The sequence below is a fragment of the Melozone crissalis genome, unplaced genomic scaffold (genome assembly GCF_028551555.1).
Source record: "Melozone crissalis strain CALT ecotype California unplaced genomic scaffold, PUWL_Pcris_2 ptg000027l_1, whole genome shotgun sequence".
NCBI classification, from domain to species: domain Eukaryota; kingdom Metazoa; phylum Chordata; class Aves; order Passeriformes; family Passerellidae; genus Melozone; species Melozone crissalis.
Genome location: NW_026535805.1, coordinates 37,264,992 through 37,336,432, shown reverse-complemented (window position 1 = coordinate 37,336,432; position 71,441 = coordinate 37,264,992). Strand labels below are relative to the sequence as shown.

Genomic DNA, 71,441 nt, shown 5'->3' with positions numbered 1-71,441 from the left:
TAACTAGTTGTTTTCTTTTGAACTTTTCAGAGAAGCAAGATATTTGTGAATAAGATACAGTTTAATTTAGGATCATTTGAATTCTCTCTCACTTCTTACTAATTCTGCAAAGGTACATATTCAAACCTCTTATATTAAATGTTTGCTGTTAAACTGTTGGTTTACTCAACACTGCAGAGATGATACAGGCTGTTCAAATTTAATTGCTTTTTTTGTATTCCTTCACTGTGATATTTTCTTGTATCTGATGTTCCAGAGTAGAGAAGACAAAAGAACAGGGAACAGGCAGGCTCCAGGCATACGCTGTTCACATGTAAATGATGCATCACGTTGTTTCTGCACATCAATTTACTGTCACAGTTCCTTTCTGTAAATATCTATTTTATTTTTCCCTTGTAATGCTGTCAGTAGGCAGCATCAGAAGAACTCATTTTTCTCCAGAGTCCTGTACATTGAGTCAGAGGGATAAATACAACCTGGTAGATCCAAATATGATAAGGGGTCTGATGATGAAGGCAGACAAAACTTGCTCTGAAAGATTTACAAATCAAGATTGCTTCCATGTACCATAACACAATTAGATAAAAACAGAGAATGGTAACATCATAACACTAACACAAAAGCTATTAAAAAATGTTTATGAGACTTCTGTTTTCAAGAGAGGATCAGACCATATCACAGTATCCACTTATGACAGATCAAAATTTCATGCTTTGACATTAATTCTTGGTAATGGAGAAGATTAATATCATCACCAGATGAACTCTGAACAGGGGGGCCTCCCACTGGTGTTGCTAATAACTATTACCTCCCTCTGCACTGATGGTCTCTGGCTCAATGCAGTTCATTACAGAGCAACAGAAAATTAATTTTTTTAAACGTTTGATAGAGCATTTATGATGACTTTTATATTGCCATCATCATCTCTGTAATTTGGAAGTTGAATATGGGATAATTGTGAGAAAGCTTTTTTCTCTCCCAAGAAAAACATGTGCTAGATATGGCAGAGAAACCCAAAGCCAACTGTGTGAAAGTAGAGGTAACAGTGGAATTTCACACGTGCTCGTAGCTGTACACACCACCTGTGCTTCTGCCTGTTGGTTGAACTGAAGTAGAATCACAGAATCATGGAATCATTTAGGTGGGAAAAGAGCTCTAGTGTCACAGACTTATGTGAAAAATCCTTTCTTTAGGATTTTTCCCTCTTCTGGGAAGCTGAGGCCCCAGAAAGAGAATGTAAACAATGGTTATCTGCTGCTGTGAAATGCAACAGGTGCACCTGTGATTGGCCCCGTGTTCCATGTTTACAATTAAGGGTCAATCAAAGACAAGCTCTCTTTGGCACAGAATCAGAGAGAGCTCCTTTGTTGATTCATTCCTTTTCTATTCTTAGCTTAGCAGCTTCTGAACTTTTCTCTCTATTCCTTTTAGTATAGTCTTAATGTAATATATATCATAAAATAATAAATCCAGCCTTCTGATCACGGAATCAAGATTCTTGTCTATCTCTTCACCTTGAAAGACCCATGCAAGCCCGGCAACACTCTAAGATCATCAAGTCCAGGATTAACCTAGCATTGCCAAGTCCACCACTAAACCACATTCCCAAGGGCTGTATCCACACATCTTTTAAACACCTCCAGGGATCAAAACTCAACCACTTCCTTGGGCAGCCATTCCAATGTTGACAAGCCTTTGCATGAAGCAAGTTTTCCTAATATCCAATCTAAACCTCTCCTGGCACAATTTGAGGCCGTTTCCTCTCATCCCATCATTTGTTACCTGGGACTCCTTTCAGGCAGTCAGAGAGAGCAATAAGGTCTCCCGTGAGCCTCCTTTTCTCCAGGCTAAACACCCACAAGCTCCATCAGCCACTTCTCCTAAGACCTGTGCTCCAAATCCTTCACCAGCTGGAAGCTTTAGTCTCTTTAGTGGCAGTCAGAAAGTGAATTGCAATCAGTAGGAAGTGAAGCAATGGCCAATTCAGGTGGCTCCCCTGTACACGTATGTGCTAGAGACATTTTAGACAGAAGTATCATGAATGGGATTTCAACTTATTGAACCAAGAATACCCTCCATCCACACTTTTCTTAAAGCAAAACATCATGTGTTGGGATCACTTGGACTTGGTAAAAGACTAGACAGCCTTTGTAGACAGTCTGAACAGAAAGTTGTAGCATTTGGGTTTGGCTTTCAAATCTCTGGATTGGTGAATTTGCCTGTGAGGGATGAGCAAAACACCATCTAAGGACGTCCTCACAATGTTTTGGTTTAAAAGTAAGAGTACAGGTCACTAGTTGCAGTAGATTCTAGGTAACGATGCCAGAACTTCAGCAAATCTCTTCCAGGCCCTGAGTGAACATATATCAATAATAAGGTACAGTCTAGAAGTGAATGAGGAGAAGAAAGCAAACAGCATAAGTAAATTTATTATGCAGGAGAATTCAGTGAAACCAGTATTGCCTATAATGGAGTAAAAGTTAGGGCAAATTTTAAATGTCACATAGGTGGTTAACTCCACAGGCTGTCCTACTAAGGCTTCCCCTTTCCACTCCTCCACCCTTTTCCCTTTAACATTACTGCCTCTGCTTTGTAGTTGCTATTTTACTTTCTGTCTGGTATAAGTTCGGTGGAACTACTGCTGCCTCTTCTCCAACATAGCAGCAATCCTCTTTCTTGTCCTATTCTTTTGTAGAAATTATTCTTCCTTCTAAGTGCATATTTTCTAATAATGTATTTGATGGCTGCTGCTGGGCTTTCAGCACAGGTATCAATGAGAGTGTTAGAAGAAGTGCTACCTTTTTTTTAAGTTTAAGATTGTGGTGGTTTTAATGAGAGGAAACTGTTTCAAAGGGCAGTGAAATAAAATTTTATATAAAAATTGCTATGAAGAAGAAAAGTATTGTGAGTGTTCAATATTGTACAGGCTTTCTTCAAGCTCAAGGTGTTTTGTTGCAAGCAATATCAGCACCTTCATCTGTGAATCTGTGGGTATGTGCTGCAGAAAAGGCTGCTGCTGGATTTGAAAGGATTAATTGGAGCAATACAGAATAAACATCTCTCTTTCATCTTGATCTGTACTACCTTTATAATCCTCACTAATGTAGCACTTAAGAATTTAGCCTGATACTGCAGCTACAAATTATTCCAAAACTTTCAATGAATCAAAGGAAAAACTAGATCTCTTTCTTCAGCTAATGCCAAAGGTGAATTTGGTGCAGTGGAATTAATTGGATGATACATTAAGAACTGAATACAGGTATGTGTACAGTTATTTTTCTGATCTTTATTGGAAATTTTGACAGACAAAGTAGGAGTATGAAAGTGCTGCAAAGGTCCTCATCCAAAGTAATTTTACTGTGAAACTCTGGGAGGCTGCAGGTGGCATAAAATCCCAGAGATAGCTATGTCTTTTTTGAACTATAAACAGAATTTATCACTGCGTCCTCTCCAGGAGGTAGATAGTATATCAGGGAAGGTGTAAACCCACACAGTAGGATTTCATATCTTCCAAAGCAACAAATTGACTGGAAAACTGAAGGCTGGAGAAACTGATTTTTTTTTTGTGAACATTGCCAAAAGTGGCATCGTGGTTCAGGCCACACTGCAAAGCTCAGGCCCAGAGTGCTGACCTATTGCAGCTGCCTCTTGTGTGAAACACATCCTTGGGAACTGAACCTGCTGTGGTTTCCCTTGTGTCACCTTCCCCCTTGACACCAAGCCATGGTTTACTGTGTCTTGATGCTCTGCTTACCTTGCCTGGTGGTGTCTACGAAACAAATGGAACTCGGGAACTAAGGCAGATTTGCAGCCTGTTTTTTCTCTCAGCGGGATCCTCTTGTCCTGTGTCATTAATCCAGGTCCAGATGTCAGCTGGTGTGATGTCCAGTCCTGCCTGGGTGTGGTTCAGCCAGGTCACCCTACAATCCTCCAGAGCAGCCGTGCTCCTAAACCAGTCCACAACATCCTGCATCTGAACTTTATTCCCAGGGTCTACTTCACACACTGACTTTTTGTATGAACAGCGCTGTCACACAAACTCTGCCTTCATGATTTCTCTGACTCCTTATGGGATAGGCTTCCTTTCTTTCTTTAATGAGTGAAATTCCCACATCCTCTTTTGAAGATGTCATTTGTGCCACTGTCTCCAAAGTGCTGAACTTTGTTTGCTGTGTCAGTCCTGAGGCTGTCATCTGCTTCTTCCTAATAGTGCCAGCACCATAAGTCATTCTTTTTCTTGTGTTAGAAAACACATTTCAGAAACAACACAGCTGCCTGAATTGCCTCATGTCATGAGCAGCAAGATGAACAGAATAAATTGTTTCACAGAAAGCAAATTATGCTCATGATGAAATATCACATCTGTCTGGGAAGGTGATGTGTGTGTTTTACAATAATATAAAATCTGATTTGAAGCTCCTCCTGACATTTGTAGAGAAAAATTTCCAAATTTCACAGCAAATGACACCACTAGCAGAGTCATCTTCATAGCTGCTGTAATGCATGAACTTAAGCGCTAGCCAAGTTGAACTGAATTTACTGTCTGTAAAAAAATGAGATTTAGGAAAATGCACCTTAGAAACAAAGACTCTGCTTCAGCAACAGGACTGCAAGAGCACAGCCAGGCCTGTCAGTTACCAGGACTGCCATTGCAAGGGTTGAGGACATTGGAAATGCCTCTGACTTTTCAGCTATTTTCTTGTGACACACCATGACAGTGGCTTTTTCACCAGGCATGCACAGAACATTTCACAAGGGAGATAAATGTGGTCCTTAAGTGCATTTTACACCAAAAAAAATCTCTGACATCTGAACCCTCATATTTTAGGGTGCTCTGCAAAACAGCTTTAATAAATTGCTGGATGAGATACATGGATATTAAATAGCCATATACTAAAAACCACCCCCATCCATTGTATGGCCAATTGGGGTATTCCACTAATCCCATGCCACCTGTTTTTCATCAGACAATAATTACCCCTTTCCCACACCCCCTAATTTACCAGCTCTTTTTTTCTTTGTGTTCACCTTTGCTGCTCAGGTGTTCACTTGCTCTTTCTCACTAAAGAGCATCTTTATCTCCAGACTGACCTAGGTTTCATTTTACTGCTTCTGTTTCGGCTCTGGAGAGGGTCAGTATCCCAGACAGCATCTCCCATTTTCACAGTTGCTGTAAATGCTGTCACCTCTCTGCAAAACTTCCTCAAATGTGGGCTGAGACCATCACAAACTTGTACACGTGCAGAAGAGGGGAAGGTAAAAACCCAAAACCTTGTACTGGGGATAATGAAGCCAAAAAATCATGATCCTGCAGCGAACCCTCTTATTTTTGTTTCCACTCTTACCCACGAACCTGTGATTTCCCTCCTTGCTTGTGGTGCTGCCAGCAGCCAGCAGGCTGTGCTGAGGGATCAGTTTTCTCCTTCAGGAGCACGCTGAGAGCCTCTCGCAGAAGTTTTCTCACCCGCAGTACAAGAACTTGTTTGTCTTCCCAAGACTGAGAGCACTTTGCCAAGAAGTGGAAAGGGGAAAGATACAGTTTCCCCACCAAAATAACAGAGCAGTTTGTCACTGTGCACTGTATGTCATGTGCTGCCAAGGCTTCTGTTTGACAATTTGAAACATCCCCAGTGATAACCAGGATATTTCTTGAGAAGAGGAAGATAATACAGGAACTTTCTCACTGACAGTAGGCACTTTCTTCCAGCCATAAGAAAAAGCCACAATATTAATAAGAATGGTGACTGAGCCTTTCCAAAATAAGCAGTGACGACATAGGGTCAGATGCAGGGATGGAGCCTTTGCCCTCTGCATTGCCAGTGATCATGCTCACCCCAAGCTCACAGGAAGCAAGCCAAATAAAGCCCAACAGGGTTTTTTTAATCAGGCAAAGGACAAATGTCCAAATCATAATGAGCAACTCAATGACACCTTTATAAAACATTGGAACAGCTGATGTTTTGTACCACCACAAGAGGGTGTAAAGCAAAAGCAAGAGCCAAACAAGAGGCAGCCCAAGGCAGGGAGGTGAGGTGTTACAGCAGGCATAAGGGGGGACATATGGTGCCCCACTGCCTTTCCTGTCAGTATTCCCACAGCAAGCATGCCAGGAAAGATCCTAAAGAGAGGCATCATTGGATGCTTTTTTGCAGAGTTTTGTTTTCAGGCCCAGAAGCCAAATGTTTGGCTGTGCATTAGGCGCTGAAAGCCAGAGCACAGGCTGAAATCACATGAAAACTGTTTCCTCAGGTTGTCTTCATGACTCCCTATCTAGCAGGGGGAAGAAAGAGAAATCATTGCTTGGTAAAAGCGAAGGTATAACTTTGTGGGAACATGAGCCAAGCTAATGCTTTACTTCTGAAAGGAGAGAGTCCCTTTCTTCCTTCCCACTTACATAGCTCTTCTTCCTTCTGCTTCTGCCTACAGAATCCAGCTGCATCCCTTCTGAGGACTCTGTCAGACACTGACCCTCTCCATGAGGCAATTTCAGTTATCATCACTGCAGATGAATATCCAGCTTGCTGTGTCTGCTCCCTGCTGCCTGACTGGGCTGAGCTGACAGAGGTGCCCAATGATGAGCTGATTAGCCCAAGGCAAGCAGTGGGAGCATGTAGGAGGTTGGGGGAAGAGAGGGGACAGAGACAGGGACATTCTTTTTTCAGCTGAGCCCTGAGGACAAGTTCATTTCCTAGGAAACACACTTTCACCATACTGCTACCTGGCTGGCCTCTCCAGCTAAACTGAAAGCCTTTTGACAAAAATACCTATCTTCTTTTAATTGAAGTAGGCTGCTCTGTAAGCTTAAAAATAATCTAGTAATGTTCCATACCTGTCAGAAGAGACTGATCTTCCTAAAGGGCGCCTACAATAACCAATTAAGAGTTAGAGTTAACTAATTTAAAAGCAGTTTCAAATACCACATTGCGAACTAGTAGAAGGCATTCCTTAGTCAAACCATTCATTGACTCTTCCTGGTTTCAGATTATACAACTTAATAATAATATTAGTCCCACAGGGAAATTGCTTGCTTAAAGAACCAGCAAAAATTTATTTCTTTTTATAGAAGTAAACTGAATAATCTGCAGTGAAAATAAGCAGGGAAAAAAAAGGCTGAGCAAAATATTCTCTCATTTCAGTTTTTAATTGACAAGTGCAAACATAAGGCTCTCATTCTGCAAGATGTGTGTATCATTCCATGAAAATCAATTCACACGTGTAGGCAACAAGCAGTAAAAAGGCAGCGCTGAGTGCCAACATTGTGCTCTGAGTTTTAAATCAGTGAAGAAGAAAAAAAAAAGACTCAGCAGATAAAATATGAACTTGGTTCCCATGTACTTTTGTGGTGCTGCGGGCTCTGCCACTGCCTGATAGAAGTCCTGGTAAATCTTCTGTGCATGACTTTTCCTCTCTACACGGAGCCCAGTGGGACAGACACATCCATATTTCCTTTGGGCCAGCCCCCAGCACTGAAAGCTTGGCACAAGAGCACTGCTGTTTGTATGCACAAATGGCTTTTCACCAGGTGAGCTAGTTTGGTAAACACTCATAAATAAGGTGACTTCCATTAATCTCTGCTAGACTAGTGCTGGTTTTAATTCATGTGGGAGTGGGAGATGCACTTTCATAGCCTCTATTTATTTTTGGTTGGGAGAAGATAAAACTGCCATAAGCAGCTTCAAGAGTCAGAATAATTTGGGCAGGTCCTAAGGCATCTAGGACACAGGGAGTGGTTCCTAAGCTATGGCATGAGGACACAAACTATTTGCCCTATAGAAAAGCCATTCACCTACATCTTCAAAATGGACCTCATGTGGACCAGATGGGGTGCATAAGCCTCAGACATTGGTAGCTACAACGCTTTCCCAAAGAAATGGATTCTACAGGCTGAGTGGTACAGGCTGAGTCATCTGAAGTCAACCATTTCCAGATCATACATCAAGGCTGTTGAGCTATCAATGAATTACATGCATATTTCATCTTTAACTTGCTGCCATCTTATAAAAACCACTCCCTTTGGATTTTTATCAGGAGGAAATAAATTAGGAAAATATTCATTTTTCCAGAGCAGACAGGTCTTGGAACTTCTCCCACAGCAAATTTCAAGGAATGTAGTACTCTTTTCAACACCTTACAATTTTTTTCAATGTTGAAATGCTTAGCTTTTGGCAAGCTCAGCTCCTACTACCCTATGCAGAGATGTGAATTTCAGCATAATCTTAGCTGCAAGATTTTTTCTGTTTCATTTTCCTTTTTTCACCTCAAATTTTGTTTCAGTTCAGAATTAAGGCAGTTTTTTTAAAATGCTATAACGTTGCAGCTTGAAGCAAACGAAAATGGGATAAATCTTCAAGCATCAAGGAAATGCTCACTGACATCTTAAAATGTCTGCTGCTTTGAATGCCCCACACAAAACAGGAAATTCCACTTTGGCTCCACTACTACAAGAAAATCACTTTGACTTCCTGTTAGCAGAAAGACATGTCTCACCTAAGTGAAGTAAACTCAGGCCCTCACTTGGGTACAATGGTTACAATTGGATACTTTTGTATGACTAAACAAGCAAAAGAGTAAAAAAAAGGCCAAAGCCCAACAAACAAACACAGTACATGGAGTTCCCCTCATAAAAGTATGCTTTCATGGGTTCCTTTGCTACTTGAAAAGTTTAAAAATATAGGTTATCATATTAAATCTGTAATAGACATGTAAGCTTACAGGCTTACACAAGAGATGTAACACACCCATAATTTTCTCGAGTTAGAAATAATTTTAAATTCTGAATTTCCACTGAGTTTTAAATCAAATACCATGTTTTTTCTTCCCCTCCCTCCTTGGCTGTCCCACACCAGCCTTTTCTCTCAATATGATGGTATCCTCCAAAATTCAAATGATTTGCAAAAAAAGAGAAGCAGCACATTATTTATTCCTGTTTATTCCTGGTATCAGTTAGGGTATAGTTAATTTCTGCTTCAGTATCTTTTACAGTGCTATGTTTTGGATACAGAATGGGAATGGTATTGATAACACACTGGTGTTTTGTTTTCTGCTAAGCCATGTTTTATCCCAAGTCAAGGATATTTTTCCTTGTCTCATGCTCTGCCAGTAGGGAAATGCACAAAAAACCAAACTGGCAGGGAGCATAGCTGGGACAGAGGATTCAAACTGACCAAAGGGATATTCCACATTGCAGAACATCATTCCAGGTAAATAAAACACGGGGAGCTACTTGGGAGGGGGGCCTGACTGGGTTTGGGAAGAGGGGTCTGGCAGGTCAGTGGGTGGTGAGCAATTGCATTGAACATCACTTGCTTGGGTTTCTTTCCTTTTTAAATCATTATTATTATTTACCATTACTGTTGTATTTTACTTTAATTTTAATTATAAAACCATTCTTGTCTCAGCCTACAATTTTTACTTCAATTCTGTTCCCCATTACACAGGGATAGGGAAGGAAAAGAGAGGGCGGCTGAGCAAGCAACTGCATGGTGTTTCATCTCCAGCTGCACTTAAAACCATGACAAGGTGAAACCCTAGTATTGATTGAATCATCAGAGCTAGATGTAAAAATATTCACAATCCCCACATGGAATCTTCCATCATAGGAAAGAAAACATGATCCCGTCTCATTCTGGTATCTCATGAGATGCACACCACCAGAAAAGAGCGAGATTCAATTTCCAGAATAGCTGCAGAAACAGTTGAAATCAGGTATTGTTACCAGGAATTCCAAAATCCCCATTGCTGGACTTTCTGCATCAACTGGCTTTACTGACCAGAAAAATTGTGCATGTGCACATATCCACACACACATACTTCCTCCCAAAAAGTGTACAAAACATGTCCCTTGAGGCAGATGGTTAAAAGCTTCTTGACATTCACACACCAGGGATGCACAGCTCCCTATGCTATGAGTCAATAATGCAGGTCTTCCAAATCCAGACCAAGAAATACCAGTTACTCCAAGCATCACTGAGCAGAGCACAGACTTGTCCAAATTTCTCCTGTTGAGGCAGCTCCCCACTGTAGCTGTCAGCTTGTGCGTAATTCTGTCTCTGATTATGGCTTTCACGCTGCTGGGCAGCCCCTTGTGATAAACCCAGGCAAAAACTGTCACAGTAATTAGCAATGCCAGAAAATTAATCCTGTTTCACTGCAATTTTCACTTTGCATTTTCCACGCTTTCCATTATTTTGAGTCTAAGTAGTAGCTGAAGGGGGTGGAGTTAGACTTCCTGCACAGTACATAAAACCCATACATACATTTGCTTTCCTGAACAAAGAAATTTGTTAAAGTTATAACTGGGATTAAAGTAACCCCATTCAAGAATTTTCTGTTCTTTTCTAAGCAGTGATAGAGCCCATGCTTAGTAGGTCTCCAAAACCTCAATAGTTCAACAATAAGTATCTACTGACCATCTAAAAGAGAGTAATTTAAAAGCAATTTCAGGCTATGTAATCTGTCAAAACCAATAGTGGAGTTTGGGCAGTCCAAGGGCATCTCTTTGTCTCTAGATTTGGGAAAGCTGTTTTGTCTGTGTTTACACAAGTGCAGTGTGAAAAGAGCCAACACAGAATGTACAGGCTGCATAGGCTTTTCTTTGTATACAGCAAATTTACTCCAGCAGATGGAGTTGACCCAGACTTTGCTCAGAACTGCAAAGCACTGACTTGACTGGCCCAGCTCAAAAGGCCACTTAAGCATGTGCTTCTATTCAGCATCTGAGTGAAGATGATTTTGAAGGAAAACAGTGTTTACCTGCCTTGTTTCGTGAGAAACTCACATGTGTGATAGAACATGCAATTTGTCCTCCAATATTTATCCATTACTTAGCACCAGGTATTTAAAAATTAAATGGACCAAGCAGATAAATCCCTACACTCCTAATTTTCAGGGTGTTCTCAGCAGTTAATTGACAGCATTTCAATGGGAATGGTGGAAGAATTATTTAAAAAAAAAAGACAAAACCCAAAAAGAACAAAAAAGCAACCAAAAAATGGGCTCCATTTTAAGATGCAGTTACTCTAAACAAAATTGCAGCAGGTATTTAGCTTGCTTAACTTCTAATTAGAATTAGTGAAGTGATGGAATCACCATTCATATGATGATTTCCTGAAAAGAATAGCTTTTTAACCATCCAGGATTTTGTGTCTGCTTCCCCATTTAGTCATCTTCATCTATTTCCTTGCCTCTATTTTAAAAGCAAAGCTGTTGAGTATTAAAAGTGCAATATCAACACTCAAACAAATCACTACACAGGTGGAAAAGATTTCATATGTTCCCACTAACACCACTATCTTTTGTTTTGTCAATCAAGCTATGATAAAACATAAAATGTATAAAGAGAGGTGAATATGGCTGCATGTCTATAGTGTATTTTGCTTTAAAAGATAAACTGTATTGAAAACTAATGACAAATATCCTCACGAAATATCAACAGAAGTGCGGATTGTCACGGTTCCTGTAGTGACATTTATTTGGGAATGGTGGACTAATTCTTGCTTTTCAAAATTCAGCACTCTGCAAAATTCCTTATACTGCAGAAGAGAGGAAGGCAAAAGCCTAAAACCTTGTAATGAGGACAATGAACCCAAAAAGTCATGATCCTGCAGCAAAACCTCTTATTTTTTTTCCCCTCAAAGGGAACTCTTCAAACTCTCTAGAAAACTTTTTTCAGGCCCTAAGTTGTACAGATTTTCTTCATCTAAAACTCAAAGCTAGAAAAGCAGAAGAAAGAGCCACAGCATATGCCTCAGGGTAGTCTCAGCTGCAGAGCGATTACTGTGATCTATAATGGAACACAAAATAAAGAGGCATTTCAAGTCAATCTGTAAGCACTCCCAGCTGAGTGGGCTTGGTCCACATGTGCCTATTTATATTAGGAAATTCAGCATATATAAATATATAAATAAAACATCTATACAGTACATAGTCACATTCATATAAGTAATAAAATTACATATATTTACAAAAATATTTGCAGCTTTGTTTTACACTTCTAGGTCCACATTAGGAGTTGAGTCATTTAGCTTCTGGCTTGTGAATATGATCACCTTCCTTAAGTTGGACTCTGGGATGAACTTGTACCTTTTATACTCCCAGTTGCCAAAAAAAGAAAGAAGAACATAATTCTTCCAAGAAATTCTGCCAAGTCCATAAGAAAAGTTGAATCTTATCTCACTGAAGAGTAAATTACATGTTAGCAAAAAACTTAGAGACCTCTTCTTCTTGTAGAAAGACAGTACCTTCTTGGTCTGGACCATAAATAAATTTGAAACTCATAAAGCATCAGGCAGAACCCAAACTGGGTGCCTGGCAGCTGTCAACATTATCAACTCATGCACAATTGCTCTTCCATTTGTCTCCATTTAAAGTGGTTGAGTGGTGAAAGTAAATGGGTACAGAGATGAAAACTAATACATCAGGTTACCATAGAGGGTAAAAAGGTAGAGTAGGCTACATCCTGTTGGGATCAGTTTAGCTTCATTTCAAGGTAAGGTGTATAGTTAAAACAATCCCAAGGATCTCATATTTATACAGTAGATATTACATAGTTCTGCATCCTTCAGGAGCTGGACACTTATAATTTTTTTCTCCAAAAACTGAAAAACGTTTCTTTGCTGCTTTGTTAAATAGTCTTCTTACGTATGCAGGCCACATTCAGGCGTGATTTCTGGGCAACTTGGGCAAGTTTGGGAAACTTGTCCATTTGACATTAAATGAGCTCTGCAAGAACATTTAAAACTTTGGAGACTGGGTTGTTTTCCTTTTAAGCACACTTGCGAAAAACAAACCTCAAGATACAGCAGCTTAAATCGCTTGTACGTGAAGACCCGTGCAGAAAAATCTTGTCATGTGCCATTGATCAAATAGCACTTTCAGTGACTGGCTGTGGAGTCATTTCTTGCTCTTCACTATTCTCTGTGGATGTGTCCTGGACCTCCTGCTGCTGATAAATATCTTGGACCAGCATGATGTTTGTGCTCCTCCACTCTCTGTACTTCACCGCTGTCAACTTTGGGTCTTCTAGCAACTGGTTAATTGTGGCCAGGTCATGTTCCTTACACTAGGAAGAGAACAAGTGGTTATTTCCACAGAAAATGTCAAGACAATTGTCCCTAACAAAAACAATCTGGGAATGTTACACTCATGTCACAAGGAGATGGCCAATTACCCATTCTCCTGGCAGCTTGTTCCCGTTTTTAGAGTGTAGGTCATCAAAGTTATGTCTGCAGTAAAAATTCTTCCCAGTTAAAGGCAAATTATGATTTCATCTAGATTTTTTTTATAGGCTTCTTAGCAAAATTTGATGAGAGAAGATTCATGTGAAAATTGCACACTGTTATTCTGTCTCTCAACAAGACAGTGCTTGCATGAAATGAGACACAACAGCATTTATTTCTGTAATTCACAGCAGTTCTAACTTTTTCAAAAACACTCATTCCATGTAATAAATGTCTCTTCTCTGGGACCTGCACTGACCATAATTTTGGATATAATTTGTGCACTGGCAGTATAGTGGCTACAGTACCTGTGTCTGCCATCTACCACCGGCTACTGCTAATAAATCTGGCATCTACTTTTAGGCGAGAGCAGCTCAGACCATATATTGCATGCACCCTGGTTCACTTGTAAGGTGCGGGCAGTGACGGATGCAGGGACACTGAGACTGTGTATGTCACAGAACTACAGAATGGTTGAGCTTGGAAGGGATCTCTGGGAGTCATTTGGGCCAAAACCCTTCCTCAAACACAGCCACCTACTGCAGGCTGCCTAGGACTGTGTGCAGATGACTCTTGAATATCTCCAAAGATAGAGACTCAACAGCTTCCCTGGACAACATGTGCTTGGTCTCCTTCACAGTGTTTCTTGCTATCCAGGGGAAACTTGTGTTTCAGTTTGAGCCCTCACCTCTGGTCCTGTCACTGGGCACCACTGAAAATAGCCTGGCTCTGTCTTCATTACACCCTCCTTTCACACACTGATGTTCTTTGATATCCTCATGTTGTGGCACAAGAAACGACTTTGCTTTTCCAGCCCATACTGCCTATCCAGGGACCACAGGATAGAGAAGCCCCAGTGAGCAGGTATAATGTCGCTACAGGACACGAAACAACACAAGCATACACACTGCTGCTCTCAAGGTGAAGAAAAGGGAAGTTTATTATCTGACTTTAATATTTATAGTTTTCTAAAAGTGACAGTGGATTGGAGGGTAAAAGTGCTACCTCTCCAATGACACTGGACAAACCAACAGTCTATCAAATTTCTCTTCCTCCATAAAATAATGCAAAACAATGGGTTATTTACAGAAAGTGTGTGAGAAAGTTTGTTACCAGAATGTAAACATCAGAAGGCTTAGAAAATCTTAAAAAATCAGGGTGACAGTATAATTTATTAATGGAGGCACCATGCTGCACTAAGAAAACTTGGCTACTTCTGCTGGACTCCCTCACTCCAGTCTGTGTGTGAAAGCAATGAATAGTTCTAACCATCTTCTCCTGCTGCCACCCATTCATCATACCCAAGGACACCCTGTGTTGGTGGCTGCCTTGAAAACACCTTGAAAGTACTCCCACACACTCATTTCACCTTCTGATAGCAGCCATCAGCTGTTTCTGTATCCATATCCTACTACTTATCTAATGAAACTTCAACTGCTCCAACTCCTGTCATGCCTTAGCTGCTTTTTAAACCCAAAAGCTCATTCAACTGTGTTTTACACACGTCCTACCCTCAAGACCCTTTTAAGAAGACTTCTAGCATTGATGCAGGGATATGTACAGTTGGCTTAAGAGAAGAAGAAAGGAGATAAGGAGGTGGAAAGAAGAGAAGTATTTCTACTGGACAAACTTGCAGCAAAAAGTCATGCCATGGAGTTTCTCCTGTAGCACTAAAATTATTTCCCACATTCACTAAGACTGTGATGCATTTGCACATAGCTTCCCTCTCTTCCAAAGTATTCAAAGCATGTTTTGTTAATGATATATTGTGGCAGCAACATTAATCTGTTGTTAAATATGTGGAGTCAAAAGTCTAAAATAAAATTGCATTGAGACTTGCATAAATCACTTCTCAAACTAATAGGGTTTTAATTAAAGCAGCATACATATGGATCTAAAAATCCTGATTTTTAAATTTCCAGTAGATCATTTCCAATTATCTTATGTCTTGCATTATACATTAAGAAAATTGACTCTAAAAGCACATAATTCCACTGATGTAATTAATATGGCACTTTCCCACTGAAGGCACTTGACTTTCAAACAGGCTAACTTAAATACTGCTGCGTAGAGAACTCTGTTTGTGTCTATGAGAAAGTGACTGTGCTATTTTATTTGTCTTGTAAATACTCCAGGTTCTTAGTTTCAAGAAAGCAAAAAAAAAAAAAAAAAAAAAAACCAAAAAACCCAGCAATCAAAAAAAAAAAAAACAAGAGAAAAAAAAGCCAAAACCCCAAAGAGATCAACATATTTGATATGTTATGAACACTCCAAAACTTATTTTTCCATATTAAATACAAGTGCTAGACAAGCCTAAGTTAATCACAACTTATATAATACTCCCATGCTAAACCGTTGTCCTCCTTGCTCATGTCTGATATTAAGGCTTCCATTCAGCTCCATACTAATGAAAGTGACTGTCCCACAAAATACAACTCCATTTTGCACTAACTGGTTCTTAGATTTATTAGTGAGGGCCCTGTCAGGGAAAACTTTTTGGAATGTTTCTGTATGTAGGAAGGGGACACAATTTTTAAACCAACTTTCAGCTATGTGGGGGACTCACTTTAGTGCTGATGCAAATGAATACTTCTGTAGTCACTGCCACATCTCTGAAAACTCATTGATACTAAGGAGAGACTTCATCAGGTCTCATACAGAGCCAAGAAGGATGCCTCTCTTCCCAATTGCCTTTACTTTTCAGGAATTTCAATACAGGCTGAGGCATCAAAGCCAAGCCTTCCATTGCAACTAATAAACCAATGATTGTGCTGGCAGGATAAGTTTTTAGAATCACAGAACTGCTAAGGTTGGAAAAAACCTCTAGGATCATCAAGTCCAACCATTCTACATGCCTTTCTCCAGCTTACAGTGCCTGAAGCCAAATACATCCATTTGAAACAAGATACTCAATTCCTGCTTCTAGTGCACACAAAAAGAAACAAGTGAAGCCCCAAGTTTGCATTTATTCTGTCTTCTCCTTACAATATAAATGCTATGGCTAAGCTTTTTGTTTCCCTCAGTACCATTCACAAGCAGGCTTTGAAATCCCATTACACTTGATGCTGGCAAGTAAACTGCTTCATAAATTCCCACATTCCAGACAGATTTACCGGCCCTTTCATGGAACGTCCCCTGAACCCCTGTACCCCTCCAGTTCGTGATATATTTCCAACATAAAAGCAGGATGCTTTTGTTATTAGAAATATTTTAGTTACAGGAGGTCTTTACAATAGCTTTGGCACATCCTGTACATTCTCTGATAATCACATAAGGAAAACTTTTTTTGGCTCAGGGTCATTTTCATGTCCTTTATCATCAAGGTACTTTGTCTGCTCTTCCTCTTTTAAGGCTCCCCTGTTTAGTGTATTTAGCTGAGCTAGCAAGTTTTCCAGTTAACTAAGAGTTTTCTTTATTAAATTTTCCAAATGGGCTGGAACTTCTGTAAGAGGAGTCCCTCCTGAGCTATTGCCTCTGCTTCCAGTTCAAGCTGAACAACATAACACAGATCAGTGTTCACAATGAAGCAGAAAAAAGAATTCCAAAACTTAACAAAATTCTCTGGGGCTTTCAGTAAATACATAATTACAGTTTAGCTGAAGTCTCTTCTGCTTCTTTTTCAGCCAAACTGTTTTTTTCTCTCAAGCTTTTCCTTGGCAAGATCTGCAAACTCACCTTTAATGTACTGTTCAGCATTCGAATTTTGTGGAGTTTCTCATTAATGGAGGGGTTTTTGCTGCGCTTGATAAATGACTTCCTAAGCTCCTTCTTAGTTGACAGTCGACGATCACCAATGGGAGACAGGCTCGCTTGCTCCAATGACTTGTAAAGTCGCTCCATCTCATCATCATCATCACACTTTTCCTGGTCTGCAAAGAAAAGAATAAATGGGGCATGAGAACATTAATGTATCAGCAGATAACAGAAAAGTTATGCTTTTAGCCTTCAGCTATTAGGAAGGCTCTTAACCAACTCAAAAAATAATTGTATTAGAGTTAAAACTAAGGGAAATTAGGGTAATTTCTAGGGTAATAATGCCTATGAGAAAGACATACTTCCAAACTCACATGTTGCTAAGAATCAGATGATGATCCAAACAGATGTGAGCTTGTATCTCCACTAGTACAGTGCTGCTTTAATGCTCTGGATATATCACAGACTTTGAACAACTCTCAGTAGCCCTATGTTTGAATGAAACAACTCTGATAGCATCTACACCCATTCATCCCACCCCACATGCTACTCACAGCGAATTATGCTTCTACTTGGCAACTCTCAGGGCAAATTCTCTTTGGTGCGCTGATTCATCACCAGGTTTTGGTAATTATTGAAAACAGAGTTTCAAAAAAATGAGCAATTAAAAGAAACATAGAAACATTTCAGGAGCCCCAAGAGAAGGTCCCTAGAGAACAGATTAAAGCAAAAACTTTTGGGATATCCAATGTCTTGCCCTGGAGTTTCACAGATTGCAGCAGAGAATTTGCTTATAAATCCTCACAACAAAGCCTTGATTATCTCCACCTTAATTACTCTGTTGGCTCCCAAGCTGCAGGACCATCTTCCAAGACAGAGAGTACACGAAAGGAAAAGCAAATAAAGAGCTGAGAATAGCATAAAATAAGATGAAAATTTAAGCAAAGGCATTTCTCAGAATAAAAGAACTTTAAAATGAACAGACAGAAATGGAAAATGTGCCGGGCATATGTAGGGGCATTTCAGCAGAAGGACATTTTTAGCAACAGACTGCACAACTCACTTCTTGTCCTTCAGTCCATGCAGCTTCAGTGATCTCTAAAGCAAAGTCTTACAGCTATTGCTGTTTTCAGGGTGCTAATGAATCCCTCAAGATCCACTTTGGATAACACTTGGTTTTATGTCACTGGGGGTAGTGGTGTTGGTTCTTCTCAACTGCAGTCCTTCCTATTCCCATTGAATTGGCTGGGCACTTTTTTCTTTTAAAGTTAAACATTTACTTTTCTAAATCATCTGCAGTCAGCAAATATATTCACAACAAAAGGAACAAGTCCTTCTGCTCAGTCATGCTGCTGTGAAAAGAATGCTGCAATATGTCAGCTTGCTAAGGAGGCTGCTTCTTATCTTTTCCATGTTTTATAAAGTACAGCATCCTCCTACATCTCTGTTCTTTCTAAATATTTAGGTTACAAGAAAGGTTTATGATATGCTGCAAATATTTGCCTTCACTGTGTTTCTGGCCTATTCTTCACTACTGTGTGATTATAAAAAGCCTACTGCAACTTAACTAAAACTAAATATAACTTCCAACATTGGTACATTGCTGGGGGAGGAAAAGGAGAACTGTTGTATATTTAACAAGCTGCAGGAAACAGAAAAAAAAATGGAAGTGTAAGGCATAATACACGGCAATAGTATTTCCTGAAAGCTATTGGCACATGCCATGAGGCTTGCAATAACTAGTTTCCTGCCTGCTTTCTTGGGATGAAGCAGCTGTTTGTTTCATTAGCCAGCTTCTGCACAGGACTGGCCCAACTCTGCTGTAGACATCACCCATCAGGACTGTGCACAGTAATACTTTGAGAGATAAATTGATCTTTATCAGCTATCCAAGACTGTAAGAAGGGGAGAAAGTTGCTTCAGTCCTGCTCAGCAACTCTTAGATAAAGTCAACCCACAGCAGACTTAAGGTCCCTGCTCCAGGCACCTTTTGAGGCTAACTCATGGACTTCCTCAGTATCCTAAGAGCGTTACAAAGCAGAAAGACTGAGAAAAATTCACCTTCACTGAACACTCTTCTTTCATGCAAAACAATCTTCCATGCACTTGTGGGAAACCGTCAGGAGTACAGTAACATTCAGCACAGAAAAAGATGGAGCCAAAGTCAGAAAAGCCCAGGAGAAAGCTCACACATGATGCACTTGTGAGCTTTTACACCAGCAAAGTGTACTCAGCTCCTGCAGACTTTCAAGACTTCTCCCTGAAATTCTTTTCCTATTTCTTATTCTTCCACCATTCTCATCCTCCAAGGGATTAATCAGGGTCAGATGATTTCAAAGGGGAGGGAACATGTCAGATTCTTCATATCAGATAGATAAAGAACTAAATGGAATTTGAACAAACTGCTGAAAAACAAGGGTTAGTGGAACTTACAGGTTGTGTAGAGCCAGGTATGAGTTACACAGCACTTTTGTCACCAACTTTGATTAATTTCAACTAATGCTAAAAGTAAGAGAGTATCCTAATATTGTGCATTTGTGTAGAACATTGTTGCTGTTGACAAAGAATATGTCTGCCAACAAACCTCTATAAACTGAGGCCAGACTATCTGTTACCTATCTGGAATTTTACCTTCAGCATCCTGAGCACCCCTGATCCAAGCTCAGAAAGAAAAAGCCCACATTTTGCAAGCTTGAAGCTGCCACTGAATGCATTAGATTGATGCTGTAAATCTGAAAGGGGGAGAGGTAATGGAGGAACTGAAAAATTCTGATTTAGGGGAACTAAAACACGATTCTGAGGCTTGATGCCATTTATCTGGAATTTCCTTCTAACGGGAGGTATAACAGACAAGAACAACCTCCCAGAGGCTCAACATGCCTATTCTTCACCTCCTCAATTTTCAGCTTCAGCCCTCCTGTCAGCCAACTTGCCAGAGGCTGGAGACATTAATATTTTGAGACTCCCCATCTTGGAGCATCAGTACAGGAGTCTGTCTGAAATCTCAACTTTAATGCTCTTTATGCCTCCATAAGTGAAATTATCCAGAACTTTCAAAAAGCAGCTGTGAAAAATAATGTTGATTGTTTCCCAGTAGTAAAGATAAAGAAAAACGAAATGTTTGGCAAAAAGAGCATTTTACATTGAAAACCACCTCCAACAGAACACATCTGACTAAATTTATCCAAAATGTAAATATTTGTTCTCCCATTCTGTAACTGAGATCTCACAGACCCCCAGTTGTGTATTAATCCCAGGGAAAAAAACTCTGCTTCTTCCTCCTGTTCTCGCTACTCTTATGAGCATCTTGTAGCTTTGCCAGCACCTCTTTTTCTGATTCTGCTAAATTTTTTTACACCAGTTGAGAGAACACATACACCCAAGGCTGAAAAGAGCAGAGGCAAAAAGTCGCAGATGATTTTTGCCCTTCCCTACCTATCCACCCCCTAGCTCTTCTCCACAGTGGCACTAGACTTTTTGATGGGAATGTGAAGTCCCCTCAGGGAAATACCATTTCTCACATAATTATGGAACAGAAAATACAGAAAAAAATTCAGTTAGGTGAGCATAACTCAGGCAAACTCTTCACTGGCAAATGCAGAACTAAGGGAGGAAAGATTGGAAGAAAATAATCAGAAAACTATGCTACCACAGTTAGACACTGTTGTCTAACAGTATAGCGGACTCAGCAGTGAGGGGTGGAATTTTGATAAACTGAACTGGAAACAACATAAATAAGTATCTCTTTTTCAGAGGGTTCAGAAAGCCATAGCACCGTAGTTTTCACTGTGATTTCTAAAGCTTTTTTGATGAGAAACAAAATAATTATTCAAGTTGTTTCTTTACACAGTTGTTCTCCCCATTTCTCATCTAGTCTCAGCCACGATCCAGCTATTCCCTATAACTTTTGCAGAAGGAACAAAGGGTCCAGAGCACACCAGAGGATCTGTTCTGGCTATTACTGGCACAGGCAGACTCCAGAGAGGAAGAGGATGTCAGTGGTGAGAACAGAAGGAAATAAATTAATCCAGCTCCTATTTAACCAACTCCTTCCCACAAAACCAACCCAGATAAAATCCAAGAGGTATTTGAAAAGCTGTCCATGTTTGAAAATATCAGCACACACCAGATCTTCCAGCTACTGTGAGCTTAGGTAAAATGAACCAGAAGTGGTAAAATAGGAATGTCTTGCCAAGGTACATTAACTTAGTACAATCATGAAACCCTCAGAAAATGCCGGGAAGAAGGATTTTACTGCTATAGTAGTAGATCCCTAGCTAAATAGGAACACACATTCCTATTTTCTTATAAAACCTCTTAGTTCCTGTGGCTTTCTTTAGCTGTTGTGATTTTTGATCATAATGGTGCTGTGTCTGGGTCATATACTTTTTCTTCCAGTGGTTGCCAGAAGAAATACAAAGGATGGAGAGTGTGTCCAGCCATCCTGGAGGGGCCAAGGCCAGCTCCTGGATACAGTGCACGTAGCCAGACAGCTGCTTGTATTCTCAGCTGTTTCTTGTTTACCTTTCAATTTCTTTGTATCACAGGCAGCTTAGAATCCATTGTCACTCTGCATGTAGCAAGCTGCATCACCAAAGTCTTAAATATTTCCAAAAAGTAAATGGATGCATAATGTTGGCCTCCTTTCAAAAGAGCAAACTGATAAACTCCCCTTCTTTGTATCACTCTCTGGTATGTAACATCTCCCCAGTAACTGGTGCAGAGAATAAATGCTGACAATGCTCATAACGCCACTAAGAGTGGTTGGAAAGATTGTTAAAAATATCAAATGTTATGGCTCCTTGCACCAGACACTCACAGTTGCTTAGCAGGGTTCATTAAATAATTTCTGTAGAAAAAAATAATCCATCATCATTTAGTTGAATCTGTAGCTTTTCTTATGGAGATTCATTCATTTATTTCTGGAAAATGTTTCTTCCATTGTTTAACTCATCACTAAGGTTTCTTCACTGTTTTTGTACTTCTTCATGGTAAGCTCTTCCCACAAAACAACAGCTTCTCTTTCTTCCTTTTAGGTACCAACTTTTCTCACATTGGTCTCCATTTCTAGACTTGGCCCAGCAAAAGCTCTCTTCAGTTCTAGAAAATTTTCACCTCAAACTCTAGGCTCTTATCAGCTACAAACAAAAATTCAACTTGAGGCTTTACCTTGAAGAATGTGGCCAGAAAACTGTGTGGCAGGGTTGTTTTATCCTCACCAGGAGAAACAGAGAGAGACACACCTGTAGGTTCTGTGGGGGACTGGGATCAAAGACTAAGAACATAGCTGTTCTGATGACAGCAGGGCTGTCTTTACACACAGGGAATATGTGCTTTCAGGACAAATGTGCACAAAAGAAAGACTTGTCTCATCCTGGATGCACTTTCATGACTCTGAAACATGTCAGAAACACACTATTCAGAAGCACTGTAAAGCAAATAATGCCCACTGCACTGAGGTATGCCTTCTTGTTTTGCATCAGATAACAAGGGTGCTCTTACCAGTTTTTGCAAATCAGGAGAATTTGCAGGTAGATTTTACTCATCAACTTGAATTCATCTCACAGTATTTATGCACATGCTTATCAACTAGCTGGAGAGAGAAATTCTTGGGGGATGAGCCACAGAGCCAGAATTGCATCCTTTTTGATAACTTTCATTTGGAACTGAAATGTTATTTTACATTAATCCTTCTTTTCCCACTTCATGCTCAAATTGAAGTAGCTTAATCTCCTTGCAAAATATTTCCTTATTGTTTTCAGCGACCATTGCAGGGAAGGGCCCCACACAGCAGCACTCTCTATGCCCAGCCCATAATATGCAGACTGATAAAGGAAAGACAGACCTGTGTCTGGTGTACGTTTGCTTGGTCAGCAATGGGTCATGATGCAGACAAGAACTAGTGAGGTGATAGGTGATACAGTTTCCATAGTGACTGTCTGGGGGAAATTATCTATTTCTGGAATTCTGTCAGTGATCACCACTGTGGCTCAGGTGGAAATGTTCTGTGCTCTGCCATCAGGGCTGCCCATCAGCTAAGCAGTGAGCAACAGAAGCATTCATTTCCCCAGGAATAACCTTATCAAAATTGAACCATCTTGCACACTGCAGGAGTATACAAAAATATGCCTTGATTTACATTTTAATCCCATTTAATTGGTTAGTATGATTGAGCCTATGATCAAACTACACTTTAAGTGATTATGAATGTGTCATGCGCATTCTCTGACATCCATAAAAGTATTTGTCACACTTACATTACAGTGGAAAGCAATAACCTACACATTATTGCAGGATTTCTGACAATACCAGAGGAGTATATTCTAGGCAAAAGTTTAGATTTCTGAAGAGCAACCACTGAATCTTTATCAACAGGATCTATAAGCCACTATGCCATTTATTACCTACATTCCAACAATCTACTTGAATATCCCTAATGATGTTTTCCAAAGACATGACTTTATCAAATTTCACTCATAAGGTAAAATTACAGAAAACAATATATTTAATATGTCTTTGTGACTTTTTCATTAGAAAGTCATAGTCATTTCTATGACTTTCTCATAGATTTTTTCACAGCTTGAAAAGCCAGAATTAGGGGAAGTAGATTCCACAGTAACTCAAAGCACAGCACTCTTCTCCAATGCATAGCAAGAGCACATATGCTCACTCTGGATTTCAATTTTTTCTGCTCTTCATTGCTGTAGAATTTTCTAGCAGAGAAGCCTACAAAATGGATAAGGTAGGTGAGCAGAAAACACTGAGTTAATTTTCACTTTTGATGAAAACTTTACTTTTCCTACTGTCCTTTTTTGTGTGTGTGTGTAAAATCAGGAAAGGTATGACTACATAAAGGGGTGCCAGCTTTCTAAGTGTTGATATTTGTAAAACATAGGGAGGCTGACAAGGTAACTAATGTGTCTCATAGTATCATCTTTCAGTATCAGGTTCACCTACAGAGAAATGCCCTGATTTCCCAACAACTCCAATGTTGTTTCTTTCCACCACTGCATTATTTTCAGCCTAAGCTTTTACATGCACCTTTCTTTTGCATTGTGCTGAGACAACCCTTCTCTTTCAGCAACAGAGTAGTCATTTCAAATCTTTACAAGGATTTGGAATCATGGGAATAGCTGAGGCACAGGAATGTTGTTGTTCCCTTATGTATTACCCCTCTACTCAGAACTGTATGCCAGGAACAACTCTTAGGCTTCAACTGCTTTTAACTCAGGAAGAAGAAGCTTTGCTCAAAAGGCAGGAGATATTTCCTCGTTACACAGGAGAGTTACAAACAGTAACAATTCAACCAAATTCTGGAACCACGCCACCTTTTTCAATTAGCAGTACATTTCAGTAGGAGGATACTGTGCAGGAACCTATTTGCTTAAACAAAATCCAGTCTTAATAGACTTTCTGATTCAGTATTTCAGTTGTTGTCTCTTGATCACAATGAAGCTTAATGTAGCAAATAGGGAGTAGGTACTTTGAGTAAATGCAGCAGCACAGATTTGTAAAATTGGACTGACTTAACCCTATGTTCACCCTTCCCTACATATTACAGTTTTGTTACAGCGTCCATTCTGTGACACACTTTGTTAATATTTTGATTCAATCCTAATGAATAAAAGATATCTGCACTGAAATAAAGGCTGTTAATAAAATTATATGTATGCTAAATTTATACACAGAGGTTATGGTCTAACATATAGATACAGTTTGACAAAAGTTGTAAACCAGATACTAGGTTATATATTTAATGTGCAATAATTTATATGTTATAAATGATGTGCCACTGGAAAACTCTTCAGTGAGGAATATAGAGGAAGGAAGGGGGAAGGAAGTTGAGGAAACCTGGAACTCTTCCATTGTATGGCTCTGCAGCAAAAGTCTCCTCTCTCATTAGCTCACCTCTGGCTGGTGATCGCTGTCCTGCTGCATCTGGCACAGCTAGACAATGTGTATCTGCACTTAGGTAAGAGGTTTGGGATCCACCATTGGGTTGGGAGAGCTGGACTTCCTGGCTTTCTGCTGCATCCGCACAGACCACTTGTGGCGCCTCGGCAGAATGGATCTGTACGCAGAATGTTAATGGCTGATCACCCTCTTCCGTGGCAGAGCTGTTCACCAGGTCAAGCCAGGACTGCCTCTCGGAATAAACCACTTTGGATGTCAAGGAAGACGATGATTCTTGGGAATTGAAAGTGCTTTCAGGAGAGGAGAGAGAGCAAGATGCTTCACTTGACAGAGTTGAGGTGAATGATGACTTCTGCTGATCCTGCTTTCCAGAAACAAAAGGAAAAAAGGAGAAAAAAGAAAAATTATTTACAAATTACTCCTTTTCCTAGGTTCTACATGATGTATAGATATGCCATTGAAATGCTGAATGACCAAAAATTGATGTACTGGTTACTTATCCATCCAAACAAACCAGTGGTGTGGCAATCAATCTCCTACAGAGCAGTAACTTCAGAAACCAAGCCACCAGGAAGCCAAAGGCAAAAGAGGTATGAACCTGACAGTGCCTAGAAACAAAGACCAAGGAAAACTATTATGCTGAAAGTAGCCTTCTCTGGTAGGTCTCACACTCACCTTCTTTCTTTAATTTGTCTTCACTTTATTGGCCTAATCGAGAGTGAAGAAGAAAAACTCCAAATTAGCCATTGAATATGAAGCACTCTACAGTTCCACCAATGCAATAACCAGGGATAGACAGAAGGGGTCCCAAGCACTGAAGTACAGTAAAGTATTTTTCCTAGTCCATTCAAGGGATAATCATTCACCAGAGCAAGTAGGCTTAGCAGAAACTATCAGAAATTGGGATGAGATCATCATGATATGAAAGCCAGATTTGCTACTGCAGAAATTTACTCCTTCTGCATATCATCTCCTACTGGCCAATGCCAGCATTGGAATACCAGACTTGATGGACCACAAGTTTCTGTCCTCAATATTTATGCAAAATAGGTCTGTGTAAGGATTAAAGCAGATGAGAACTAGACGAAAATATTGAAACTTACTGAGAAGTTGTTGCTAGGGAAACCTGGAAAAGCTGAAAACACAGTAAAGGGGCTAGCCTGGAATACCTATTTATAAAGTAAACCAGAAATAAGTTTTATTCAAATAAACCAAGCCAAGAGTAACAATTTTTTTATTATTATTTTTAAACTCCTCAATTCAGTATTGTATACTGTAATGTATACATCCTTCTCATATTAAAAACAGTAAAGCCTTCCTGTGCTTCTAATGCAGCTGCATCATGTAACAAGGAGTCAATTCAGAGGATGAGGAGGACCTATATCAGACTGTGGGCACTATTTGTTTATAGCAGCTTCTTTACTTTTGTCAATTTTTTAAGCCATTCATAATATCATGGAATTGTCAAGGTTGGAAGGGGCTCTCAAGTTCATCCAGTCCAGCCAAGCTCCCAGCACTTCCACTGCAACCCCTAAACCACATCATCCAGCACTGGATTCGGATCCCTCTTGAACACTTCCAGAGATGGTGACTTCACCACCTGCCTGAGTAACCTATTCCAATCCCTGACCAACCTAATAGTGAAAAAAAATTTTCTTATATCTAACCTGAATCTTCCTTGTCCCAACTTAAAGCCACTTCCTCCAGTGCTGTCACTGTAGGCATGGCTCCCACCTGGCTACAACCTCCCTTCAGGGAATTGTAGAGGACAATGAGGTCTCCCCTGAGTCCCCTCTTCTTGAGATTGAGCAAACCCAGCTCTCTCAGCCATTCCTCATAAGACATGTTTTCTGATCCTTTCATGACTCCTATAAGACCATGTCAAACACTGCAGGACCCAGACATTTATATTCCCCTGTGAAAAGCACAGCACTGTGTTTCAGGTGTGTTTTTGTCTCTAAAATAGAAACCTTCACATACGCATCCTCAAGCAAAGGATGAGGAGATGCTGTATTAAACTAGGAGTACTAAAAGTGCCCTTGGGAACACAGGTGATATGAAGCATTTCATCTAAGAGTTCCTACCACAAAAACAAATTGTTGAAGCATTTACAAAGTCAAGCAGAACAACCTAACAGTAAGAGCTCTTGCCCACATGTTGCAGATAGTCTAATTTCAGTTGTTCAAAGTTGGAAAAGGAAAATATTAGATCTCACCTCTATTTTTCTGGCATTTGCCTATACAAAAAAAGTGTTATTGAAATGTACGTTGTGCCTCACTGAGGGGAATATGTTTTTATTTTCCTTTTCATTGTGTGTTAATTAAAAAATATGAGTAAGAATAAATATGACTGCCAGAAGGTGTTTCTTTTGGTCTGCATGTGTGTTGTGTTTTGTTTTTTTCTTTGGCATGACAAATGTTTACCTAACTTATTTGAATGACTCCTCTGGAAGTTTTGCAATCATCCGTATAATAAATTTCCATTTGGGGATGTTTTAAAAAGTAGATCATAAGGATTTCACTGGAGGTTAATGAATCTCTAGATATTTTTTAGAGAAAAATTATGACCATGAAAATCTTCAACTGCATTTTTGGCTGCTGCTGCAATCTATTGTCTTAATGTATCTGCTGATTTTTTTAACTGTGTATGCATTCACATGTGGACAATGCAGGTGGCCAGTTTAACTTTTCTCTTACAGATGCGATAATTTATTTGTTCCTCACTTACTTTTTCCTCCACAGTACCCAAATTCATGCATACACATGGAACCTCATGATCACTACTTTATTCTTCTGCAAATTTCAAAATGGTTTGAGCCAGCAGAGAATAGAATAGCAAGTACAAACTTGGCTCTAAAAGTACAGCAAAGTGTTTGCTGCTCTAAAAAAATGTAACAGAGCCTACACCTGGGTTTCTATGAGTTTCCAGAATAATAGTTTTGGGTTTGGAGTTGATGTCAAGAAATTTGGAGGCCTTTCTGCTTAAAAGAATAAAAAGACATTAACTCCAGTCAATGCCTGTGGCATTCTTGACACTGAGCTGAGTTGACAGGATAAGTGTCACTTCCAGTAGCAATCTGAGAAGTAGGCCAAGTGCTGCACCCGCAGAATACAAACCCAAATCCACCACATTTTTGAGACTTCACAGCTTGGTTCAAGAACTCTGCAACAAAAAATCCAGCAGAGAGCTGTGTTTAACCAGCCTTCCCTGAGACAGCCACAGGCTGTAAACCTAGAATTGAGTTTTTAGTGGAAGCTGAGCTTTCCCAATCCTTCCAGTGTTTTTCTTGTTTCAGACCTTGCCCAGAAGTTTTAAGGGGTATTAAATATTGTATTTAAAAGAAGACTCAGACTTGCAGTCAAACAGAGCTGTTCCTACTCACTTTGTAAGCAAGCTGAGCACGGGTCAGACCCACAGCAAATGGAGTGGCCAAATGGGTGAACAGATGACTCCTCCACAAGGAAAGGGATTTTAAGGGATAGGAAGAATTGGGAAATCAGCTGACAAAAGCAAAAGCTGAAGGGAAGATTCCCTTTAAGGGAAAGCTTGAGAAAGCAGTATCCCTCAGCATCTGCACCACTGCCTTCCTCCCACATGTTCCCTGCCAAAATGTGGAGGCCAGCACTCCAGAGGAGCATATGGGAAGGAGACAACCGGAGATGGCCTCTGCAGCAACAGACCAAAAGGCAGCAGGAAACCAGAAAAACAGAAGACTAAAACCAGCACCTGTTTAAAACTCATCATCTGGAAAAACGCAGGCACTCACCCAGAGGCGAGCAGACGGAAAACACATCTACATCTCCTGAAGGCAAGCCACTGAGGTATAAAATTCAAGATGCTCCATTAACTGACCCACAGCCCTGAATAACTGTGGGAGACATATTGCCAAAGCTCTTCTCTCCTCTGATATTTGTAGGCACTCAGTCACATTTCCCTTCCAGCTAATACAGGCAATATTGAACCACGTTCTACAGCAGTGAGTGCCTCACACCCCCGCGTGCCAGGAGGATTGTTCTGGTGATAAACGTCACACGTTTCGGGATGAGGAAGTGAAGGCTGACTTATCTGACTGAAAATGAGGGGAGTGAGTGGGTGACAGTGGGACATGTGCTCCCAGCTTTATGTGAGCTAATTAGAGATGGCCAAACAGACAACTCTGTCCACTACATCTCCTCTTATTAATGCCTGTGATTGCACAAGTTTCTCTAGCTCATCTGTATATTTCTGATTTCCTCCTGCTTTGCAGAAATTAACAACTTTTCTTTCTCTCCACCCCAGCTACTGGGTGTCATTTCAGCATGCCACAGAGGAACTTCCTTTCTATGAGATGCCATGAGAATATTTAGTACTAAGTATACTTCTGCAACACCACTCAGTGCTAACTTTCAGGTAGAGAAGGGAAAGGCTTGAATCAGGATTCCTTATTACCAACCCAAACCAGATCACTCTTTTCTAAACAGAGAATTAAGTAAATTTGACATTCCATTTTAATGGGAAAAATATTAAAAAATTAAAAATGTAGTGACAAAAGACTCTCACCAGGCTGCTCTATAGTTTCCAAAGCATGATATGAACAATCTGTTTACTCCAAAATCACAGCCCCAATGCCTGTTGCTAGCTCCAGGAAAACTTACAGGTTACAAACATCTAGGGATTGCCTCTGCTACTTGCAACAACTCTTCCTGACTTCTACTACAAATTAAACTTTTCTTTTAAAGGCTGCAAAGAGAGGAAAGAAAAACCACCCTAAACCTACTAGCGAAGCTACCTGTCATAGCAAATTAACAACTTTTCTTTCTTTACTAAAAAAAAAAAAAAATGGAAAAACTTTTAAAAATTTGAAGATTTTTTTTAAAAACTCATTTAAATCACATCTAAGGGCAATGAGATCACTGGGAAAAACAATTATATAGAAACAAGATTAATAGGGCAAGAACTAGATAATAATTAGGCAAGCCAACTTGATTAGACTCAGGAGGGTTCAGAGTGCTTATTTTAATTTATGAAATGAAGTGAGACAGGAAGGAATATTCTGGGACATTCAATATTCAGAATGTCTATTATCTTTTTTCATAGTCTATTTTTCAGAGGTAGAAGAAAAAAAACCAGATTTTTATCTCTGTGTGAAGAGGCCTCTTTCCCTTCACTTCACTGTCACAAAAGCAGTTTCAGCTTCAGCAGTCTTAAAAACAGCCCACTCAAATATATAAATATGAAGCTGTTAGATATGCTACTAAGGTCACAAAAAGAGAGAGGTTTCAGGATGGATTAAAAAAAAAAAGAGAGAGAACAGTATGAAAAAACAGCTTATAGCAGTCTGTCAAAAATCTTGTCAAGAAAAGACAGAGCTTGTGTATGAGGTAGAATGACACCTTCCTTTCTCTAGCAAGATAAATGGGAAGGAGCTGCTCTTTTGCAGTGCACAGCTCCCTGTGGTGCAGGATGTGCCAGCTGTGAGCTCTGCCACGGGGCAGGCGGTCTGTGCATGAAGGTTTCACAGGAACACAGCATGGACATTCCCAGACAGTGTTTTAGGTTACTCCTGGAGGTCCACCACCTCAGGAGGGTTCTGTTTCAACCTGCTTGCAACAAGAAACAAGGTAATAACTGGAACACTTACCGAAGGAGGAGGTGGGGTCTGGACTGTGTAGGGTGGAGGTGGCGTGTCTGTTATTTCGGGGTCGTCATGCTCACTTTCACTGTAGCATTCTGAGGTAGACATGGAAAATGAGCAAAAATAAAGAGTTAGACAAACATATTAATCTTTGCAGCACTGTGGCAACCAAAGATCACCAAGTAAGGTGTACTGGATTTAGGAGTATATTTTAACAAGTCAGTGTCTCTTAATCCACTGGTAGTCTTATAGTAATGCTGGAGAGCTGTTGCAAGTAGCAGAGGCAATCTCTTAATTCTGTAATAAATAAGTTTTCCTGGAGCTAGCAACAGGTACTGGGGCTTTGGCTGCAATTTTGGAATAAAAAGATTGTCCATATCCTGTTTTGGAAACTATAGAGCAACCTTGTGAGAGTCTTGTGTCACACATGGTGTCTCAGATAGACACACCATACAGCATGGCAGAACATATGAAGTAATACCAAAAGTAAACAACACAGTACTCTAGGAATACCCAAGGAGGAAAACCCTACTTGTGTCTCTCTCTCGTCTCTCTTTTTTATTTTTTCTTTTTTTTTTTTTTTTGGTAACAAACTCGTAGGAGTTTGAACTCATTGACATGTGGCAGAGGCAGTCATCCTGTTATTTCTTTCAACTATCCGTGCAACAGGTGAAAATATTTTCCACAAATGTGTTTAAAGGTGGATTAAATGAAGCGATAATCATGGATAAAATGAGACACAGAAAAAGGGAGGGAGCATGTTGCTGGTTCTTATGCCCAGGACCTGGCAATAGTAAACATTGGACAAGATCATAGTAAACATTGTCCCCACTGAGCTGGGGACGTGGGAGTTTGCAAAGACAAAGTCAGAGGCGGATGAGGACAACTTGAGTGCCAAGGGTCACAGAACAGAGGCTGCCCCTGTGGTGTCCATGGGATCAGCACTGCCCTTTGCTGGCCACAAGCCTCAGCAGCCTGTGCTGTCCCAGAGCTTCTGTTCAGCTCTGCCCCAGAGAACAGGGGTTGCTTAAGTCCAGCTCTGATTCCTCATCAGAGCTTGACTTCAGGGGCCCAAACCACTAGAAAGTTTGTTAGCATGGTCTCTGGACAGTCACCTGAAATTATTTCATCTAAAATTAACTCATTTAATACCCACACGCTTTATTTTTCTGCATGTGATTGTGGGGGGAGGGTGGGTGTTAACAAGCACAGAGTGAGGGGAATAAAGTTGTAAGAGAGAAGAATTTTGTGCATGAGAGAGAATTTTCTAACATGTTAACAAAGAGAAACTTAAAGGAGTTCATTATTTTTTCTCCCTGTACTCTTTGCAGAACTGCAAGGTTTTGAATAGCATACATGCTGTTCTGTTTACTGGAAATATATACTGGCACATCTAAGCATAAAGAACTGAAACTGGCTGCAATAAGGCCTATATAGAATTCTAAGACTCTATTAATGCCTTTTTGAGTAATTCAGTAACAAGCTATGCTTTCTACAGCTCCCCTTTTAGGCACACAGAAAAACTGAAAGAGACTCAACAGCTGTTTCTGATACTCTAAACAGGGGAGTGTGTTAAAATGCACAGAAAGTATCTGAATACACAAGAAATGCCACAAAAAGAGCCAGTATTCTGAAGAATTGTGTGATACAGAGAGGAGGAACTGGTCAGCAGGAACAGAAGTGACTGTGGGTAGTGACAGTGTTTCAATGAAACACAGTAATGTTTCTGTAAGGACGTGTCCACCCAGGCACCAGTGGGTGCTGCACCCACACTGAAGGCAGCTGCTGGAGCACCAGTGAGAAAACATGCATGAAAAGACAAGGAGGTGTTTGACACTGGAATCAGAAGGCCTTTTCCTGAGGGGGAAATGGGCGACTGTCCTTAAAAGCTGAAGAAATATTTGCTATATTATGCTATTGCAAAGTTATTAGATAACCTGTTGCAGAGGTTATTGAGTGGATTATTTTTATGTTTTTAATATTAAAATTGGTGGAATAACTCATCTTTTATTGTTTCATAATTCTTGATTCAACCAATACCACCAGTATCACATTTTATTGAGGTTTAAAAAAATTGATTTAATGTAAAAAATTTTTGCCATTCCTACTTTCCATTGAACTCTTACCTTCATGAAAAGATGGACAATATGTTTGCAGATTTCCTCCCTGAGTACAAGTATCTTGCAGGTCTTGCTACACAACCTATCATTCAATATAGCCCTTAATCCTAAAGTGTTTTGATAAAGACAGCTTCAAACAGGATATAGGCAGGAAGAATTAGATGGTGTGGAAGTTAACAAGTTTCCTGACAAGAAACAAGTGGGAACTAAAAACAAAGAAACTGATGAGACTTGCTGAATTCTCCAGAAATCAGCAGCATCAGTGTTTATCAACCCCAAAGCCGCTTTTAATGGTAGAGCATAAATGGAGCCAGATCAAATTAATCAATAATGTAATGACATGTCCCAAGCCTGGACATAAACTACAATCTTGAATTTTGTGGTAGAGCAGAAGGGATGCAGAGAGGAACTTCATTCCTTAGACAAAACAGGCTGCATCACTTCAGTGTTCATACAACTGCAAATACCAGCAGCTTCATCACAAGCTCAGCAATTCCAAAAAGAGCACTGGGTACCAATATTCTAAAAATGGAGACTTAAAAGCCCAGATATTCCTCACATATTCCCCAGGTTAGAGTCCTTCCCTGGTTTGGTAACATAATGTTACTCAGAGCACTTCTCATTCTAAACCAGCCCCTCTGCCCAGATTTGTGATTTGAGTGCTGGTATCCTCCCACCAAAGAGTTGTATTAGGTCGATGTGCAAATTAAGACAGTAAATAAATTGTTTAGGACTTATAGAGTTTTTCATTCCATAATGAACTTGGGCTTGGCTCCAAAACAAGTTGTAGGCTCCAGAAGAGCAGTACCACCCCCTCATCCCCCAGCATTGCAATTGTTGAAACCCCCTAGACTGGAGGACACAGTAGGGATGGGTCTGCAGAGCACAAGGTATCCCTGGCCCTGCAGCTGCCATGCTGCAGCACAGCTCCTCTAACACAACTCACCAGCTCAAAACCCAGAGCAGCACACTGGTCCTCTTCATGCTTGGTAGGCTTAGCAAGCCAGCAAAGTGCCAGAAAGTAGTTACACACCTCTCCCAAGATCACCTAGTGTCTCTCACTCACACTGTTTCTCACCATTTTTTCTTTTCCTGTGGTTACTCTGTGCCGTGACAATGCGGTTTCTCTGAGCTCAGGCAGTAGGCAGACCCAAGATAACAGTTCAAAAGAAAGGAAATAGCTGGCAAAAATAAAAAAAATTGGCCAAGCAAAAACTGTGAAGAACACAATGTAGTTACACACTGAAACCAGTTAGGAGCATACCTTCCTCATTCTTCCTGTTTGGTGCCTGAGGGTCTACAGCCATTCCCAGCTTACTTAGCCACCTGTGTTTGAAACAGAGGGAACACAGAGTCAGGGACACTCACATGCTCTTCAGACTGAATTTTGCTCCTTTCAGTTGTTTTCTACATCACCATATCTGCTTTCATTAGCCTGACAACTAAATGTCAAAGTTTCTATTTCTTAGATCATCTTCTAGAAAGGCAGCAGTTACCTCTGTTTTAATATTCCCTGCAGTGAATAGGATAAGTTGCCTGGGACATTTTCCCTTGATACTGAAAAAAAGTCATCATACTGATGACCCAGGAGTCACATTTGTGTAAGCTAAAGAAAAAGTCTTTGTGCTGTAACTCCATGTCAGTGCATTAGTCCAGCTGTTGAGATGTCATCTTTCACCTGAGATGAAGAAACAGGCAAGGGAGCCTCAGAGGATGATGTCAGCTGGCCTGGCCAAAATTATTGCAGCACAGTCTGCACCACTTGAAAGCAAACTTTTTGATCATAACATATCACATTTTTCAACTTGCTATGTACTTTTGGTTTTAGTAAGTCTCACTTCCTGTGTTGGTTTATGCTATAATTGGGGTGTTTTCACTTATCTTCCTAGGTGGCTGCATTCTTCTGGTGCTAGAAACATTCCCTAGTCATACTTTTTGTATATTATGTTTACCTGTAGGTCATTCAGATGTATCCACATTTTAAGTAACTAACAACTGAAAAGGCTCAAGCTTTTACAATTAAAAGTCAAGGCCCATATAGAGAAAGTATGAAGGGCAGGAATTCATTGCTGGAAAAAACCCTTTTTTTTAATTTTGGTTCTACTAAAACAACAGGGAATTTGCTAGTAAGATCAGCACCAAAGTAACTGCGCTTTTAGACTTCAGTATGAGCAATAGAGCCACAAATAAATCAGAAAAACAAAGTTTCATTTCTATAAGAGTGGTCCATTGATTATTTTTAACAACCAATCCTAACAAAAAAATTTTTTAAATGAAAATCCACCTTAACAAGGAAAAGATTTGCTAAAAAACTCTAGGACTTCATTAATGATGAGGGCAGACAATTCACTATGTACAACTGGCCAACTAAATGCATGCAGCTAGTCAGCATGACTTTACTTTTCATGTGTGCATGGCAATCGAAAATACATGATAAATTAGCGAAACAAATGACTTTGTTAATAAATCCACTGTTGATTTAATAGAGATATATGTACAGGTATATGCATATGTCGATATATGCATGAAGAGTTACAAAAGGTCATGATCCATCAAGCATTTCTGCACACCAGGAACTCGACACACACAAATGCTCCAGTGAGTTCAGTGGAACCATTCACACGTGCATTTGCAGGACTGGAGCCAAGAGAACAGATGTCTTTTAGTCTGTTTCGACATATGCGTGAGTATGTGTGTACTTTATGTATTAAATGCATGTATTTTGTACTTTGCCAAGGAAAACATCATCAGTTGCAGCAGTGGGGGGTTAGTACAGCATAGAGCAGGCTGCGCTAACACTAGGCTACCTATGTTTAAGCCAAAATGAAATTTAATCAAGAAGTGGAATTTGAACAAAATCATTCCAGGGGCATAAGAGCTGAGACACCTGCTTAGATTTCAATCACTGACTCACAGGAGACTAAGCATTTTTCATATGAGAATTTCCAGCTGGGCTCCAAACTGGCTGTTAGCACTTACTAATATCCTCCATTAGCTCTAATTTTCCTTCTCCAGACATCCTTCCATCTCTTCTCTCTTAACTAGGGTTACCCTCTCTACTGAAATATACCAGTCCAGCTGTCCCTCATTCTCAGTCATCCTCATCCAATCTGCCTCAGGATCTTGTCACTCCATTCAGGAGCTCTGGTGGGAAGTGCAGGAGCAACAAAATGCATGGTTGTCTCCCCACCAGAATGCTCTATGCTGCTCCAACTTGCAAAGGGCAACAGATTCTTTAAATCTATATTTACTTGTAGGCATCTGTAGAGTACAGATTTATTAATACATATCTAGGGACATACACTACTGTAATATTGTACATTTCTGTACCTATAGATCTTTCAGAAGGTCACACACATTCTCTCAACCTCTCTCTTTTTCTATTGTGCCAAATATGTATGAGGTCTCTCATTTATAGAGGGAATGAGTAGTCATTGCCCTGCGAAAAATCACACAAAGGTCACCAGTAGAGCCATGATGAAAATCCTGACCCGACTATTGCAGGACCTTTCTTCCCATTTAAATTGTACTTCTTTGTATTCAGTATTTGGCCATTTAATGCAACAGCACAGAGAAAAGACTGCAATCTGAAGTAAAAAGGGCAAAGATATGAGATATATCTAAATCAGCCAAATGTGGATTAGTAGAAAATAATATCTTTCTGATAGCTCAGTGGTTTCTAAAATGACAGTATTCATATCCATTTTTACTTATCCCATTGTGAACTATTTGGTTGTTAATCTTCTGGACCATTTGTGGAAAGAAAATTTCTGACCTGCCATGAGAATCATTCAACTACAGCACAGTTTGATGTTGAAGTTAACACTAATTTACATAAAGGAAACAGACCTTTCTATCCCTCTAACCCTCCCAGTTACCTGATACAATAGTCTGAAATCAGAAACTGTTATATTCTAGTCCCAGATCACTTCTGGGACTTTTCCCTCTCTTTCTTTTCTCCCCTCACTTCTTCCCAGGTGCTGTACTTGCCATCAAATCTTAGTGCCACTCTAACAGAAAGGGATTTATACCAGCAAATGCTGGGAAGATTAGCACCAAAATTGGGCTAATTAAGCGATTCTGATTTCAATCATAATTAGTGAACAAAGAGCAATAGTTTTCTTCCCTTTAGTGACCAGAAAAAATTAGACTCAGTAATTCCCCAAATAACTTTGTCAACGACTGCTTGACAGCGAAAGAATGAACTTTCAAAGGGTGCTCTCAGGCATGAGACAGGATGAAACACGACCAGTCGCTCCTACTTACGTGTTCATTTCCAGAACATTTTCTGCTGCAAAATAAAATGTCTTGATCTGTGGGTGGCTGATCTTAATAGCACTTTAGGAAAAGAAAAAGATAAGAGATATGAAGAAAAATAGTTTCCATAAGAAAGAAAAAATAATAACTGAATGAATTATTTAAAATATTTATTCACTCCACTGTATTAATCCAGATTAGCTTGTCCATCAATGCAGCTCTTTCTTTAAAACTCTAGTCTATTTTTAGTTCATTTCCTAGGCCATACACTATTCAGAGAGTATAAACTACAGGAACTGAGGGAAGGAATAAAGAATAAAACAAAGTCTTCCATTATTTCATTACATAACTTTACTGCCTTCTCATACTGCAAATACTATGTGCAATTTTGCTTTCTCCAGCTCTGAGATGCAAAGCGAACTTGAAAAATGCTGGAAGAAAACACCAGTAGTGACCCAAGACATGGAACAGCTTCCATGTGCTGTGGTCAATCAGGCTAAGACCCCAAAGCATGGAAAACTGATGGCTGAGGGAAGGGACATGTGACATAGTAAAATCACAAGCAGCACACAATGGGTGAACAGTGACTGGCTCTTCTAACATTTCCATCTGAAGAATGAAGGTTTTTTTTCTTGAGGGGCACAAAACCATGCTGCACTTTATAACTTTGAACAACAGCAACACCCCTCCCAACCTTTGAAGTGTACTCAGAAGCAGCTGGAAGTCAGTTCTGCATATGGAGTTTGGAGACAATATTTTTGAATGTGCACCCTGCTAAAGAAAGTATTTATTCCCTGCACAATCAAAGGCCTCAAGTACAGCCCAATCTCAGTTGCACCACAGCAGCCTAAATAATAGTCCAGGCTTGGAGGTATGCAGCATTACTTGCACCGCTGCTGACCTTCTCAACTAAGAGGGGGATCTGAGAATTACAGTCTAGTCATAAATAGCAAATGAAAAAAAAAGGAAAAGAAAGCATTTGGCACACTCATCTGTTCTTTTTTATTTGTGGTTTTAGCAAAGCACATCTGGCAGAGATTTTTCAAAAAAATGTTTTTGCAATATGGTTCTCTTTCAGTAGCTCAATTAATATCTCATTATTTATACAACACAAAAGAACTCCTCACAGCTTCATTGTCAAAGACTACTGAGGCTCACTCCTTGCAATCTTGTAAAAATCATGCAAAACTGGGAACAAGAGATAAACTTACTGCTTTTTTTTGCATTCAATTGCTCGATCCACACTGAAGTCTGGAAGTCTTATAAATCCTTCTGCTTTTTCAGCCTTCCAAAAAAGAAAAAAAATAATTGAATATCACCACATCAACCAACTGGTAAACTAGTAGACTCCAATGCTGAATAATATTTAACACGCAAGTGCTTGTTTTTCACAGCTTTTTATACTGTGAAAATATATGCTCATCACCATGGGGACAGATTAACGCCTGATGGAATATTTCTATACCAGCAAATCCGGGGTGCAAGTGCATTCCTGTTGGTGCAAGTGGCAGAGTGTAAGCATAGATTTTGTTGCCTAGTAAGGATGAACAAGAGTTATATCATCTGTTCAGGTCTAGATGGCACCTACAGTCTCAAAAGTGGGTTTGTGCCATGACACAGTATGTGTGTATCTTACACAAGTATGACTGATGTAGAGCTGAAAAATACAGTTCAGAAGTGCCCCAGTATGATTCTAAGTAGAAATGGAGGAGGGTGTCCCCTGTGTAATTGCAGCATGGACCATTTTGCAGGGTCACCTGTACACAAGCAAGGCAGAGGCAATGCAGGCGGCTCCCATCACACACAGCTGAGTTCTGTGGTTAAATACTGCAGACCTGCCTCAGAGGGCTTTGGTCACCCAGCTATCACTAACCCGAGAAATTTGCAGGCATGGTGCAAGAGGTAGCAATATCCAGGCAGATATTTACATTTACATTTTCAGCACCCTGTTTATACCCAGTCAGCCCTTTCTGCATGCCAGGAGCTTTACTGAGCATTGACGTCTCTGCTCTCAGTCAGCAGGACTCTGAGTCAGAGCTGAGAAACTGAAGTGACAAGCCTCAAACTCCTGTTTGTGCTGCCTGAAACTGAAACATCTGCGGCAGAAACATCTTCGGCAGAAACATCTTCCTTACTACATCCATCTACATCCACCTGGTCATCTGCAATGAGGTTAGGAGTCCCTCTAAGATGAGGTGAATATATAATGTCGACAAAAGTCTGTAGGACAAAATGTCAGGAAAAAACCTACTTTCCAAAACACAGAGTGCTCATTCCTGAATTACATTTTTGCTGCTCCCAGCCATTGCTAGTAGACACATTAAAATTCTGAAAATGCACACTGAGTTAAAGCAGATAAAATACACACAACAATTACAAAGGCAGAGGATAAATGAAGATGAGTGACAGTATCTCAAGTCTCATTATGCATGAATATGATCAGACTATAAAAAGATGTTCATCAAGACAAGTCTTTGAGCTTCAATTCTTGGAAGTATGAATCTCCGAGAACTGAAATATTGACACAGAATGGTTACTTCAGTGGGTGGCTTCCCCGCACATCTGCATATCTGCTCTTTGGCATACAATAAATCATGGACTAAACATCATTCCTGTCATTTACATGTATTAAACATTCATGTGAGAAGTTTATATTTCACATCATCACTAATAAATGGTTTTGCTGCTCCAAGACGCAGACACGGCACCAGTGGAAGGGGGTTTTCTTATTTTCTTTCAGTAAAGGAGAAAAAAATTATTCTTTTACATCTGGGCTGAAAAAGTTTCATTTTTTAATATTTGTATGAAAAAGTGCTTATTTGCCACTTGGGCTTTTAACACTTTCTGATTGTATTTGTATCTGTAAAACTTGTTTAGTGACTAGCTTGGGGAGCTTTTGTTTCCATTACACAGGTTGGAATTTCATGTGCTTAAAGTCATTGAGATAAAATGACAACTAACTAAACCTAGTATTACCACCCCAGATCCATGATATATTAAGTATATCGGGATGAGCAAATAAACACTGGTGAGTAATGAAGGAGCACTATTCCTGGGCTGTACTGTACTAAAAGTAGAGATTGTATTATCCAGCATTTTTTTCCAAAAAGATGATCACTTACTAGATCTGGAACACCAAAATTCCTGTTTAGTTCCCAAGACCAATCTGAGAACACTGTGAACCAAACTCAAAAAAGCTGTCCACGAGGTACAACAATCACTATTGAACACACTGCTGGATGAGAAATGCATACAATGCCAGTTGCCTCTCTGTAGTAGGAATCCATACTCCCAGTTTAAGAAAAAGTTAGCCACGAGACCCTGGGTGAAGGATTATACCGAGGTACCCATGCAGCAATAAATCCATGGCCTGATCTGGGTAAACCATCAGGTGAGTGAGTGGCTGACTCGGGTCTGGGACAGGTTTGGCCTTTCTTCCATGTTCTGTGTGCAGTTACAGCTCAACCAATTCCATCTATCAGTGCAGTGACCATTGGTCTAGACTGTATCCTATAAACAGTTTAGAGTGCTGCAAAGGCATTCCTGAGGGGATTAGGTCCATGATAAGCCATTGGATAAATCACTGTTTCTACTGTCAATGTACAAAAGCATTTGAGTGTTTGGATTTTGTATTGGACTAGTTAATTACCAGCACCCCATAAGCCAGTGTGGAAACACTCACCGGGAACACTCCCACCCATGCTGAAATGGAATTGGACCTGAATCACTGACTTAATCCATCAGTAATTTAGATTAGATTAAAATAGATTCCTCTATCTAAATTAGGGGAGCTCCCTCTAAATGACTAATGACTATAGGTCTGTAGGCCTTGATTTCAGTACCTTAATTTTAACAATTGTACAGCAGAGAAACCCCCTATTTCTTTTGCAGTATTTGGCCTGTTCCAGTTGGTAAAAGATTATGTTCTCACATACACATTCTCTCTAAATACATTCAGAATTTATACTAATTCTGTCTGTGATTTCATATTTGTTCATTTAAAGAAAAATTCATGTTTCATTTTATGTATTAGTGAAATACACTATTTGTACACATCTAAAACATGCCATCTATGTAACAGAAAAGAGGGGTTTGATGGGTATGTAGCTTCATAATTATCAGGAAAAAAAGGAAGGAAAAAAGAAAAAGAAGTCACAAAAAATCTTAAGGATGTTATTTCAGTCAGCAAATAGAATTCCAAATAAATCCTAGGAACAGAACATGTGGAAGTCATCTTTTCAGTCATTCTTAGGATAAAAATATCATTTAAAAACATTTAAAGCATATAGAAATCCTAAGTGCTTTCTTTCTTTCTTCCAAAATGATATCCCTAACACGACTTTAGCATGCTATTATTTAACTCACACGTTTCATTCAAGATTCCTTCAGATTTTGATGTGAAGCTGTAAAATAGCCCTAAAAACTCAGATACAAAGAACCTTGACCTATTTTCTACTTAATCAGGATGTTTAAATGAATAAACTGTTATCTCTTTTGGGTTTTATGGAGGTTAGACTAACATAAATCTGTGTTTTTGCAATTCCAAGTTGTAGAAAAATTATTTCATTAATAACAAGTGTGAAAATTCTTGTGGCAAAAAAGAAAGGAGCCATTTTTTCCACAGGAAAAGCCTTGCACTCAGAAAAGAAAAGAAATTATTTATGAAACACAATGCATGAAAGAGACTAATGTCCTTTTGAGCTTGCCTCAATATGTTATCTAAATGTTGTGACTTTAGGAGATTTAGTAAGTAATTTAAAGTGAATGCAATGTTGCAGCAAGATTTTAAAACATAGTGCTAGAAAATGAAATATCTTGTTATTGTGGAAGAGTTCCAATCTGCAAATCAGGGTAGTCCTCATGGCTTCATCAGTGTTTCAGCACTGCCCCCAGAAGATGCTTTGGATGTTGGAGGAACAGTTCAGCATTTTAGTCTTTTTTTCTCTCTGCCAAGTACACCAATGATGCATCCTATAGAACTGTGAATAATTTGGGCAAGATATTAGGCCATAGGTCCCCAAGCCTCTCAGCGCAATCAGCTGACATCAATGACTTTTTCTCATCCACATAAGCAGCTATTACAACTCAAAGGTAAAATATTTTTCTTTTAAAAGACTGTAATTATACAGCTTCCAGCAAAGCTGTTGGAGTGAGGACCAATTCCAATGTAGTGAATGAGGAAAAAAAAAAGTTCAAAGATAAATAGTAACAGCAGATCACAGCCTGCATCTCTTTAATTTTATATTTACATTTCTTTTCAGCTGTATCCCCATGACAACCACCATTAAGACATACCGCAAAAATTTATTTCAACTCTATTTGGAAAACCAGTCAAGCTACCCTAAAGACCTACCAGACAGAGGCATTTAGCCCTTTGTCCTATTCCAGCCAACACTATCCAACACAGTCGAAACAAGCCCAGAGAGCCAGGAGCCTGGGATTCCACATGACAATCCTCCCCCACCACCCCTCTTCCTATGTAGGAGCACTAATTCCCTCTGGAGTTTCAGTATGAGAACTGAAACAGCTCAAGGGTCAGGCAGGGTCACAAACTGTGCTATTTAAACACTTGTCTTCAAGGCAACTGCCTACAGAGAGCAGTACTAAAAAAAAAAAAACAAAAAAAAAACCAAACCAAAACACTAATGAAGAGCAGTTGTCCAAGGAGTTTGATGTTCTTGAATGCATACAGAAATTCTGACTGCCCAGATATATTTTCTGACATGTCCTGTGTTTTCATTGCAAAACCAGCCCTTCCGTGCTTCCTCCTAGTCCAAGCAGCTTCCCCTGCCCAGACTGGGAGTGCTTCCGTGCTGCAAAGAGAAGTTTACTTGTCTCATGTTTTATAGAAAGAAGAAGGTTGTGTGGGAAGAGGTTCCAGGGCAGCCTACCCAAGCTTGCTGAGACCACTGGGCCCTGACCTCAGCTAGCTCATCGAAAATTTATTCAGATTTGCTTGTGTTCTCTGGCTTTCTTTCAGTGAAGGAGAAGCTTGACTCTTAGGGTGTCTGATCTGCTATTGGTCACCCATTTACTTTTTACTCTTTTGAGCTGTGGCATTCACAAAATATTTTACATTAAATTGAAGGAAATATTAGCTGAAAATTCTCACAAGTGTCCTATGTAATGTATCCAAATCTGCCTCTCATGAGAGACCCAGAATCAGAGTAGCTTGGAGTAAAATTAAGCTAGAGCGACAATATATCCAGAGCTTCAGAGGCACATGATGACAAACTTGACCAAGAAGATGTTATGCAGATGAGGTTATCTACTCAAAGCCAGGATAATGCACATTCCCATACAAATTCCACCCACTCTCTATTTTCTCCATCTCCATTAGAAAAAAGGTCCAGCACCCTGTTGCTATGCTACAGTTGCCAGTGTCTGCTTTTCACACAGCCAAAAACAAACCAAGCTCATTTCTCACCAGAGCCAAGCAGGTCAAGCAGAGCTACAGGCAACCAGTGTGCCCCAGTCCCTTTGACATCAGCCCCAGTCTGTCATCACCACCTTTGACATCAGCCCCTGTAAAAGGGCCCATCTCAGGAAGTCTCAGGCACGTGAGAAGCAGGACTCCTGTTTCAACAGAACTTGAGACTGTCACCTTGTACAGCCCCTTGGGACCAAGGATTGACTTCACTGAAGACAGTGGAAGTGCAGGCAGTCCTAATGCCAGGGACTTGTCAAGCAAGCAAGAGCATGTGTCACTGCTATTTCTCTTTCAACAATCTAGAAGTGAGAATATCTGGCTCTAATTGATCCCACATACAACTCTGAGCATGCCTCTGGTCTCAAGAATTTAAGAGAGCAGGCCTTAGCAAAGATCACCTTCCCTTCTTTCCAAACCCCACAGTTACTGACATTCTGCAAACACTGATTGAATCTATAGTTACATAGAGATTGCACTTTAAGCTGCCCAAAGAAACTTTGAGTTTTTACCATAAAATAGTGTGTGAGAGTTGGCAGAAGTTGCAAGCAAAGAGGTGCTACTGGCTAGCATGCTTAAAGCACAACTGTGATAGGTGAGAATTCAGGGCTGACACAAGACAACAGTATTTTGAAGCCACATTAGCTCTTCAGAGGAAATGAAATAGACTGGAATGAGGCTGACTCTTATTTTCAGCCTTGTTCTTTTGGAGGCAGTCAGTGACAGTCAGGAAGTAGGCATGGACTAAAGGGGTAAGTGCCGTCTAGGAGCACAGGAACCAGCATGATCATGGTTTTTCTGGATCTCAGGAGTGGAATTTAAGCAGGCCAGAACAACTGAAGGAAATGGAGGAATTTGCACCTCTCCCCCATCACTCTTCTCTTCCCAAAGGCAAATTTTTCCTAGTCTTGCATTTTTTATTTCCTCTCATTTTGATTACTCCTTAGGATTATTCCTCTCTGATATTTTCTGTGTTTAAAAAGTCATGTCAGCCAGACAGCTCACATTTCTTAAAGCTTGGCCAGAAGTACAACTGCAAACAGATTTATTAAACCCAATAAGGTTTTGCAAGGTATTAATTCTGCTTATTGGTATTACTGCCTCCCCATGTCTTTCAAGTAGAGATATTGTAAGCATAAGGGGAAAAGTGCCTTTTCAAAACTTTTTTCCACAATATTTCTATTTGTTTTCTTTCTATTATGCATGTATTTGACATAGTCTTGAAAGCAATCCATATTAGACTACCACAACATCATAAAAAAAACAACAGCCCAAGACTAGCAGAGTTGCTTTCCTTTACCTCAACAAGAAATAGTTAATATCACCTTGAAGTACCAGTCAAAGTTTTTATTTGGATTTTAAAAAAGCAAACAGAAAAAATATCTCACACACACACACAAGCAAAAAAATACCCCACAAAAAATACTAGTACTATATTCACAACTGAAGGGAGAACGTGAATTAGTCTACACGAGTAAAGCTTTGTTTAGCGTATGAGGAGTTTTTTAAATGGCTTAAACTATTGTAATTTTTTTCCTGAAACAGCTAGAAAAAATTTTGATGGGGATTGCTGCAGTGTAAATAAACAAGTGAAAATCATCCAGATTGCCTTTGATATTTTTTAAAATCCTCTAATAATTAATAAGGGTTCCTTCAACCTTTCATTCTTTGCTGTGCCTGTGACATGCTGATTTCCAGAGCAGCTGTGTTGCATTTAAGGCACCTCATGCCCATCCACAATTCAACACTGAAGCTGCTGAATTTCAAACCATGTTTTTGCTGGCATACCCTAATGCTCTTCACACCCTAATTATTAGATCTGTCACTCCATCATTTGAATGTGATAAGAGTTTTTTAAAGGTAGCAGTGCCAGACAGCAAAGTGAAGGGAATAACTATATCTGAATCTTCCTAGGATGGGCAAAACATCCTCTCTGCCCAATCAAACAAGCCCAGAGTAAAGCCAACTGCCCTCTACTATTTGAAAAGGGAAAAAAAGGGAAAGAAAAAAAAGAGGACAAATAAATTTAAATAGGAAAAAAATAGAAGAAAAAAGAAAAATAAACTAAGAAGACAAACAGAAGAAGACAAACAGAATAATCTCAGTGTGGAAGGGGATGGAAAGAGAGATAGGAGAGACATTTCTGAAAATTAAATTAATAGGAAGTGAAAAAGCATTCCTGTTTTGAGTTTTGACAAATGTTTGCAAATTGACTGTACCCAGGAAAACATTTCTCAAGTTCAAATGCCACCAGAGCCCTTAAAGAAGAGCTCTTAACATGGTGAAACAGACAGCAAGTTAACATTTCACAAGTACCTGCTGAACTAGAAACCACATAGTTTTCTGCATGTTTCAAATTCATATAGACACTTCTCAGATCACAGGAAGTGTCAGGGCTGAGAAATGAACCCAGTTATTTGTACTCCTCCAGGGTGCACCTAAATTGTGACCCCAGGTTCCCCTCTGTCCGTGCCAGCAGATGCTGTTTGTCTGGCACCCGGAGCTGCCTGCACACTGTACTCACCAGCTGACTGCTGTACCAATACAGCGATGACTCCTTTAGCACGCACCAGAACTTTTTCCATTTGTTGCCAATGAAAGCTCCTTTTTCCTTCTTTTTGTAGAGCCATCCTTGGCAATCGGCTTGCCCCAGCTCTTTGCACGATATCCTCCGTCGGCTCATTATAAAGAACCCTGTGCCATTAAAAATACAGTGTTGTGCTTGCTTAAAACTGCATTACCAGGAAAGATGTTGCTGCCAATTAAGGATATCATCCTCACTTAGGAACCTCAGCAAGTCATCCAAGCATGTCTTAAAATATACTTAGAAGTAATTCAGTTTTATAATGGCTGTGACAGTAACACACATTCATTTGAAAGGCTTGCTGATGTTCAGAAATTAAACAGTAAGCTATAGATAATACTGATACTAATTAATGCTAAGATAACCGTACATGAGTTTTTGTAAATTAAAAATACAGCCTTTGATCCTTTTAAGAGAAGCATGCATATATTTTCCCTCACACAGCTGCACTGAAAATGATACATCTATTTAAGTCAGCTAGAGAAAACTATTATGCCAAATACATGAAAACCACTAGTGTGTATGTCTGTGCCGGCAGCTGATTCTACCTCGCTGATTTCCAGCTTTGATTCAATTAACATACCACAAGGATTTAGTCCAAAGGAACAGCCCGTTGTCATGTTTCTCAGAATCGGTGTAAGAATCAGTGGAGTTAAAAAGCAGCTTTTCACCAAATGAGTAGCAGTACAAAATCCTCACCCTCCCAAGAATAAGACATACTAAGAAAATAACAAAAGAGGAATCCAGGAGAGAAAAGAAAAAACAATCTCTCATTACCTTGACTTTTCTTTTTTGCCTTCTGACGCAAAGGAACCTGTAAGAAATGCAGGAAGGAAAGAAAAGAGGAAATTTCAGATTGTGTTGCAACATTTGTGTAGAAAGGGGAGGGGGAAGCTAGAGAAGGACGTGGTGGTGATGCTGGTGGTATATGCAGGATGGAAACACATAACCCACTCGCTGCTGAAGGGACGTTAGCAGCTGAAGCAAAAAACGTGTTAATTAAAATTGATGTATATCTAGTTGAGCAAGAGCAAACACAACCCTATTACACGTGTCTATCTACTCCTGCTTCCTGTTTCACATCCACAGACAGCTTCTACTTTGCTGTGTTTGCCCAAATTGTATTCTGTGGTTTGTAGTTAAAAAATAGAAGTTAAAACTCCAGCATTTTAATGCTTCATTAGGCTCCATAAGGAGGATTTACAAACATAGGGAGATTAAAATACATGCCAGATGACTGATAGTCATTTAGCTCATTCTAAGAAATCCTGAAAAAGAAAAAAAATCTTATCTTCACTTTTGCCTTTTTTTATTTAATGCAGAACATATATTTTTTCCCTATTAAATAGTTTCATAATATTTCCTAAGGAAAAGCAATCACACAAAATATATGGAAATTTTAGTCACCGCAAAATAACACAATTGAATTTTTTTACGCATTTGCAGTCTTCATATTTAATCCTGCATAAACATATAGAAAATGAAACTAAAAGAGAAGACCACAGAACAAAAAAAGGAGGCAATTGAAAATGGAAGCTATGGCTTTTAGAGTAAATTCTCCCCAGACAGACCGGCTGGTTGTGTGATTGCAGACAAAGTACTTGACTTCTCTTTGCTTCAACCTTTCCTTCTCTAGTGTGGGAACTAAAGCACTCACTTTTTTCTATTTTTAGGAAGGGTTTGAAGCCCCCAGATGACAAATGCAGCATAAAGAGAGGTATGATTTAATATGCTGGCCACAATGTTGCTATGCAAAGCCGCCAGCTACCTGATCCGCTGCAGAGCTACGCTATGAACATCCCTAATGTAGCCCTTCGCCTCGCCAGACAGCTTCTCAGGAAAACAAAACCCCATTTCATATCTCCCTTGAAAAATTTGATGGCTGTTCTCATTGGCACATTAAAGGTGAGTAAAGCTAGACCATCTGCAGGTTGATAGGAGAGCCCACTGTCACCAGTATTTCCACGAGCTACAACTTTCTGAAGCGGGGATCTCTGCAGCGTGTAGCGCAGAGCACAGAGCCGTGCCTCGCACTCCTGTGCTTATCTGGTGCCTGCTTGACATGACCTGAGCAACACTCTTATGGGAGGCTTTACCAGGCATGAATAATCCCCGGCTCCTGCCTAAACACTGAGTTTTCTTTTTTCCTTTTTCCCTTATTGTTTTTTTTATTATTCTACCACTGCGCCTCTCTCTCTCAGACTATTCTCCATGACAACACACAAAGAAAAGCAATAAGCAAACACATCAGCTCTATTAGAGACTGTGCTCTTTCCCCATCCTTTTCATGTCTTCATTCCAAAGAAACTTACGCCCTATTTAGGACACGTGGAAATAATGTATGGCCTCAGGGAATCAATGGGTCACACAAACTAATTGCTTTCTTTCAGAGCTATCCAAAATGATAATAAGGAAAACAAGTATGAATCAGCTCTGCTGGCCCAAAAACTCTGTAGTAAAGCAACATCACATCTTTGCTATGGCACTACATTGGGGTCATTTACTCTCTAACAAATATAAAATCATAAAAAAGAGCAATTCTGAGGCAGGATGTGGCTCTCTCTACACAACTGGGGAGGAAGTAATCTTTCCACCAACCTTGTTGATGATCTAAAAAAAATAGCGTGGTGTCTTGCTCATGTGTCAGGAAAGAGTTTGTACCCATGTTATGTAAGACATCTGTTGGGCCCACTGTATATCAGACTGAGGCAAAAACTGATCACCTAGTAAGAGCTTGGGCTAGCCAAAATAATTTACAAATTTATGTGTATTTTTCTGCTGCAATGATGGTATCCTGCTGCAAGTTGATGGGGGTGATGAACCAACCCTCCTTTCTTCATATATTGTGGGAGGAGTTGGGAAATTAATGGTGGAAGGAAGAGCAGTTTCTCTGCAGCCAGAACTGTATTTAGTTTGCCTGGATAAAATCAGTGGTAAATCTCTAACAAAATAACTGATGAATGATTTTTTAAAAATTAAGATACATTTCTCATTTTCTTTTCAAATATTCCTGAAAATTGAGGCAAATTTTCAAAAAATTAACATTAAGCCTGGAATTCTGCAACTTCTGACTGCGTTTCAGTGCTGTTCAGAAACTCAGCTTCATTCTATAAAAAAATATGTGTTCTGTTCCACACAAGAGAAAGCTCTTATCCCCAAGTGCAGCAATAAAATGCAGCATGATTCACAAAATTGCTTTCTCAAATTTTGTTGATCTATAAACAAATAAAAACAACCTCTTTCTTCAAAGCATAGTGTTTGGAGTCAGATAGGTGCTTTATGAAATAAACAAACAGTTTTCAGTAAAACTGCTTTCATCTCAAACCAATAGAAAACTTATATTTAAATGAATCTACCACAAAATTCATAAAATGTCTCTCTAGCACAGTTTGGATTCAATTTTCCATGAGAATACAACACATTAGCAAGTCTCCAGTGGCAAAACTTTTTTCAAGAAGTGAATTTAAGTTTCCTTCACTGAAAACTCTTTTATAAAAAAGTCAATAATCTTTCATATCAGTGGACCTGGGTCAACATTGATTAAAAGACACTTTTAAGTTTCACTTTTCTAGAGATTCTTACCAGCACAGAGCAAAGAGAAAACTGTGGAAGGCAGAGTTGTTACCAATAAAACAAGGGGTACAAAAGGAGTTTCAGCTGTGAATATTCTATAACTAGCAAACATAGCCACTGAATAATCTGAAACTAAACCAAAAGTCATGATTTTGCTTTTAACAATGCTGGATATTTTTCTATAATTTTAAATTTCCTCATGGGAAGTGATTTATTTCATTAGCACAAGTCCAACTGAAAAGCTAAGAACATCAGATGTTCTTCTATTTCTTCTTGCCAAGGGAAATGTGAGAGCAGTAGCTCTCAGAAAGCTCTGGGATAACTGCAAAAACTACACTTTTGTGCAAGACTGGTAATACAGAGTAGGTTTCAATTATTTTGGTAGTCTCTGGTTTTGTAAGGACTGAACAGGATGGGCTAGTGATCCTGCAGAACTCCACAGACTTCAAACGCTATCTATTACTCCTGCACTTGGCAAACACATCATGGGTGAGTTGCAAAGGAACCTGTACAACTGTGCATAGTTCATTTCCACTTCTGTGCCAGGCAGGCTCCAGTGATGAACAAAAATGTATGAGAGAAGTGACAACTTCAGCAGAGGCTTCTGTCAGTTCAGGTGTCCTTTTTATCCACAGAATCACAGTATGATCAAGACTGAAGGAACTTCAGGAGGTCATCTAAGTCCACTCTCCACCTGCAACTGGTTTTCCAGGACTGTTTCTGCTGGCTTTTGCATTTCACTGAGCATGGGGACACTCCAGTCTCTCTGGGCAACCTGTGACAGTGCCTAGTCATCTCACAGTAAAAAAGGTTTCCTGATGTTCAGAGGGAACCTCCTGTGTTTTGGTTTGTGTGCATCACTTCTTGTGTGCACCACTTTCAGTGATGTCATTGGGCACCACTGAAAAGAATCATAGAATTGTTAAGGTTGGAAAAGACCTTTACAATCATTGAGTCCGACCATCAACTTAGCACCACCACCATGTTGGCCATTAAACCACGTCCTCTTTTTGGATCCTCCCTTCAGGTATTTATGCAAATGGGTAAGAGCTCCCCTGAGCCTGTTTTCCAAGGTAAACAGTCCCAGTTCACTCAGTCTTTCCTCACATCTTCAATGCTACAGTCCCTTAATTATTCTTCTGGCCCTTCATTGGACCTCTTCAGTATATCATGTGTCTCTTATATTGAGAAATCACTCCTGTGGTGGCTTCAGCAGCACTGAATAAATTATGACCTCCTTTGACCTGCTGGCAATTCTTTGTCTGATGTAGCCAAAGACACCATTTACCTTCTTTGCAGCACGGGCACATTGTTGGTTCATGATGTCCACCAAGACTCCCAAGCCATTCTCTGCAAAGCTACTTTCCAGCTCTATGGCCCTCAGCACATACTGGCTTCCCCTAGCAGTATCTTTTGTCCTCCAAAGGAATAACAACAAGGCATAGAAGTCAGAGGGCTGCACAGGCTTTGGCAGACTCTGGATATCATCCTGGACCCTGGCGCCTCGCAGGCAGCAAATATCTCTGAATGGCTGGTCAGGCCTACAGGCGGGTCCTTTGTCCCTTGCAGCAGGGAGTCACACACTGCAGGGTCTCACCTTTTCTTACTGGCAGACCTGCATGGTTTACACTCAAGTGAAGCACGTCATTTTCTAGAGGACATATCTGGCTCCTCTTCAATTATGAAGGCAGTCAACTTGTTCTTAGATGAGGCAGGAGCTTCCTCTTTATACAAGAAGCCATCAACTTCCATCCTTCCAATTCTCCAGTGGTATTTTTTACTTTGATAGAGGGCATAGACACTGCCTGCTTCTCTGCTGCAGGTGGGGACTGGGGGCCTTTGCGCTGTTGTGTCTCAGACAAGACCCTATCTCTTTCCCTTCCACTTTCTCTGATGCTGCACAGTTTGCATGTGTCCTCTGGAACGTACTCCACTTCCCAGCACAGTTCCTCCAAGATGGCCTGCAGGGCTGAGCGACATCGCCCTCGGCCTCAGGCCTCAGTGACACCCACTGAAGTGTGGGACTTGGAGAGCTGCAGCCACTCCTTGTGGAAGCCTCTGCCCTAGCAGGGACAGCTGTTTCTACACCTTCTGGGGAAATTGCCCTGTTTCCAGCATGTCTAAGACTGCTGCAGCCCCACAGTTTGAATGGAGGCTCCCTTATTTCACTCCTTCTTCTCACCCAGCTGCACAACCCGATGGCACTGTTGGCTGCTCTCAGGGCAGATCCCTCCCAAGCACCAGTTAAAGGACTCTTGACCCTTCTAGTCAGAGGGAGCTGCATCAAAGGCTCAAGGAGTCCTGGGTCAGGGGCAGCCTGCAAACTCCCCAGGAATAAAAATGGGGTGAAATAGGTATATGAGACTGTTTCAGGGGAAAGAAAAAAAAAGTCTACATGGAAAAACAGGGGCATTGGGCTAATACTAAAAAACAGGCTTCATGTCTCATGAAGTTTGACTCACAATGCGTGAGACTGAGAAGGCACCAAAGGCAGCTATATATGATCTATATATTCTACAGAGCTGTATTTTCTTTAAGCTTCCCAAGGGTTAGACTGTGTGGCTAAGAAAATCCTTTGCTGAGCTCATGTATCTTAGGTTACAGTTATCTCACCCACTGAGGGGTAGGATTTGGAAGTGAGGGCACCTCTAGCATCAGGCACATGCAGTAGATTTCAGTTTATCCTTATAGCAGAACTGGGGCAACCCCTCTTCTTGGGCTGGCCCATTAGAAAGATCCTGTTTGGATATTGGTGCTGTTGTGCATCTTTTATGCTGTTCATTGTCTTTGTGACGACAAAGATATAATTGAAGTAATATCATGATGAGGAGAGATGTTATGCCAATAATTTCAACATGCGACCTCTTAAGATGATCAATAACTCTGTCATAGCTTCAAGTATACTTACAAGAATATTGCCATCAGCTTCCATGAATGGTTTCAAAGCTCAATGGAAAAGCTGTTAAAAGAGAAAATTTTGTGTTCTTAAGCTCTGTATTATATTTTCATATAACATAAGTCTTGTCAGTAGAGTAAAAAAATGCTTTCAAACATTTTGTCTTTCTAACTCTACCGTCTGACTTCTCCCAACCCCTAAAAAAAATTTCCAAAGACAATCCTGTGTTATATAAACTGATTTTACTGATTTAGAAATCAACAAGCAGTAAGTAACATTAACTCAAAAGTATCCAAGCTTATTTTTATGAAATAAACAGAACAAAGCTCATGGATTTAGCCAGAGGGTTGCTTTTTGCTTGGTTGTGATAGGTTTTGGAATTGGGTGGAAATGGAGGTTTTTGGGGTTTTCAGAGGAAATGCAAGAGAGAGAATAAATAAATAAAATTGGGAGTGAATTTTTGGTTCATTTTGGTCTTTAGTCTGAAAGAAATCTATAGGACTTGGATTCCTGCTTTGGTTAAGTAATTCCCAGCATTTTCTGGGAATAAAAATTAAGTAAACTTCTGGTTCTCCTGAATGGGATGAGACCTCATACTGGAGTACTCATTTTATAACGAGTTGAAATTTTCCTTTCTGGAGACCAAAATCTGTGCAGTCCAACAGCAGACACTGGATTCTATTTTCCAAAGACACCAGGTTAGTAGGTATCCATTTAGGTGGCAGATGAGGAGATTTCACTTGGTTAACACAAACACTTGTCAGTTCCCCGTGCGATTTTCCTTTGGTTGGTAGAATGGGCAGATGATGAATTGGTGCAGTACAAGATGAATGAAAACATATCAATGTTTTGGTGCCAGCAAAGTTCCTATAAAACTCACCCCTCTGCTTGTGAAAGAATCATGGAGGAAAATGGGAGAGGAAACAAAACCCTGCTGAAGCAAGCAAGAAGGGATTTCCAGAAATAGAGCCACACTTCAGAGGAATTTCTAACAAGAACATTTTCCTGTTACTAGAACCAGTTATTTAAGATATGTGCCACTCCTCATGCATTATATTTGTCTTGGTTTGAAAATAAAATCTTAAAAAAGAAAATTAAAAACCCACCTACTGGCTTCCAGCAATTCCAAACCAAGAATAGAAAGGCAAACAAATACATGTTTTTCTGGCTGCCAGCCGTTTCTGTTCAAAAGTAGAAAGAAACACTTTCTATAAGTAGCTCCAGTTGAAGTAATATCATGATGAGGAGAGATGTTATGGCCAATAATTTCAAGGATGTTTAGAAATCATAGCTAGTACAAACAAGCAGAGGAAACACCTTGAGTTATACAAGTAAATTAACACTGAGCCTCAAATACAGAGCAAGAAAGAAAGGGAATAACAGACCATATCACAGTAATTATTGTGACATGGCCTTTTTCCTGTCATTCCTTAATTTCATGTGTGCCTTGGGTTTGGGGAGGAACTGCACACATTCTGAATCACACAGCACCAGGAGCAAGGGGAGAAGCATTAGTTAACTGGCAAGGCAATGTTTCCTCCTGTGTGCTTTGTGCCAAAGGACTTGAAATGGATTTCAGCTAACCCTTCTCTGTGACTTTAACTCAGACATTTGTTTAGTTTCCTGAACTGGACAAGCAGTTTTGAGTCAGCACTCAGTGTTCAAAAGCAGCATTGACTTCTGTCCCATTCCAGTTAAAGGATATAATTTATTGTTCCCTGTGTAATGAAAGATAATTTAAAAATCACACAGTCACTGCAGAAATAACTCTTAGATACTTAACCTGAGTTTGTTTCTCCTAAGAAAGCCCAACCTGAGTGAGATTAGTTACTCCATGAAAAGGCATTAGGATTTTTTATATCCACTCAAGCGTACTCAACTGTTTCAAAACTAACACTGCAGAAGGGCATAACCTGCTTATCTCTGCACTAGAGCAAAAGAAGTGATTCTTTTCAATTTTGTGCAGGTTTATTGTGGGAAAACTATCCTTTCCAAACAGTCAGGTGAATTACAGCCAGAGCTGGACAAATGTGGCCACTCAAATAGAGCCAATCCACCTTACTGGATGGCCCAGCACGACTCTGCAGGGGCTGTCTCTGGGAACCACAGCCCCCTGTCCCCCAATAGACCCCTCACACAGGCTGCAGCTGGGATCTCATGATGGGCAGTGCCCTCACTTTTCCCTCTGAGTGCTGGTAGTGGTCACACCATGGCAGCCCAGGGGCGTGCTCAGGGCTGGCAGCTTGGCCAACAGAAAGACTTCTGGGGACACAAAAGCGACACCTGAGCCTTCATCATCAGGAAGGGGTGCTGACTCCTAGCTGGAGTAGCTGCAGCAGGAGAAGACTCGGCCCATTTCACAGCACTCACAGTGCTGTGCTACAGCCTGAAGACCTGTGGGCATCCTTGTCCTGACTGGAATGGAATTTGAAGTGGGACGTCACCCTGAAAGGTGTGTGTGGGATTCTAGCCCTCTTCCCAAAACTCTCCACTTGCAACAAGATAAATTCTGGAAACAGAAGGAGAGAAAAACCCTCCAGCCTACGGATTAAGGTACCCACGTTGAAGACTTGTAACAGGATTGCAGTCTGCTGTAATGGATGCTCAATTGGCTAAAATTAAAATGTGGAATAAATAAAAGAGAGCAAATTAAATATGGTAAATGCTCTCCCACTTCAGATGGCTTCAGAAACAGTAAAGCAAACTTGAATCTCTCATTTTATGGAGGCTACACTGCAATGGATGTACTCAATAAAGGCAAAAGGGGATGGATTTATATTATCAGTTTGTAAACCATAACTATATTGCTTTAGCTTTTCCAGGAGTTATCTGAACCACCTGATTTTATTTCAGTCTGAACTGAATACAATGTCAAATGTGGTTTCAATTAAAAGATCTCCAAATCAAGCTCTTGAGGGCTTTTTAAATTTTGGTTGAACAACTGAACATTAGGTATGTGTGTGCATAGTTTTATTAGTCTCACTTCATCTTTGCTTATTCAAGAATAGTAATGAACAAGTAGGTATGTGAGCAATAAGCTGATGCAACAAACGTGGAAATGTGACAGGTGTCTTATCAGAAAAATATTGCAGTAATAGGTAGAGGTAGTCTATTTGACTCATCATCTCTCCTAAAATATATAGAAATATCTATAAAGATGAAATTTAATTTGAAAGCGTGGGGAAAAGAAAGAAAAAAACAAAAAGAACACTGAGGTTCCAATGACTCTAATTGCAAAAATCAATCTTAATTCATTAGTAATATTCCTCTTGGGAAAATCAAAATCCACAAGGCCTTATCCTGTCTCTTGCCAATTACAAGCTACAGTGAGTATGTCAATCTGCAATGATCAGGGCGTAAGCCTGCCAGACATGCCTTCCAGGCATCACTCAGATGACATTCAGAGTGGACATATGCCTTCCTGCTTCTGAGCAAAATATTTGATATATGCAACATGACTCAGACTATTTGTGTCACAGAAGCACCCAAAATGTGCATAGCCAAGCTCCTGTTCATGTGGCAGTGACACAGACTACTCCAAAACAAAATTTCTGTTTTACCAAGCACCAAGACAGGGCTGTGGACAACCTGGAAAATAAGCTCTGAGCCTTCTGTTTACATTTCTCACGCTGGTCACCAGCTCTAACCCCTGTGCTTGTTTTCTGCTCGTCTGGCTGCCTGCAACAATCTGCGCTTCGGTGGGCAATGAATTGACAGGTGATATGAAACTAGTGAGAGTGGCACAAAGTTTCCCTCCCAAAAATCAATGATTACTTAATCACATATTTCACCAGACATTAGGAATAACATTGCCCCAATTTACAGCAGTGCTTGAAGCACTGTCCTGTGGCAAGGAGACTGCCTTACATAATAGTCCTAAATTATCACCTTACCTCTAACTGGAGTTCTTGCAATAATGCAGGGGGAAAATTATCACAGTGATTGCAAACTCTTAAATGTCCTTAGGCTTACTAGAGATCAATTTAATCTGACAGAACCTTACCATTAACCACTAATTAGTCAGCTCTAGTCAGGTATTTGACTGGTTAATCAGCTGTCTAAATTGACTGTCTAACTTGTACAAGGAGTTTCTTGGTCTGCAGATTTTCTCTCACATACAGGCTCACCAGGGAAGATGGATATTAAGGTGGCACTTTGCCTCGGGGCAACAACACATAGCCACTAAGGTATTTTTCAGAAAAGGTCATGGACCCATTTCCATCCTGGATAAGGTTTCCCCACCTACTTTGGTCCCCATGACCTCATGTTTCTAATTGCCGATGAAACTACAGATTCACCATTGGCATTAGAAAAAGCAAGTCTATGAAAATATAGTCAGAAGACATAATTTTAAGACTATACAGTCAGCTTCAGCCACAATGGATAACTTTAACCTTTTGAATAAGTGTTACACTTTGAAAAGACCAAAGGGCTCTTTTCACAGGCTTAGCAGCAAGAAACTGCATTTTTCATATCTATTATATTTATATTTTATAATACCATTGGTTATAACATTGTTTTCAAATGCATTTGGAACTACTCCATCCCCTCATGTGAAAGCAATTCAAAAAGATGACTTCTGACTCTGTTTGGGAGAAGGCCAGGAAAAACTGGAACAAAGTTCACTGCTCCCGTGTTGGAGACAGAAAGGGTCTGGAGACATCGCCCTGCTTGGATCATGGCCAGGTGCTGTCAGCCCAGCTGGGAAGCCCCAGGGCAGCAGGTTATATGTGCTGACAGCTCTGAGCAAGCAGTTGCAGGAGCCAGTGCTCTCTGCCTTCAGGAGAAGAGGGGCGGGAGAGAAAGAGGAAGTTCAGCAAAAGGAAGACATGCTCCAGCTGCCTCTATGGCCTCACAGCCTAAAATGAGAAAACAAAATGGCATGCTTAATGAAGTGTGTCTGCCTCACATTCCTTGTAGTGTTGAACTCCTAGTGCTGCTATGCTTGAAGGCCAAGGAAGAGTTTGCAGAAATGTTGAGTGCAATGCTTCAATTCTACTGCCTTCTAGCTGGCTTTGTGTTTTTGCTGTGGCAGGCAATGAAAGCGGGCAAAATTAAGCTCTCTGCAAAACTGGATGAAGAGTTAGTGCACTAAAAGGGTAAGGAAACACTCCAGGAATAAATAAGAACTTCCCTGAAGTTCTTCTCTCCTCCAAAGATGCACAGGTTTTTGCTAGTCCAGAAGATGAAACACAGAAGGGAGGAAGGGGAAAAAAGCAAAACTCCTATAGACCCTCCTGAGACAACAATCTAAAGTGTTTCTCTCAAAGCAAGTCCCTTGTGAAAAGATACAGATGAGGAGAGAGGGACCATAATCCCCTGCTCTATTTTTTTCTGATCAGCTATTCAGCAAAGACAGTTTTGAGGGAACACTGCAAGGTCCAGTACAATAAAGAGAGAACAAGGGCATGACTCACCCTAGCACAGAGGTTCAGAACTGTTGCTCTGCTTGCAAATTTGGATTATTGCAGTGACAAGAAGCTGAGACATCCTCACCAGAAGGCAGTTCTGAATAACCTTTGCTGTCATGGCATTGCAGGAGGTTTATACATCCATTGGAAGGTAAAAATTGCAGCAGCATGCTTTCAACTCCTGCATTTGAGAGCAAGAGGCCAGCAAAAATTGTTACTCTTTGCACTCTCTGAAGCTTAGAGCTAAGTCTTGTTTCTTCCACCAAGGAAACATTTGTTGTATCAACAGCACTATACAAAAGACCGGCCTTCACACTTCCAGGGAAATCTCAAGAGAACAGATTTTAAAAATCAAAGCAAAATCATTATGTTGATGATGATGAGGATGAAATAGGTAAGAAATATCTGTTGCTTCTTCCATCAAAGAATTCCACTCCACATTCATAAAGTTCTCAGGAAACTGAAGTCTCGAGAGTCCTGTCTGGTTCCTCATTAAGACATCAGGAGCAATGAAGAGTTTATCTTCCTCCCACACATCAGAGCACAGCAAATACATGTGCTGCACTCAAACATCACCTCTGCAATAAGGCAATCCCAGTGGGGAGAGGCAGAGCAAGGATAAACTGCCCTGGCAAGTTTCACCAAAGGAGGGTGGAAGTGCTGCTCACAATGTCATCTGCTGAGCCATACAGATTTGCAAGTGGCCTCCTTTTTCCTTTGGCTGAAAGGCATTTCCCTAGGAATAAGAGAATGGAAAAACTGGACTGCTGACATCACAACTTCTCCAGAGAAATTTAGCCAGAACCCATCCCTCCATTCTACATCCATGTGCTCATACACAGCATAGGATTTCTCCAAGGTCTAGGACAGGCAGGCCAATGATCTGGGCAGGCAACTGGGAGTCAAATGCTGTTCTTGGCATGTCTGAGTTAGACCAGATATGGACTACTGAGAGGCAGGAAAAATCATCTCTAGGATTAAAGCTCAAAGATATAAGAAGGTACTCTTAGAAACATTTTCCCTGAAGCCCAATTTAATTATCAAGTAGCTTGCCTGCTTCTAGATTGTTTCAGCAGTAGATTTGTGTTTCTTTTAAACAGATTAATTCTCATCTTCAGTTGCTACGAGCCATATTTACTGTGACTTACATTTGCAATAAGGAAGAGAAAAAAGCCTCTTCACCACACAAAAAGAGCACAGTAAGTAACATCTGCTAGAATACAGACCCTCACCAGTGTGAAAAGGGGGTCTTGTCTAAGGTGGGTAGCATTACAAGCTGGTTGGCCCTGAGAACAGCAATAAACTTTAAAAAAAACCCTATGACAGATTGCAAATGATGGCTGCATGCAAATGATCACTGCAGTACTTTTCTGTACTTTTCTTCAGTCTTCAGCGCCTGTAGGCATTCAGGATTTACTGATTCTCATTTCTTAACCACCATAGCCTTTGCCAGAACATCTGCACAAAGAAATAAATCATTAGAGATAACTATTTGCTGCTCCTGTAAATGCAGATCTGGCTACATCAGGCACTTGTTGAATCTTAAAGAAATGAACACTTTTCTGTACTCCTTTCCTGTAGTGTTGCCCTCACTGTAGTGAAATCTGAAATTAAAACAGTGAGCCTTTTTCTAAAGAAGAAACCCATATGTTAAAATTACTTACATAGAACTAAAAACTGAACATCTTTCACAGAAAGAATTTCAAAGTTTTCCCAGAATGTCTGGATTTTATGTCATAATCTGTATTTCACCAAACTTTTGTACTTATGTTCCAGCATCCTATTGTTGCTCTCACAACAGTCCACACCAAGTTAATCTGTTTGTCTTATTTTTCTTCTAATGAGATACTTCCTGTCTTCTCTGTTTTTTTTCTAAAATGTTCCCAGCTCTTTATGGTTTTTTTTATATTTAAAAGAGTATATTTCAATATAGAGCACCTCAATTTTTTCATAATTCTTATTATACACATATTTTGAAGCTTTATAGAGGAAAAGCAAATAGTCAAAATAAATTCTTGACTTCTCAGTCATAAAAAATAATAAATAAGACAATATAAAATTAGTATTATGATCTATTTGTATATCTCACAGTAATTGCAGCCTCAATAGTTACTCTTATTTCTATGATCCCCTTTAAATAAATTATTTTAACTTCTTACTTCAGTTTTTCCTCTCATTGGCAACAGAGCCCACATGGTAGTAAAAGTAATGAATGAGGGGTAAATTCTTGAAGAAAAGCAACCCACATTTGGTATTTCCCACTGCAGCAGAGCTCTAATTTATACCAATAACAATATGATTTCTAAAGTTAAGTATGTTGATTGAAAATACTTATTTTTCAAATTATATTACTGTCCTTAAATTTCAATTTTTTAACTTATGTACAATTAAGTAATAATACAAAATTCATTCAAATTCATAAGAAGGCTGGCACAAGAAACCTACTTCTCATAAATTGGACAGACTTTTCACCAACAGTCTGTGATTTATTGAGATTAATGAGGAAGAAAAAAATGCAAGCTATTCCAAACAATTTCAGAAGACTCACTTTCAATATGCTTGTGTTGTTTCTTTATTAAATGTTTGCCACTCCAGAATTTAAGCCCCAGTTCTTAGCAGGAAAAGAAGATCTGGTCACAGGAATAGGATGAAAGAATGCTGAAAATGTTGAATTCAAGGTAGCCAAGGCTGAAACTCCACAGAGTCAGGTCAGAAGGCTGAACAGCTGTTCAAACTGGATGTCAGTCAAGTTTTCAGCACATTTCATAATGTGCTGCATGTGCAACAAATATGTTCCTGCTTTGTCACGTCCTTAAAAGCAAAAGAAGAGGAAGCAGCAGAAGACGAAAGCTGTGGACTCCAACTGAGCACCCACTGTCCTTGCACATCCCTAGGCAGCAGTGTAGAACCCAAATATAATATCATCTGACATAGTATAAAGTCCTATTATGACCCAAAACTTTGGGTCATAATAGGACTTTAATGTGACCCAGCGCCACAGCTGAGCAGCTGTCTCTGAAGCTGTACCAAGGTTTCCATCAGGAGAAAAACAGGCCAGAAGACAACAACCACCTGGAAGTCTATCTGATCAGAAATCACTGAAGTGGAGGAACTGGAAAAAGCCCTATGGACTCAGCAATTAATCAGTACAAGACCAAATCTTTTCTGTGGGTTGGAAACCCAAGACCACAGTTAAATTGCTCTGATTCACTGTGTTTCTAGGATTTTATCTTCACAATGCATCTTTGCATTTCATTTGTTCTTCATTTGGAAGTGAAGTGTATGCCAGGTACAGACAGCATATCCAGAACACAGAAAACTGCTGGAGGGTCTTGCTTACCCCTGCAATGGTGTGTACTACATGGCAATTTAGAATACAGATTCAATCTTCATCTTAGCATTGCTTCAAGTGTGCTGGTAGCACTTGGGCAAAACCCACAAGACCCCAGGCAGAGACACAATATAAAAACCACAGCTGGAAAAGAAAAATCAGTGAACTAAATTCCTAGTAAAAAAAATAAATAAGTAGTGATAATTTCTGGTTCTCCATTTCAGCTCTCTTCGCTTCCCTCCCAAAATTCCTATTTTTCTCATATCTGTAAAGATGTTAAACAACCAATTTGGGAAATGCTGCATCTTACTAAATACAAACATCTTCACACTGTTGCTTTCTGAGAAAAATCGACGATTTGACATCCTCTCCTTTCTCCTTGCACTTTGTGAGATCCACACAAATCATTTACAGACTATTAGAGGGAGCTGCAGAAAGCTCAGACAATAAGCAAATTACTGTGTATTAGCTGAGACACATCAACTACGAAGGAGCTTTAAGGCAAACTGAATTGCCCAGCAGTTGTTTTTGCTTTAGATTAAGAGAAAATAAGCACAATTAATATGACTCAGCTGGTATGGTATTTTGATGGTGCTTGTACCCAGAAGCTGCTCCCAGAAGAACCTGGTAGACTTGGATGCACCATGGAATAAGAGCATGAGACCTCTCTTGAGACCTTGCAAGAAGGAACAAGGATAACAAAACAGCTACACAATGTAAAAAAGCTGAGAAATATGTCGAGTGATTCACAGCATCAACACACAAAATATTTTTGAAGAAACTTCTCTGAAGTGTTAGCAACAGGGATTGCAGTATGCTTGCTTCCATTACAATGGACCAGGTGCACTGTAGGAACAGGGAAGAAAAGACAGCTCTCTTGGCAGGCTCAAGACAAGATACAGCAGGAGGATGCAGGCAGGAATCAGACAGACTCCAAGATAACAGCGGGACAACAACCACCAGGATCATATTTTGGGTATCAGTAAGCCTGAGGGAATGTCAAAGGTTTGTGTTAGCACCAGAGCAAGGGTTTTGAAAAATAATGAGACTATACATTCAAATGCTTGTAAAACTGAGAGGAGTCCTGGGAGTTCAAAATGAGAATTCAGGCTCAGTATGTTTAATGCTGCTCAGAAGTATAAATAAATTAGGTAAGATATTCATCAATGAACCAGAGTAGAAAAATTGTCCTTGCAGTGAGTTTCTGAACTGATATGAGGCGATGAAATTACTTTTGTCAAGGCCAGATAATAGGAGATTTCAGTAAAAATGATAATAGATAATGACACTTGGATAAGAGTTTATTTCTGTGTATGGAGAGTGAAGGCATTTAAAAGTATATGTGAAATTTAAACAATAGCTTAGAAACAAGAACAAAGAACTAAAGGAAGTCCTTAGACTATGATAGCATTATCAGTATGATATCATTGCCAGCAATGAGCAAGTATGACTTGGGAAAGGCAGAAGTTGATCCTGCTGCCTGGATTCATCTACAGGCTGAGCCACGACATACCAGAGAGACAGGCCAAACACTACATTTGGTGAAAAAAAAAATCCAAACAGACAAAAAATCAACTCTGTGTTTAGGATTAGATCTGTCCTTCACAGGAGGATGTTTGTGAATAAAATCACTTGGGCAAAATGTGTAGAGGAATGGATCAGAGTACAGTAGAGATTAGATCATGAACAGCATGTTGAGGTGTATCGGGACCTTCTGAAAGACATTTTGCACATGTTTTCAGAAAACAGATGGAGAACCATTAGCAGATAGAATCACAGGTGGAAGGTTTTAAGAAGAGATTTTCAGATAAAATTGAAGGTAATTGCCAGGATAAAATGAAGGCAGAGTGAACAGGATTTTGTTCATTGATTGTAGTCAATAGAAGAAATAAGAACATACTAGCTGGGAAAGAGAGAAAGACTAGAGCAGGTTTTGGAGAAAAACAAGGTAGAGAAGCCAAAGGAAGATGAGCTCTGCCCTGATGAGGAAGCCATATCTGCCAAAGAAGCAGTTAAAGAAGTAGAAGGTGAGTCAAGGCCATGTCATTAGGTTGATTATTTTTTCCTTCCCCCCTAGAAGCAACTCACAAGAGCTGTTTGGAGAGAAAGGACAGAAGAATATGGGGACAACTGAAAGCACAAGCATAGGGAAAGCATGACTCAGCTAAGCCAGAGGCAGGGGATAGAGCTGGAGGAGGACAGACACAGCCTATTCACAAGATTTATGCCAGAGATGCCCCATAGCAAAAGCAAAAGAAACAGACACTGGAGGACAGCCAGACTGTAACTTGATGATAGGAAAGAGAAGTGAGCAATTAAAGAGTAGAGGAGGCTGCAAAAGGGAAATATTTTTAGAAAGGCATGTCGCTAAAGCATAAACGCAGTGCACACACTTTGATGAGCTGTGTCTGTAACTGCATATACTGCTTTCCAGAGAAATTCTTAAGAGAAAAAACATGGCTCTCCTTCAGGCAAGAAGGAACTGAGATGCAGAAAGGGGTAATAGGGATAGTTTCGCATGCAACATTACCTCTGTGCCCATCTCCCTGTCTGGTGATGGTGCAACACTCAGTATGATTTTATCAGCATTAAGTGACGCATCAGGAAGGACACCTTCTCCAGACATGAAACCAGTACCAGCTACACTGGTCTGTAAACAGCCCCATGAGTTAACAAGGGTGAATGACTCCTTGGAGAGAGTTCTGTGCACAAAACAGTGAAACTATTCAGCATGTCTTGCAGTGACAGCCCTTTCCTTGGTTACTGCTCCTACCACAGGATCCAACAATGACTGAGAATCTCCGAGGATCCCCCCACGACAAGCTGGTGAGAGCAGGCTGCAAATCCATGCCATTCAATCAAGTGAGTGCACAATACTCTTGTCTGTACAGTGCCCTGCAGCTGTGTCTTTATCCACAGCAGACCTTGTCCCACTAATCCACAACCAAACCAGTATTACTGTAGGGAGATCATGGGGGAAGGTGTAAGGGATGGATTTGTGGGGCAAGGGGAAACATCTGACATCAGTAAGGACACAACAGAGAATCTTAAAAAATGAGGAAGCCCTTCAGCCTGTATTGGCTTGATGCTTTCCTCCACCACCTTGCACAGGGCTGGTGGAGAGCCTGCCATGCTGAGCAGGCAGCACCCAGCTGCTGCACCTGCAAGGAAATACACTCACAGAGGTGAAAAGCAAATGTTGTGTACTGGGAACTCAACAGCCCTGCAAGAAATCAGGTCTCCCAGCATGCATGGGGACAAGTAGCAAACAGCTGGAACCCAAAGTTCACATGAACATTAGCAGCCTGGCATGAATAGCTCTTGCCATTTATAAGGTGAAACAGAGCCTTCCACCACCCTGTGATGGAAAAGGGACAGCAGGGAGGCAACATGACTCTGCAACCAGAGCCAACACCAAGAGAGGGGCACTGTGGGAATCTCCTCTCCACAGAGGTAGTTCTTGCATCTAGAGAGTTTCACCACAGGGGAGGGTACAGAAAGGCCATTCCGTAAGAAGTCGAAAACAACTTCTCTCTCCTTTTTGAATTGTCACAAACCATTGAATATTGGCATAGCTGGCAGAATGGGAAAATCCTGCCAAACTGAACTGCAGTTCCTGCATGGGCATAATAAACCATCCAAGAAACCCAATTAGTACTACTGAGCCCTACACTTCAAAAAGAACTTGTTGAAAGACAGAAGGTAAGTGAATAATTAAACTGGATGCTAACCTCCACTTTCTCCAGAGGCACATTTTGTTGAGGAAAACTCAAATCTAGAAATAAAGACAGGGGTTTGGGTTTTCTATTTCAGCACAAAGGACAGGAGATTCTAATTCCAGCTGTCCTTTTGTATGGGTAAGCCCATTCACACAGTGCTTTAGCCATGTCTTTACTCATTCAATTTAGTCTGTGTGAGAACAACATTAAAATTAATGGACACTAAAATTCTTTTCACATTGAAAACAGAAATAATTCTGCTCAGTGCTGTCACCACAGCACAATAAAATCTACTCCCATATTGCACTCTAAATTCTCTTCACACAATACTATATCTGCATGTTTTTCTCTAGGAACCCAAAATCAATAAGGGAATTGCTTCAATTTCCATATTACACATTTGTCTTCACAAATATCAAATTTACATGAACAGCTAGGAATATATTGTCACCGTGTCCTTTGATGGATCTTATAACTTAACTGAATTAAACTTGTCCAGAAGAGAGTAATTCATATACATCTTGTCCCTTGTCCTCACTCAACAAATATTTTTTTCTAATTATTTCATTACTTTTTAGTGATCCATTTGCATTTTTAACCAAAGTAGAGAGGAGGATGGGAGAACATGAGATCTTTTACACAGGCCTTTAAAAACAGGCAGCTACATGCTCCTGTGAAATTCCTTTATTGTACCAAGTGAACATGGTTTCTTATCAGCTAAAACTATACTGTCTTTAAAAAAGAAAAAGAAAATAGATGTGACAAGACACAAATAACTAAGATTTGTCACTTAAGCAAAAAAAAAAAAAAAAAAAAAAAAAAAAAAAAAAAAATCAGCCACAACCTTACCAGCAAGGAATTCTGACGAATAACCACGCTTGTCCTTTCAGCTCCATACACCTTGCAAAGCAGAGAGGAAACTTACAGAAATCAGTTGCAATGCTGAAATTGCCCAAGAGGAAACTCATGGGTCTTTTACAAGCCATGACTACACAAACCACAAGTCAGACATCAAAGCAAGTGCTAAAAGCCTTGCCTGCCAGAAGTGTTAATGTTAGAACCCAGACATGGAAATGGGATAGGACATCCAAATAAAATACCAGAAATATTCCCAGATAGCTAATTTTTAATATTTTTTGTTTGTTTCCCAAATGAAAATTGGTTTGAAAAATTTTTGTACTCTCATGCACACCTGAGTAGAGTCTTGTGGGAAACAGAAGAAATGATGCAATAGTCCCCATGACAAATGGCACTCTCAAAGGCTCAGCACAGCCTCTCTTGCTAACACATTCCTCAGAGCACCTCTCCAGTCCCAGTCTCCTGGGGGCCCCAGTGTTCACTCCTGAACCCCAAGGTGTGGTGGAGCCTGAACCCAGCCACACCAAGGGCAGGGAGCCCTTGGGACAAAAGGAAAGATGGGACATGAAGCGCTGTTGGTTTGGTTTTTCTGGGTCATCTGCAAGGTGTGTCCCAGGAAACCCCATCCAAGCAGGGATGATAGCAAGATCTGCAGACAGGCACATGGATCTAATAGTTTCAGATCAACCATCTTTAGTTACCACATTTCCTTTGCAACTAACCAACAGAGTGGTAAGCTAAAATTAACAACCCTGTTAAAAATAGGAGACAGATGCCTCTGTAAGTTTCATATTCACTAGGCTTGTGGGAAAAAGGAAATGAAAATTCAGGACCTTGTATTTTTGGGTACTTTTCTGGCTTATGTATTCAACAGTTTTACCCAAAGGTATGTGGACTTCAAGAATGAATAAACATCTAGCACAAATATCCAAGTTACCTTTCATTGTTCTATCTACACAGCTCTTATTTCACATATCACATTAGCCTATAAAAACAGAGTATGCACTCTGTTAAATTTCATCCTTCTTCAAAGAGATAGACATTGCTAAAAATAAAGCAGGCCATCACATACTTTGAAATTATTTTTTTCTTTTTTAACTTCCTGGAATATTAGAGACCAGTTTCCTCAAAGCAGGATGGAGGGATACTGCTGCTTAGGGATTCCCCTGCATTTTCTCAGATCTCATTCCCTGTCACAGCAAAATTCAAGGATCCAGAGTCAGGTAAAGGAGATACAAAGAGATCTCCATCTTTACTATTCATGACACTGAAATTACAGTGCCACCTGTAGGACATCCAAAAAAAAATTAATTTGGGTCTTGCTGGTGCCACAAACGCCAGTTATAATTATAGGGCTTTCGAGTAGTTTTGGCAGAAGTGTAGGAACATAAAAAACAGATGACTCACATCAGTCTACAGGGAGTTACTTGAAAGCTTTGTTCACATAGAGCAACATGCATCAGCACATCCAAAAGAAGATATTTTGCTGCAAAGATGAATATTTTGCGGAAGGAGGACATGCCAGCACAATGCATTCATAGTTCATCCATTTCAGAACTTGTGCTAGCGTAGGCAGGAGAGATCTGCCACATCCTCAACCACTTCCAGCTGAGAGAGACATCACCCTTGAATCTAAAGAAAGTTTCCATTGTGGCTGCGCACTTTTTGTTTGTTTGTTTGTTTTTAACTTTTCCATTCTCAGTTTAGTTTTTAACTGTGGATCATGTTAACCCAGTGCATCACATTTCATTGACTGGTATTTGCGGTGCATTCATATGTTACTTTGCACCAGCATTGAAAAGCACTCACATATCCTTCAAAATATACTAATGAACTTATTATATGTTGCTTTCCCTTTTCTTTTTTCCCTTTTTACCAAGAGAGTAATTTTCCACTTTTCTAATCCACAGCTAAGGCAATGTCTGTAAAGTCTTCTCTCCAATGTATCATTCCAAGACATAAGGTAAGACAAGAGTAAGCGGATGCATCTTTGTAGCTACATTTCCATTAATAACATTTGAAGGGGAAAGTACTCAACCGATTTACTTAATAGCTCTGTTGCTGTAAAGGAGCTTAAAAAGTGGAGTTGTGCAACATGTTCAAGGGCAGTTCATGCTTAATGTTCAGCTGTGGTCAGAAGCAGAACAAAATCGCTTGACACATGAGGAAGGGAATGGTGAATAATAGAACAGATTTAGGAATGCTTTTGTTTGGATCAATGGCAGTTTTGTGTGGAATATTATATAACATAGCCATCACCAACACACACTAGAAAGAATCTGTAAGACTAAAGAGAAAAGAGTGAAAAGAATGGTCAAGAATTGCCAGGGGGGAAGAAAGCTCTTGTAGGAAGATGGATTTTAATACAGTTATTTTAATACAAAAAATGCATTGTAATGTGGCTTGGCTGATAACGAATTTAACATAAATAGTTTAGATTATGATTTTTATAGGGAAAACACGTCTCTTTCTCAGTCATGTAGAACAAAAAGGGAAGGAACAAACAATGAAAGGTGATAAAATGAAGAGAAGGAGGAGGATTCAAGCACAGTATTGGGCCCTTTGGTACAGACTTGAAAATATTACTCTCTGAAACAGGGCAAATAGTGATTTAATGTGTGTAGAGAGCAGTAAACTAAGTAGTTCCCAGAAATATTAGGTCAAAATATTCATGTCAGATTTCACAGCATAAAAACATTATTCTCTTTGTTTTACTAGCTTCTTCTGGCCACAGCAGTAGCAGAGTCAGATACTGTCACTAACTTCTGAGATTACAACACAGGAATAAAGATTGCAGTAGGATAAGTGATGCAGAGTTAAAAGAAAACATCTATATAGTTGTGCAAATACTATAGAAATCACTAGGTTTCCACACAGGTAGTTATGGAGGACTGGAGCAGAAAAAGGATGTTCTGAAGGGACTTCCTGCCAACATGGCTACAAGGACACAGGAAAACTTGCAGAGAGGAACAAAAAATATTTAGGAATTTCCAATTCCTGTTTCTCTGGCAAGCTGTCTGTGAGGAAATAAAGGATTGTTGTATGCAGAAAAATCAGAATCAAATGTACCAGGGCACATATGAGCATGAGGGCAGCTCACAGAGATGAGTGACACTTGGTGAAAGCAGGCAGGTCAAACTACTTTTCCATTGTGCTCCTGGCAGATTTCACTGGAGTTGGGAATTGCACAGTATAAACATATTTGTGTAGTTAAAAATTCAAGACAGGGATCTGTATTTTTTCCTTGAGCTGAACAAATGTTGCCACAGAAAGGGGGGGGGGGAGGGGAAGTCCCCATATTTGCAGTATATTTGCAATAAAATCCCATTAGACACTGCATTTTTTATTCAAAATGCTTCATGAGTATGTGTTCCTTACCAGACAGGAAAGCAATTTATCATCTGAACTTTCCTTTGCCTACTGAGAAGACCGAGTACCAGTGAATGTTCCAGGAGGTATGGGAAATCTGCTGAAACTTATCACACACCAACAAACCTACTGGTTGTATGACCTCTGTCCCAGGCTGTAGAGACCACAAGTGAGAAGAGATGAGACTCTTTCAACCAATATGATTCATATTTGCCAAATGCACCTGTTACAGGCAAACCAGGTGTTATCAGCACTTAACACTTACGATTGCAAGCTACTGACTTGCACAACCATAAAGTTTTCCTTCTAAGCAGTAAAGATGTTCCAGTTTCCTCTGTGAGCTTTTTTTTCTATTTTACCTTGTTTCAGTTAATGAAGTGAATTTGAAACGGAGAGCATTAACCAGTCTTTGACTGCTCCCATGTTGAGAGAACAGTGGGGGTTCACACACATCACCTCCTCTCTACCCCAGATTAAGTCCCCATTGTGGGAACATTATTGGCAAAATCAAAGGGAAGGAAATCAAGTGTATATTTGCCTTTACCACTTGGCTAAATCCCAGTGTGAGATTTCAAAAATAAAGAGCTGAAGACAACATGAATCTGAAAGCATTTAAGCAGGGAATCAGTACTCAGAAGCTCCAGGCCTGATTCTGGCACTGACTTACCACCAGACCTTGAACCCCCTTCTTCCACAGCTTTACCTTCACACTTTTAAAGGAGGTACACAATAATTACCTGCATTGGAGAAATTTTAGGAAAATTTAGTAATTAATTCCTCTTAAGTGTTTGGAGTTCCCCAGATAAACTGCTTCACAGGCAGGAAGCATTTGAGCTGCCTTTGTAAGGACAGGATTATCAGAAAAGAGAAACACCTTTAAGTGGCCATAAAACTGCTTAAACACCTTGAAAACAAACAGTTGCCAAAGTTAAGCATTAGACACTGGTTTTATTGCAGCACTATACTAAACAAAGACTTTAGCATCTGTACAGAATCCTAAATCCTACTCTTTGCTTCAAAATAATTTATTGCAGAAACTTATGCCACTGCTTTCCTTTCATCTTTGATAAAAAGCCCTCAGCAGTTCTAGTCCCGTTGGCACTACTGCTGCTTGTTGGGGCTGTATATGTTTCAAATGCCTGCCAGAGAGCCTGCAACACCTTCACATTGCAAGTGTTGATATGGACACTTTTATCACTAACCCAGTGACAGAAACTGGGTGTTCCAGATGCACTGGGAATTGCAAGATGGCCAGCAGGCTGTAGGGATGGAAGCACAGCCAGGAGATTGAAGGACATGATTACACCTCTAGTCTTGGTATGAACCACATCTAAACGCTGTATCCAGTTTGGGGCATACAGCCCGCTATAGCAGAGATGGTGACAAACAAGCTCAGCAGGGGACACCGAGATGGTTGGAGCTGGATGATTGGTTCTGTGCAAAGCTGAGGGGCTGTGACACTTCCAGCTTGGAGCAGGGACAGCTCCTTGGGCCCACTACCAGCAGTCCTCCACCCTTATGGGGCAATCAGCAAGACTACGGAGATGGACTCTTCCTGGTGGTACACAGTAAAAGGCGGAGACACAAGAAGCAGAAGTTGAAAGAGGAGATGTACAGACAGAATAAAAAAACCCCTTCCTTCCCTGTGGAGACAGTGGGACCAGTCACCCAGAGAAGGTGTGCAGGCTCTGTCCTTGGGAGCTTTCAAGCCCTGATGGGATCCAGCCCTGAGGGAGTTGGTTTGAGCTCCCAGCTGGGCCTGCTGGGAGCTGGAGGTTGGACTGAGGCCGCCCGCTTGGGTGGTGCAATGAGCCTGCCATTCTTTGTTAGTTCCAAACCTCCTTCTGACCAGCAAATCACCCAAAAACCTGCTGAGAAAATATTAAAATGTCCTCCCAGAAGAAGACAGACACATATATTTTCAAAAAGCAGGATTTGTATGAACACAAAGACAGGTTTAGAGCAATCTGTGACTTGTACACATGTGTAAAATTCTCTGTTTAAATCCAGCCATAAAATATCACTGGTGGGGATATGATAATGAACTAAGACTATGCAATTTAAAAAAATATGCTCTGTTAGAAGTCATCTTCTCTTACCATGAAAAAATGTCCTTCTTTATTCATATATTTCAATTGTTCTGCCAAGTCGTCCAAACTTTTTAAAGTATATTTTTTCACACACACAAAAAAAAGGGATAAGGTCTCTATCAGACTATTTGGTATTTTAAAAATTATTCAGGAAAGGAGGAGAGTTGTTGGATGTAACATTTTACTCGAGAAGAAAAAAAAATAAAAAGGAAACCTTATGAACAACATGCATGATTTTTTTGCATTCTCACTCAATTGTTTCTATTCCTATTGCAAGGTCATTTAGCAAAAGCAAAGATTAAAAAGTAAAAAACCTATTTTATTTCTTGAAAATGAAAATATCTTAAAGTGCTTGAAAGTCTTTTAAA

The 71,441-nt window shown here is 40.0% G+C and overlaps 1 protein-coding gene across 2 annotated transcripts; it reads right to left on the bottom strand.

Annotated features, from left to right (window-relative positions):
- Positions 1–10,979: 10,979 nt before the first annotated feature.
- IPCEF1 (interaction protein for cytohesin exchange factors 1) lies at positions 10,980–46,702 on the bottom strand. 2 transcript variants are annotated; one of them, XM_054279495.1, is made up of 9 exons: positions 46,604–46,702; positions 45,767–45,936; positions 38,027–38,100; positions 36,825–36,896; positions 33,823–33,884; positions 30,445–30,533; positions 24,819–25,185; positions 16,893–17,086; positions 10,980–13,060 (listed from the first exon to the last, which is right to left on the bottom strand). In XM_054279495.1, the coding sequence occupies exons 2-9, from the start codon at positions 45,923–45,925 to the stop codon at positions 12,860–12,862; spliced, it is 1,218 nt and encodes a 405-aa protein (XP_054135470.1). In that variant the 5' UTR covers positions 45,926–45,936; positions 46,604–46,702; the 3' UTR covers positions 10,980–12,859. The 2 variants fall into 2 exon arrangements, with proteins under 2 accessions (XP_054135470.1, XP_054135469.1); XM_054279494.1 differs by lacking the exon at positions 46,604–46,702 and adding an exon at positions 46,410–46,490.
- Positions 46,703–71,441: the final 24,739 nt, after the last annotated feature.

Coding starts and splice junctions, on each gene's coding strand:
- IPCEF1 (XM_054279494.1), bottom strand. CDS start 46,446: ATGACAACGGGCTGTTCCTTTGGACTAAATCCTTGTG. Junction 45,937..46,409: donor CTTTGGACTAAATCCTTGTG/GTATGTTAATTG, acceptor TTAATGGCACAG/GGTTCTTTATAATGAGCCGA. Junction 38,101..45,766: donor ATTGGTACAGCAGTCAGCTG/GTGAGTACAGTG, acceptor CTTTTTTGGAAG/GCTGAAAAAGCAGAAGGATT.